The sequence below is a fragment of the Mugil cephalus genome, chromosome 1 (genome assembly GCF_022458985.1).
Source record: "Mugil cephalus isolate CIBA_MC_2020 chromosome 1, CIBA_Mcephalus_1.1, whole genome shotgun sequence".
In the NCBI taxonomy this organism is placed as follows: domain Eukaryota; kingdom Metazoa; phylum Chordata; class Actinopteri; order Mugiliformes; family Mugilidae; genus Mugil; species Mugil cephalus.
This window is the reverse complement of record NC_061770.1, coordinates 30,280,715-30,352,303: the sequence shown is the minus strand read 5'-3', so window position 1 is coordinate 30,352,303 and position 71,589 is coordinate 30,280,715. Positions and strand designations below refer to the sequence as shown.

At 42.0% G+C, this 71,589-nt stretch overlaps 3 protein-coding genes and 3 long non-coding RNA genes across 9 annotated transcripts; 4 read left to right on the top strand and 2 right to left on the bottom strand.

The window, feature by feature from the left end:
• Positions 1–11,196: 11,196 nt before the first annotated feature.
• Positions 11,197–12,820, bottom strand: LOC125020383. Its single transcript, XR_007114199.1, has 2 exons — positions 12,328–12,820; positions 11,197–11,929 (listed from the first exon to the last, which is right to left on the bottom strand). It is a non-coding gene; the product is annotated as an uncharacterized LOC125020383 (long non-coding RNA).
• A 21,909-nt stretch (positions 12,821–34,729) lies between these two features.
• Positions 34,730–38,003, top strand: LOC125020467 (low affinity immunoglobulin gamma Fc region receptor III-like). Of its 4 annotated transcripts, none has more exons than XR_007114209.1 (9): positions 34,730–34,765; positions 34,958–34,999; positions 35,177–35,434; positions 35,517–35,762; positions 35,853–35,996; positions 36,280–36,336; positions 36,416–37,018; positions 37,133–37,200; positions 37,603–38,003. XR_007114209.1 is itself a non-coding variant. In XM_047605816.1 (9 exons), the coding sequence occupies exons 1-9, from the start codon at positions 34,735–34,737 to the stop codon at positions 37,615–37,617; spliced, it is 942 nt and encodes a 313-aa protein (XP_047461772.1). In that variant the 5' UTR covers positions 34,730–34,734; the 3' UTR covers positions 37,618–38,003. The 4 variants fall into 4 exon arrangements, 2 of the variants coding, with proteins under 2 accessions (XP_047461772.1, XP_047461789.1); XR_007114208.1 differs by having other exon boundaries at positions 37,127–37,200; XM_047605816.1 differs by having other exon boundaries at positions 36,416–36,490; positions 37,127–37,200.
• Positions 38,004–39,830: 1,827 nt separating this feature from the next.
• Positions 39,831–41,498, top strand: LOC125009858 (low affinity immunoglobulin gamma Fc region receptor II-like). Its single transcript, XM_047588086.1, has 5 exons — positions 39,831–39,938; positions 40,119–40,376; positions 40,453–40,698; positions 40,810–40,842; positions 40,952–41,498. Exons 1-5 carry the CDS (start codon positions 39,905–39,907, stop codon positions 41,170–41,172), a joined length of 792 nt encoding a protein of 263 aa, XP_047444042.1. The 5' UTR covers positions 39,831–39,904; the 3' UTR covers positions 41,173–41,498.
• Positions 41,499–45,986: 4,488 nt separating this feature from the next.
• On the bottom strand, positions 45,987–47,827 carry LOC125010432. The gene is made up of 5 exons (XR_007113071.1): positions 47,647–47,827; positions 47,319–47,564; positions 47,067–47,231; positions 46,595–46,669; positions 45,987–46,257 (listed from the first exon to the last, which is right to left on the bottom strand). It is a non-coding gene; the product is annotated as an uncharacterized LOC125010432 (long non-coding RNA).
• A 3,291-nt stretch (positions 47,828–51,118) lies between these two features.
• On the top strand, positions 51,119–51,638 carry LOC125024429 (Fc receptor-like B). Its single transcript, XM_047612201.1, has 2 exons — positions 51,119–51,260; positions 51,340–51,638. The coding sequence occupies exons 1-2, from the start codon at positions 51,119–51,121 to the stop codon at positions 51,636–51,638; spliced, it is 441 nt and encodes a 146-aa protein (XP_047468157.1).
• Positions 51,639–62,990: 11,352 nt separating this feature from the next.
• LOC125010443 lies at positions 62,991–64,784 on the top strand. The gene is made up of 4 exons (XR_007113074.1): positions 62,991–63,128; positions 63,481–63,555; positions 63,994–64,067; positions 64,366–64,784. It is a non-coding gene; the product is annotated as an uncharacterized LOC125010443 (long non-coding RNA).
• Positions 64,785–71,589: the final 6,805 nt, after the last annotated feature.

Below are 71,589 nucleotides of genomic sequence, written 5' to 3'. Positions count from 1 at the left end.
TTCTCCATTATTAGTATAACCTGTATCTCATTACTCTGTTACAAGGTGTAGTGGGGAACAAGGGGAGGAAACGAAGAAACTTTAATGATAATTTCAATAACAGAGGACAATAAAGGTCCAATCTATCTTTAATCGGATTCATAGTCACTACAGCAGAAGAATCAAAGTAATCCAAAAGGACTTTGAGAAGCAAAGGAACACAACAGGTACTTCCACAGTAACGAGACTGACACAGTGACAAGGGTTAAGACAAGGGATATTGTCCCCCCTGCTTCTGTTGAAGAACTAGATTTTGGCCTGGACCTATCTCTTCTATGTCTTCTGAAGTTTACTATATGAATGTTCAGCCTGAAGAGAAGAAGAGCAGCTTGAAGGAAAAGTGGTCACTCTATAGTGTGACACAGCCAGCATTTATATTTATATTTTGGCCTCGTTTGGGTTAAACATGGGCTGGAATCCAAAATGTGTTTGTCTTTGGTTTCTGTAGCAGTCCTGTCTGCATTTGCTTGTATGGACTCTGAGTGGGATCTAACACTTTTTATATCCCAAATGGTTAATTTATATGAGGCCCCTGTAGGCCTCATCTTTCAATTTAACAAGGATCTCACTAGGCCAGAGGCAGGACTCAACCTGGCCGTGTACATGGCTGAGGCACCTTGAGCTAAACAAGTGGTTGCCCTCTCCTCCAAATTTACACACTACTGAGTGGACGAATGGATGGGTCAAATACAGGAAATGAATTTCCCCATGTGGGATCAATGGGGGCAATTTAAACAAAGGATCTCTCTGGACTATAGGTGGTACCCAAACAGGTTGCAGTATGGATTAAAAATGGGTTTGTCCGTAGTGTCCACCGTTGCCACCTATGAATGCCCATATGGGGCATAAGTGGGATCTAGCTGGTTTTCAGGTGCAGGATCTGGTCCTTGGGGCTAAGCTTTTACATAAACTCAGCCCCCTGTTTTAGCTTGCTTTGCATTACCTCCGCTTCTCAACAGTCACACAGGAAGAGATCACTTCTCACTTCACTCTTCAGTCAGTCAGCGTCAAGACAACATGGAGGTCAGAGCTTTCTGCATCGCACTGTGTGAGTAGTGGATCCTTTCCAGATTAAAATTGCTTAAGATTTTATTTACAACTAAAAAGCTCATCCCTTTAAAAGTCATTGAAAATTATTTAGTGAGTGAACAAGCTTTGACATTCAACAGAAAATATGCTGAACATCACGAGTAGCTGTAGGAGTCAACAAAAACTGATTTGTCCATTTTCTTTGTGTCGTCAGCGACTGTGATGATCCTGCTGTGTGCACAGGATCAGGAAGCTGGTGAGTAAATTTTTGTTGGGTAATTGTAAAAAAGAAGCCTTAATATCTTAAGATTGGTGTGTTTAATCATCACAGGAGTTTCCCTATTACTTTAATACTTTCAAATGTTGTAGGCGTCGTCCATCAGTTCACATGAGTAAATGTCTAAACTGAATTTCTCTGTTTTTCCTTGTCTCAGATGCAGCTTTTCTTCGTATCTCTCCAAACAGACTGCAGTTCTTTGAATATGAGTCAGTCACTTTGTACTGTGATGGAGTTTTTCACTGTGATGTTGAACATAAATCGACTGAGGGGATACCTTCATGTTGCACCACTACTGACAGAACATCAAGAGGACCTAACTGCACCATTGAAAGTGTTTATCGAGATGACTCTAGAAAGTACTGGTGTGAAGACGGAGGAGAGAGAAGTAACATCATCAACATCAATGTTCTTTGTAAGTTTGCAGTGAGGCAGTGATATTTTATCTCAATGTGATTTTAAGATAAATAAATTCAATATGATTGTGTTCTTCAGCTGGTTCTGTGATCCTGGAGAGTCCTGCTCTTCCTGTGATGGAGGGAGAAGATGTGACTCTGAGCTGCAGAACCAAAATATCTTCCTCCAACATCCAAGCTGATTTCTATAAAGATGGAGTCCTCAAGTGGAGAAGCTCCACAGGAAATCTGATCATCAGAAATGTCTCTATGTCTGATCAAGGATTCTACAAATGTAACATCTCTGGAGTTGGAGAATCACCTCAGAGCTGGCTGACTGTTGGAGGTAAGACATGTCAATTTCAAGAATTTAAGTGGAATACTGCATACTTGTCATGTAAGTACCTGTTATTGCTCTTTTTTTTCTCCTGTCCTCATCTATACCACAGATTTTCATGAAGAGATGAATCTTACGTCCTCCTGCAAGTATAATGGTAAGAAGACTTAATCTGAACTACACTGTCTAATTGTTAAATCACTAAACAAATAACCTGGGAACCATCCTGCTGGATACAAGGCCCTTTGAAAGATGAAATGGATTGGTTCTTTCTTCTTTCACTTCTATTTAGACACAACCATTTTATTAACCACTGTGTCTCATGATGTATTTTCTTTCTCTCCTGAAACTCTCACAGAACATGGTCCCTCCCCAGATCACAGCTGTCACATTTACTCCATCCTAAGGAATGTGTTCACCATCATCATGGTGGTGCTGTTGCTGCTGCTGCTTGGATGTCTTCACTGTGTATTAGACAGACATATAAAACATGACTCATCATCAACAGAAAAGAAGGTTCTCCGTTATATTAAAGACAAAGATGGTCTGGATGACAACCAACAGGTGAATGAAAGCTAGTTTAGTCACTGAGATTGTGAAGTTAATATTTCATGATGTCTACTCTCACATTTCTGCTAGGATTAAGCTCATTGCTGTCAAGCTGCTTCCTATGCTTGTAGACACAGGGTTAAACACTGTGACTGTATCAGGAAATGAGTGTGATTAACTTGTCTCACGTATCTGCAAATGTGGCTTTTAAACCTTTCGTTCCTGCCATTACTAGTCTGACATATGATGTTCAAAATAACCACAACGTCTGAGCGCTTCTATTAATTGATGTTGGTTTGTAGAAACGTGTGAACTCTGACAGTGTGTCAGCACCATCTGGCCGTCCTCATCTGTTTGCAGTTTTGTAAAGTTAAAGAATAATAAACTTAGAAATGCATCTCTTGCAAGTGGTGGTTTTTCATTTTCTTTCCAGTTATTTAGACTATTTCAGAAAAACAAAACAAAGGTTTTTACAGCAGAAGACAGAATAAGGCAGGAGTGAGGTAAAGAAGATGTAAACAGGAGGGATGGAGCCTATCCCAACTGTGACTGGGCGAGAGGTGGGCTACACCCTGAACAGGTCTCCAGTTTTTCTCAGAGGTAACACAGAGAGACAGGCAAATAATCACATTTACACCTACGGCCAATTAAGAATCACCAATGAACCTAACGAGCCTGTCTTTGGACGGTGAGAGGAAGCCGGAGTACCGGTAGAGAATCCATGCAGACACAGGGAGAACATGCAAACTCCACACAGAAAGTCCCTGGTCAGCTCCATTGAAATTCATGGTAATTATTTCACTTTGTATGTACTCTTCACAAAAACTTTTTGACTTGTGCTTAATGTGAAATGTCAGGAAGACTTATTGACTGGAGCTTGCACAAACAAGAACACAAGAAGCCGTACACTGTCATACATTCATACATATTTCCTCCATTTTCGCCAATTGTTCAGCATCCAAGCTGTTTCCCATGAAGATTGAGACCTCAAGTGAAGAAGTGCCAAAGGAAATCTCAGCATCGAAACAGTCTCCATGACGGCTGATCAAGGATTTGACAAATGTCACATCTCTGGAGTTGGAGAATCACCTCAGAGTTGGTTGTCGGTGAGAGGTTAGATATGCTATTTATTAAAAAAAAAAAAAAAAGATTCATAAAGTGTTGATCTCATATGTGTTTACACTTAATAGAAAGGCTCAAGAAAGCTCTAATCCTGTCTCCTCTTCCTCCACATGTACACCATGGATCATCATCACCGTCTTGTTGATGCTTCTCTTGTCGGTTGTGGGACTTCGTCAATTAGGCAGATTCGCCTTTTTCTATTTGAAACTTGCATTTTTGATTTCAAGCAAGGATTACTGACCTAAATTCAAAAACTTGTCAGATTACAAAATGTATAACAAGTTGAAGCACCAATAAAGTCTTGGTGACACAGATTGGACCAAGCGGCTCCCCAGGAACAGGAACAATGGGAGGCGCTGCAAAGGTCTGGAGCTCAGGCACAGGAGACGCTGTGGAGGTCCGGTAGTGGTGATCACCCTCGCAGCAGGGAGAGGGGCTGAAGCGGTCATCAGCCTTGCAAATTCCAAATATGACACAGACAGACATCATGACAGAAACACCAGGAGGCACGAGAGACAGGAAACTAAGACAGTTGACAAAATTAAACAGGAAACTCAAAATATGACCACGAAATGAAAGACAGACAGTACCATTCCCTCAAGGGACCCAGATGTCCCGAAAAAAAAATCAAAAACCTAGAGTCCAGAACAGTCCGGGCGGAGAGGGCATGGAAGGAGGGATCAAAAAACACAAAACAAAGTTTGGTCTGTAAATTTCTCAAAAGTGTGACCCAGAGGCTGACAGGACGTGGTGGGTTGCTTCTGGGGACGACCGGAGGCCGGGAAAACACAGTCCAGGATCAGAGACAGGACAACAGATGCGCTGGCCAGCTCAGAATCGGCAACGTGGACGACAGGAACAGCAGCCTGCTTAGGATTGGAGACGTGAACCGCGGAGGTCCGATGGGGAGCAGGTACGGGAGCCGGAGCGTGATCACCCTCGCAGCAGAGACAGGGGCTGAAGCAATTGGGACAGGAACAGAGTTGGGCTGGAACTCTGGTGTAAGCCAGGGTTTGCGTTCAATCATGAGTTCTTGATAATAGGCTACTACTCGCCTTTTTCCACGGGGAGAAACCAATGAGCAGTCATGGACACATGGGGAAACACCATGTGTCCAGACTGTATGTTTGTATACAGAGCACAGGGTTGACCTGGATACTGCTTGCACCTCTTCTTCTTTTTTTTGTCTGAGTTCTCTAGCAGAAACAGCACCAGGCATAGCATTTATACAACTAGATGTGGTTTTGCAATAGACCGATCTTCACAGAGAAGTTCCCAAAACAACGTCAAGGAAAATCATGAAGAAAAAAGATTGTTTTGGTACATGTGGACATGGCCTAAAATTACATGACAGAGAAGAAAGGAAAAGGCAGGGTTATAGAAATATAAGAGGGCAGGGGGTGACGAGACACAGGTGAAACCAATCATGGCAGCGCACACAAGCAGAAACCAATAATCAATCAAGGGAAGACAGAAGAAGCAACATCAAGAAACAGCAAAATAAAACGGGAAACTCAAATGATGGGAAAAGACACACACAGAATCATGTCAATGCTTTCGTTACTGAAGTAAATTTCTACAACAGCTTCTTTTCTTTCTATAATCTAGAACTTCCATGATATTTGTCTTCTCTATGCTGTGTTGCAGGTTGCTAAGTTGATTGAAAGGAGGAGCTCTGTGATCTACATGAAAACCAGGAAGTGACACAGTTAGGGCCAGAATTGTTGTTGTTATTGTACAAGCTAAAAAATTTTGACCTCACGTCTGTTTGCTGTGTTACAAATTGAAAATAGATTATGTGCAAAAACAAATGCCTGGACCTTAACAACATGAGCACATTAACGAACATATCAGAGAGGTTTCAGTTTATTTTTGTAAGGCTTCGTCTGTTCACACAATTTCTCCCCAGATGAACTCTGCCGCTGTTTCGAAAGGCACTGCACTTAGATGTGTATCTGAAGGGGCTATACAGCATTTTTTTTAGGTTGTGGTCACCAACGAGAAGAGAGTTTTGTTGTGAGATAATAAAAGTCATGTGCTACACGTCAGAACATCTGTTTGAGTTTTTTCTGTGGTACAAAATGTTTTCTGATGTGTGTGATGATAATTATAACTATAGCAGAATGTTCCTCTGCTTCGTACAGTCGCTTTCACACTGATGATGGTCTTGAGGGTTACATCTTATGTAAGCTCCATGAGTCAATCTTCCCACGCTCTGACAGGACATTCAGAGACATTCTTTCTATTTGTATTCATATCTTGGGTCATTCCTTGAGCTCACTTTCTGTTTCACTTCTGCTGGTTTTACTTCGTCACCAGGACACCTCACCTGTGTCTTGTCAGTTCTTCTATCTGTGGTTTGCTTGCTTCTCCATTATTAGTATAACCTGTATATCATTATTCTGTGTATGTATATATAGCCCTGTCTTATCCCTTGTCACTGTGTCTGTCCCATTACTGTGGAAGTACCTGTTGTATTTTCCTGCTATTCCTTGTGTTCCTTTGCAACAAATCCAACAAAAGACAGATTGGACTTTTATTTATGAGATTTCTGCCACGTCACTGCAGTGCCTGCTGTTCTCCCTTGTGCAAATTTTCATTAAATTTCTTTTGCTTCCTCCCCTTATTACTCACTACACCTTGTAATCTTAGCATCGACTCAAAAGTCCGGCCCAGTGACCTCCCCTTTATGGTAAGGAAAAATATAATAAAGGCTGGCTAGGCCAAGTTAAGTTGAATCAAACCACTTACTATAATACAAATGTATCAATCTGTCTTGCTGGGTGCCCACACTATGTGCCAGAGATTTGGTGACATGGAGTCTGGTTGCAGGTCTCGTTGGTGAAGAGACCACTGAGGGATAACATAGGTGAAACTAGGGAGGGCAGAGCACACAAGGAGAGACCCATAAGTAATGAAATGAAAACACAGGATGTAACATGACGGGTCCGTGAAGGACCTTGGGAGCAGAGACATGAAGCAAGAGTGGAGGTGAACCTCGGAGAAGGGACAAATCCCAGAGTGGATGGGCCCCTATGGTGTCCATGAAGGCCACGCCACCCTGTCAGGCCCTCGTGACAAAACAAGTGCCTTCATAAAAATGACTAAAACTCAGGCCTGAGCTATGGTTTGTATTTGTTCCACATAATGGCAAATAAGATTATGGTTCAGTTGTTCTGTCAGGATGATAGGCTGTGTGATTGGACCCTGCAGCCGTTGTGATTGAGTGTTAGTCACTTGTTTAATACGTCATAGTTATGATATTTAAATTACCCCCTTGCCCACACTATGAAAGAAAACAAAATGTCTATAATTTACAGAAAGTTTACTATATTCATGTTCAGCCTGAAGAGAAGAAGAAAAGCTTGAGGCACAGTGGTCACTCTAGAGTCTGTGGTCCTTCCTGTGTTAACTCATATGGACTCTGAATTAGATCTAACACTTTTTATATTGGGCCCAAATGGTTAATTTATATGAGGCACCTGTAGGCCTCATCTTCCAATTTAACAAGGAACTCACTAGACCAGAGGCACGACTCAACCTTGCCATGTACACTGCTGAGGCACATTGAGCTAAACAAGTGGCAGCCCTCTCCTCCAAATATACACACTACTGTGTGGACGAATGGATGGGTCAAATGCAGGAAATGAATTTCTCTCTGGACTATACAGTATGTGTGAACCAAACAGGTTGCAGTATGGGTTAAAAGTGGGTTTGTCTGCAGTTTCCACTGTTGCCCAACCTATGAATGCCCATATGGGGCATACGTGGGATGTAGCTGGTTTTCAGGTGCAGTATCTGGTCCTTGGGGCTGAGCTTTCACATAAACTCAGGCCCCTCTTTTAGCTTGCTTTGCATTACCTCCGCTTCTCAACAGTCACACAGGAAGAGATTACTTCACAGTTCAGTCAGTCAGTGTCAAGACAACATGGAGGTCAGAGCTTTCTGCATCGCACTGAGTGAGTAGTGGACCCTTTTCCTGATTAAAATTGCTTAGGATTTTATTTACAATTAAAAATCTCATGCATTCTAAAGTCTTTGAGTATCATTTAGTTTGTGAACTTAAATTTTAAAGCTTTTAACTGAACAAGCTTTAACATTTAATAGAAAATATGCTGAACTTCGTGAGCAGTTGTAGGAGACGACACAACTTTTATTAATTCATTTATTTCCTCTGTATCTTCAGTGACTGTGATGATCCTGCTGTGTGCACAGGATCAGGAAGTTGGTGAGTAGATTTTTGTTGGGCAGATGTAGAAAAGAGGCAAACATATCTTGATGTTGGTGTGTTCAATCCTCACATGAGTTCCCCTATGCCCATCTACTTTTAAATGTTGTAGACATTGTCTATCAGGTCCATCAGGAGTAAATGTCTAAATTGAATATCTCTGTTTATTTTATTTTATTTATTTTTTTATTAATTTTTTTGTCTCAGATGCAGCTTGTCTTCGTATCTCTCCAAACAGACTGCAGTTCTTTGAATTTGAGCCAGTCACTTTGTACTGTGATGGAGTCTTTTACTGTGATGTGGAACATAAATCAATTGGAGGTAAGCCCTCGTGTTGCACGACTGACAACAGAACATCAAGAGGACCTAACTGCACCATTAAAAATGTTTATCGAGATGACTCTGGAAAGTACTGGTGTGAAGACGTAGGAGAGAGAAGTAACATCATCAACATCAATGTCCTTTGTTCCTTAAGTTTGCAGTGAGGCAGTGATATTTTATCTCAATGTGATTTCTCGATAAATAAATTCAATATGATTGTGTTCTTCAGCTGGTTCTGTGATCCTGGAGAGTCCTGCTCTTCCTGTGATGGAGGGAGAAGATGTGACTCTGAGCTGCAGAACCAAAATATCTACCTACAATATCCAAGCTGATTTTTATAAAGATGGAGTCCTCAAGTGTAGAAGCTCCACAGGAAATCTGATCATCAGAAATGTCTCTATGTCTGATCAAGGACTCTACAAATGTAACATCTCTGGAGTTGGAGAATCACCTCAGAGCTGGCTGACTGTTAGAGGTAAGACATGTCAATTTCAAGAATTTAAGTGGAATACCGCATACTTGTCATGTAAGTACCTGTTATTGCTCTTTTTTTTTAACCCTCCTGTCCTCATTTGAACCACAGATTTTCATGAAGAGATGAATCTTATGTCCTCCTGCAAGTATAATGGTAAGAAGACTTAATCTGAACTACGCTGTCTAATTGTTAATTGCTAAACAAATAACCTGGGAACCATCCTGCTGGATACAAGGCCCTTTGAAAGATGAAATGGATTGGTTCTTTCTTCTTTCACTTCTATTTAGACACAACCATTTTATTAACCACTGTGTCTCATGATATATTTTCTTTCTCTGCTGAAACTCTCACAGAACATGGTCCCTCCCCAGATCACAGCTGTCACATTTACTCCATCCTAAGGAATGTGTTCACCATCATCATGGTGGTGCTGTTGCTGCTGCTGCTTGGATGTCTTCACTGTGTATTAGACAGACATATAAAACATGACTCATGATCAACAGAAAAGAAGGTTCTCCGTTATATTAAAGAAAAAGATGGTCTGGATGACAACCAACAGGTGAATGAAAGCTAGTTTAGTCACTGAGATTGTGAAGTTAATATTTAATCATGTCTACATTTCTGCTAGGATTAAGCTCATTGCTGTCAAGCTGCTTTCTATGCTTGTAGACACAGGGTTAAACAGTGTGACTGTATCAGGAAATGAGTGTGATTAACTTGTCTCACGTATCTGCAAATGTGGTTCTTAAACCTTTCGTTCCTGCCATAACTAGCCTGACATATGTTGTTCAAAGTAACCACAACGTCTGAGCGCTTCTATTAATTGATGTTGGTTTGTACAAACATGTGAACTCTGACAGTGTGTCAGCACCATCTGGCCGTCTTCATCTGTTTGAAGTTTTGTACAGTTAAAGAATAATAAACTTAGAAATGCAGCTCTTGCATGTGGTGGTTTTTCATTTTCTTTCTAATTATTTAGAATATTTCAGAAAAACAAAACAAAGGTTTTTAACCAGAATGGTGTACAGCAGAAGACAGAATAAGGCAGGAGTGAGGTAAAGACAGATGTAAACAAGAGGGATGGAGCCTATCCCAACTGTGACTGGGCGAGAGGTGGGCTACACCCTGAACAAGTCTCGAGTTTTTCTCAGAACTAACACAGAGAGACAGGCAAATATTCACACTTACACCTACGGCCAATTAAGAATCACCAATGAACCTAACGAGCCTGTCTTTGGACGGTGGGAGGAAGCCAGAGTACCAGTAGAGAATCCAGGTAGACACAGGGAGAACATGCAAACTCCACACAGAAAATCCCTAGTCGGCTCCTTTGAAATTCATGCTAATTATTTCACTTTGTATGTACTCTTCACAAAAACTGTTTGACTTGCGCTATAATGTGAAATGTCAGGAAGACTTATTGACTGGAGCTTGCTCAAACGTACAAGAAGCCCTAAGCTGTTGTGCATTTATACATATTTCCTCCATTTTCCCAATGGTTAAGGATCCAAGCTGTTTCACAATGTCACATCTCTGATGAATCACCACAGAGCTGGTTGTCTGTCAGAGGTTAGATACACTATTTAAAAAAAGATTCATAAAGTGTTGATCTCATATGTGTTTAGACTCTCAAACAATTCCCAACTTCATTTCAGAGTTTTCTGCGGTCAATAGAAAAGATCAAGAAAGCTCTAATCCTGCCTCCTCTTCCTCCACAAGTACACCATGGATCATCATGTTGTTGTGTTGTTGATGCTTCTCTTGTGGGACTTCGGCAGATTTGCCTTTCGCAGAGTGGTCACTGGTGATACTTCTACGTACACAAAAGTCATGGTGGAGTTCTCCATTGTTCTATGCTAGGTCCAAAGTTTTTCACATGGCTAATGCTTCGGTTGGGTAATAATTTCAGGTAAACACCAAGCAAGCCCAGCAATGTATGCCACTGTAACACAGAACAGGATGAAGAACTGTATTTTATCTAACCTTATAGACCACAGTTATCATGCTACTGAGCATCTACATTGTTTGAAGTTTTGGTGCTGTCTTTAACTTTCTGCACAATGTAATACACAGGTTAAGCTCGGACAAGTTACCCATACAATCTGAGATTTGCATTCAGTTATTTAAGTTTCTGTATCAGTTCCCCCCCGCATTTTTGAGCTCAAGTATAGGTTATTGACCCACATTCAAAACCTTGGGAAATCTGTTTTTCTGTAGTCAAGTTGGATAGTTAGATGTATAGTTGGAGTTAACTGAACTGAGTTAACTGAAGCCTGGTGATGTTTGGCTTCTGTTAGCATAAAAATGAACTGGTGGTTTTTAACCACTGCAGAACCAGTACTGTAAAAGAGAATTTAAGTTGAGCTGAATGTAAACAGAGATAAAATTACGATATATAATATCCCTATTTTAAACATTTAGCAGAAAGTATAATATATTTTATTGTCATGTTTTTTGGGAGGCCGGGAAGATGTGGTGACCAGCTCAGGATTAGAGATGTGGACAACATGAACAGCATCCTGCTTGGGATCGGAGACATGGATTGGAACAATCAGCTCCCCTGGAACAGAGACGTGAACAGGAATGACGGGCGGTGCTGCAGAGGTCCGGTGGGGTGCAGGCACGGGGACTGGAGGAGTGATCACCCGGAGACAGGGGGGGAGGTGGCTAAAGCGGTGATCATCCTCGCAAATTCCAAATATGACAGACATGACAGAAACACACGGAGGCACGAGTCTCAGGGAGTCTCTACATTTCTCAAGAGGGCAACCCAGAGGCCAACAAGACGTGGTCGAGTCGCTCCGTGAAGATGTGGTGGGCCACTCCGGGGGTCGCTCAGGATCAGAGATGTGGACAATAGAAAAGGCAGCCTGCTCAGAATCGGAGATGTGAACAGGAATGACAGGAGGCGGTGCAGAGGTTCGGAGGCGCACAGGCACGGGGGCCAGAGCAGTGATCACCCTCGTGGCAGAGACAGGGGGTGAAGTGGCAGAAGTGGTGGTCACCCTCGGGACAGGAGCAGAGGTGGGGACTGGTGCGGTCCTGGGGCTTGCTGGATGGCAGTCAGTATGGCAAGAATGAGCAACCGGGTGGAAGGCAGACCGGCCCCCGTCTGGAGCTCTGGTCCAGGATAGGGTTAGTTCCCAGGACAGGGAGTCTGGAAAAAAAGGTTTTAATGAAACAAAGGGGAAACACAAGGTGCTGCAGAAGGCAGGTAAATCCAAAATAATCAAAAACACAGCGAAAGGACAAGAGGCGCAGGAACAAGGGCACAGAAGGAACTCATGGAATACAAAGGGAAGTAACGCATGGATGTAACACAGCTTGGGGACACAACAACGTGACAGAACAAAGGAAAGGCAGGGCTATAAGACACAGGTGAGACAGATCAGTGCAATCACACGGGGAGAAATCAATGAGCAATGACGGACACATGAGGAAACACCAGTCAGGAAATCAAGTTCAAAATAAACAGGAAACTCAAAACATGACCACGAAATAAAAGACATACAGAACCAGACTGTAATCTGGACTGTATGTTTTTATACGGTATACCTGCATGCCCCCCTTCTTCTCTTTTTGTCTGAGTTCTATAGCAGAAACGGCACCAGGCATAGCCTTAGCCAACTAGTTGCAGTTTTGTGTCACAGGTGTAGGAGTGAACAATTAAGATAGAGTGGAATTAAAGCAGTACTTAGCTCAGAGGATTGGTGAAGCTAGCCTCTACCCCTCCACATTTCCCGTGACCCATCTCTCCTATATCCTGCGCAGCCCCGACTCCTCTTGTTCGTCGTTGTCGTGCCCTGCGCTGCCACACTCTCGTCTTCCCTTTCCACACCTGTAGCCTCTGCTGGCCTTCCGGAGCAGTACTGGATGGCGCGAAAACCCCGCTGAGACAAAATTACTACTAGTCCCACACCAAAACATTGTCACCCTGTGACATTTGAAATGGACTGATCTTTGCAGAGTTCTTTGCAAATTATCCAAACAACGTCAAGGAAAATCAAAGAGAAAAAAGATTGTTTTGGTACGCGTGGATGTGGCCTAATATGACATGACAGCAAAGAAAGGAAAAGGCAGGGTTATATATCCATAAGAGGGCTACGGTGACGAGACACAGGTGAAACCAATAATCAGTCAAAGGAAGACAAAGGAACATAAGAGAGCAAATCAAGAAACAGCAAAATAAAACGGGAAACTCAAAAGATGGCAAAAGACATACAGAATATCATGTCAATTTATTAAAGTAAATTTCTGCAACGGCTTCTTTTCTTTCTATAATCTAGAACTTGATATTTGTCTTCTCTATGCTGTGTTGCAGGTTGGTAATCGCTGACTGAAAGGAGGACCTCCGCGATCTACATGAAAACCAGGAAGTGACACAGCTAAAATTGTTGTTGTTATTGTACCAGCTAAAAAAATAAAAATAAATCGTTTGATCTCACGTCTGTTTGCTGTGTTACACATTTAAAATAGTTTCTGTGCAAAAACAAATGCCTGGAGCTTAACAACATGAGCACTTTAATGAACATCTGAGAGGTTTCGGTTTATTTTCGTGAGGCAGTTTGTTCTATCAACTTCGCCTTGTTGCTCCCCAGATGAACTCTGCTGCTGCTTCTAAATACACCGCAGTTAGCTCCGTATCTGAAGGGGTTATACAGCATTTTTTTTAGGTTGTGGTCACCAACGAGAAGAAAGTTTCTTGTGGGAGAATAAAAGTCATGTGCTACACGTCAGAGCGTCTGTTTGAGTCTGTTCTGTGGTACAAAACGTTTTCTGATGTCTGTGCTGATAATTATAACTATAGCAGAACGTTCATCTGCTTCGTACAGTCACTTTCACACTGACGATGGTCTTGAGGGTTATGTCTTATGAAAGCTCAGTGGGTCGATCTTTCCACAGTCTGACAGGACATTCAGAGACACATGTATTACTCTGAATTTTTTTCTCTTTGGGTCTATATCTTGGGTCATTCCTTGAGCTCCCTTTCTGTTTCACTTCTTCTGGTTTTACCTCGTCACCAGGACACCTCACCTGTTTCTTGTCCGTTCTTCTATCTGTGGTTTGCTTGCTTCTCCATTATTAGTGTAACCTGTATCTCATTACTCTGTGTATGTATATACAGTCCTGTATTATCATTTGTCACTGTGTCTGTCTAGTAACTGTGGAAGTACTGTGCTTTCCTGCTATTCTCTGTGTTCCTTTACTTCTCAAAGTCCTTTTGGATTACTTTGATTCTTCTGCTGTAGTTACTACAAATCCAACAAAAGACCTTTATTTATTGGACTTTCTGCCACATCACTGCAGTGCCTGCTGTTCTGCCTTGTGCAAATTTGGGGACTGAGAGGAAAGCTCATGCTGTTTCTTTTAGGTTCTTTCAAGCTGCAACTTGTTGTGCCCCATATCTTTTGCCTTGATACTTGTCAGCGGATTTCTCTGCTATAGAACCAGCCCAGTTGCAGTATCCAGCACCAATCCTGCACCTTGTCCATGTTTCTTGGTCTAGCTTCTAGATTACATCGTCCCTATGTCTGCGTGGGTTTTCTCCAGGTACTCCTCCCACCTCCAAAGACATGCTCGTTAAGCTGATGGTTAGGATGGATGTGCCCCTATGGTGTCCATGAAGGCCATGCCACCCTGTCAGGCCCTCGTAACAAAATGAGTGTCTTCAAAAAAATGACTAAAACTCAGGCCTGCGCCATGGTTTCTAGTCTAGTACTTGTTCCACATAATAGCAAATAAGATTATGGTTAAGTCGTTCTGTCAGGATGATAGGTTGTGTGATTGGACCCTGCAGCCATTGTGGTTACGCCATTTACAGAAAACAAAAAGCCTGTGCAGAAAGTTTACTATATTCATGTTCAGCCTGAAGAGCAGCTTGAGACACAGTGGTCACTCTATAGTCTCTGGTCCTTCTTCTGTTGATTCATATGGACTCTGAGTGGGATCTAACACTTTTTATATTGGGCCCAAATGGTTAATTTATATGAGGCCCCTGTAGGCCTCATCTTTCAATTTAACAAGGATCTCACTAGGCCAGAGGCACGACTCAACCTGGCCGTGTACATGGCTGAGGCACCTTGAGCTAAACAAGTGGTTGCCCTCTCCTCCAAATATACACACTACTGAGTGGACGAATGGATGGGTCAAATGCAAGAAATAAATTTCCGCATGTGGGATCAATGGGGGCAATTTAAACAAAGTATCTCTCTGGACTATAGGCGGGACCCAAACAGGTTGCAGTATGGATTAAAAGTGGGTTTGTCCATAGTGTCCACTCTTGCCGAACCTATGAATGCGCGTATGGGGCATGAGTGGCATCTAACAGGTTTTCAGGTGCAGTATCTGGTCCTTTGGGCTGAGCTTTCACATAAACTCAGCCCCCTATTTTAGCTTGCACATTTGCATTACCTCCACTTCTCAACAGTCACACAGGAAGAGATCACTTCTCACTTCACTCTTCAGTCAGTCAGCGTCAAGACAACATGGAGGTGAGAGCTTTCTGCATCGCACTGTGTGAGTACTGAAAATTCCGAAAGATTTTATTTAAAATTACAAAGCTAATGCATTTGAAAGTCTTTGAAAATTATTTAGTGAGTGAACTTAAATTTAAGACTTTTAACTCAACAAGTTTTGACATTCAATAGCTGAACATCGTGAGCAGTTGTAGGAGACGACAAAATTTTTACTAATTCTTTTCTTCCTTTTTTGCGTCTTCAGTGATTGTGATGATCCTGCTGTGTGCACAGGATCAGGAAGTTGGTGGGTAGATTTTTTATGGGTAATTGTAGAAAAGAAGCCTTAATATCTTGAGATTCGTGTTTAATCATCACATGAGTTACCCTATTCCCGTCTGCTTTTAAATGTTGTAGATATTTTCTATCAGGTCCATCAAGAGTAAATGTCTAAACTGAATTTCTCTGTTTTTCTTTGTCTCAGATGCAGCTTTTCTTCGTATCTCTCCAAACAGACTGCAGTTCTTTGAATATGAGTCGGTCACTTTGTACTGTGATGGAATCTTTTACTGTGATGTTGAACATAAGTTGATTGGGGAGACACCCTCGTGTTGCACCACTGATGACAGAATATCGAGAGGACCTAACTGCACCATTGAAAATGTTTTTCAAGTTGACTCTGGAAAGTACTGGTGTGACGAAGGAGGAGAGAGAAAAAACATCATCAACATCAATGTTGCTTGTATGTTTGCAGTGAGCCAGTGATATTTTATAATTATCTCAACATGATTTCAAAATAAACTAAATATGATCATGTTCAGCAGCTGGTTCTGTGATCCTGGAGAGTCCTGCTCTTCCTGTGATGGAGGGAGAAGATGTGACTCTGAGCTGCAAAACCAAAATATCTTCCTCCAACATTCAAGCTGATTTCTATAAAGATGGAGTCCTCGAGTTCAGAAGCTCCACAGGAAGTCTGGCCATTAAAACAGTCTCCATGTCTGATCAAGGATTCTACAAATGTAACATCTCTGGAGTTGGAGAATCACCACAGAGCTGGCTGACTGTTGGAGGTGAGACGTGTTAATTTCAAGAGTTTTTGTTGAATAGTGCATACTTGTCATGCAAGTTCATGTTTTGTTTTTTTTTTTTTGTTTTTTTTTTTGTTGTTTTTTTAAATTTAACCCTTCTGTCCTCATCTACAACATATTATCACGAAGAGATGAATCTTACGTCCTCCTGCAAGTGTAATGGTAAGGAGACTTAATCTGAACTACACTGTCTAATTAAATCACTAAACAGATAATCTGGGAACCATCCTGTTGGATAAAAGGTCCTTTGAGAGATGAAATAGATTGCTTCTTTCTTCTTTCACTTCTAGTTAGACACAACCATTTTATTTACCACTGTGTCTCATAATGTCTTTTCTTTCTCTGCAGAAACTCCCACAGAACATGGTCCCTCCCCAGATCACAGCTGTCACATTTACCCCATCCTAAGGAATGTGTTCACCATCATCATGGTGGTGCTGTTGCTGTTGCTGCTTGGATGTCTTCACTGTATGTTAGACAGACATATAAAACATGACTCATCATCAACAGAAAAGAAGGTTCTCCGTTATATTAAAGACAAAGATGGTCTGGATGACAACCAACAGGTGAATGAAAGCTAGTTTAGTCACTGAGATTGTAAAGTTAATATTTCATCATGTCTATTCTCACATTTCTGCTAGGATTAAGCTCATTGCTGTCAAGCTGCTTATGCTTCTAGACACAGGGTTAAACACTGTGACTGTATCAGGAAATGATTGTGATTAACTTGTCTCACGTATCTGCAAATCTGGTTCTTAACCCTTTTGTTCCTGTCATAACTAGTCTGACATATGATGTTCAAAATAACCACAACGTCTGAGAGCTTCTATTAATTGATGTTGGTTAGTTGAAACATGTGAACTCTGACAGTGTGTCACTACCATTTGGTGTCTTCATCTGTTTGCAGTTTTGTAAAATAAAATTTAAAGAATAATACATTTAGAAATGCATCTCTTGCATGTGGTGGTTTATCATTTTCTTTCCAATTATTTAGAATATTTCAGATAAACAAAACAAAGGTTTTAACGAGAATGGTAAACAGCAGAAGACAGAATAAGGCCGGAGTGAGGTAAAGACAGATGTAAACAAAAGGGATGGAGCCTATCCCAACTGTGACTGGGCGAGAGGTGGGCTACACCCGGAACAGGTCTCCAGTTTTTTGGGCGGTGAGAGGAAACCGGAGTACCAGTACAGAATCCAGGTAGACACAGGGAGAACGTACCACACAGATTTATTTGATACGTTGGAAATAAGAAATGACCAAGAATGACCAAGATTGACCAAGACAATCAGAAAGAAAATCCCAGTGCTCCAGGACTGCATACAGCCACCACAATTCGTCACCAACATTAAAAAACTCCAAAAAAGAAGAAAACCCTCTCTTTAATATATAAGCTGCTATCAACCACCCATTCAATACATGTACCAATATCAAAATGGGAAGTTGATCTTTCCCTGTCTACAGACTTTGATTTCTGGACTCAGATCTGCCAATATATATTTAAAATGACAATGATCATATTTAGTTTATTTTGAAATCATGTTGAGATAATTAGAAAATATCACTGGCTCACTGCAAACATACAAGCAACATTGATGTTGATGATGTTTTTTCTCTCTCCTCCTTCGTCACACCAGTACTTTCCAGAGTCAACTTGAAAAACATTTTCAATGGTGCAGTTAGGTCCTCTCGATATTCTGTCATCAGTGGTGCAACACGAGGGTGTCTCCCCAATCGACTTATGTTCAACATCACAACATCACTCGAATTTACAGCTGATCCAGTTTAAAATACTTCACAGATCACACACAACTTAATACAAGATATATAAAATGGGCTTCTCCCAATCAGACAAATGTACGCAATGCACCCAAAACAATTCAGATTCTTATTTCCACGCTCTCTGGCTCTGTTCTCCGGTACAGCACTTCTGGTCACTAGTTACACAGAAACTCGCCTTAATTTTGGACTGCAGAATCCCATTAACCCCTAACTTGTGCCTCGTTGGTGACCTGGAAACAATCAGTCTTCCTCACCATCTATCACAATCTGTCCTTGTAGCTCTTTCCTAGTGGTTGAACCTTCTTTCCGATTATATATCATTGGAGAAAATATCTGCTACCAGAAAAATCAATTGACTCTGTTTGCCAAAAAATGTTCTGTAGTCTGCGACTCCCTCAACCTTAATTTACATCTTGACTTTGCCTGCTAGCTTTTGCCACCTCTGTTCCACTTACTGTACTGCTATAATAATATTTCTCTTACAGTGATGACTGTTGTTATGGAAAAGATGTTATTGCCCTCTTCATCCACATTCACTAAGGAGGATCCCCGGACCACAACACCTTGAGCATGCATTAGGGATGCCCTATTCCTTCTCACCCCTGGGTTGACATTCGGCCCTGAGCAGTTCACCCGGCTGGCCTCCCTCTCCCCCACATTGGGTGGCGCTGGAGACTTGCATGGGGTTCCCTGTGGCTTCGGCGTTTGCCCCCTTTTCTGGGGTCGTGGTGTATCGGTGGCCGACTCTCCCTGGATCTCCTGGTGGGCCTTGGCGGTCTGGGCTGGCGGGCTCCCTGTCCCCTCCTCTCCCTCCCCTCTGCAGCGCCCTCCTCCCTTCGCCCAGCTCCTCCTCCGGCCCCTCCTCCCTTCCACTGGTGGCTGGGCCCTCGCTGGCCGTGGGGGGCCTTCCTGGGGTCCGGGGGGCTCCGGCGGTCGGGGCCACACCCGGCGCCTTGGGGTTGGAGCCTGAGGGTGCGGGGGGCTGCCTGATTATCACCCTGGGCGTGTCCAGTCTCTCTGTCACGCAGGGGCTGGGTGGGCTCAGTGGGTGGGGTCTCCGTCCGCCTTGGGGGAACCCCTGCCACCACGGGTGGTGGATGGGGGGGTAGGCAATGCCATTGCTTGGCCTGTCGGTTTTGGATCTTTGGGGTTTCCTGGGGGTCTGTCGCATCCTGGTTGCTGTTCTGGGCTGGGGGCGGGGTCTGGTCGGGGGACTTCCTGAGTCCTGGGGGCCCTGCCCCATCTGTGGGTCCCATGGGCTGCGGCTGCGCCTCAGCCCTGCCACCAGGGACTTGGCCCTCACTTGCTTGCCTCCTAAACTGCACTCACCTCACACTCCACCATACACTATGTCACTTATTACACCCATGGCTAGGTACACCACATACACCCATCCCAAGTTTTTAATGCACCTCACCTTGGGGGTCCACCCAGGATCGGTCAGGGTCAGGGCAGGCTGCAGGACAGTAGTGTGCTGCTGTCCTCTGACCCACCCGACCCTCCTGTTTTCCCCCGTCTTAATGCACCGCACCACATCCAGGGTCACAGGGTCACGGTGTCGTCGCTCAGTCCCTGATGAGGAAGCACAGTAATAGGGACACCGTCACTTTTCATTATCCCTTGGCACAGCTCGGGGGGCCTGGTTCTCCGCTGGCAGGGGCATCTTGAGCTGGTGGTCCGTGGCCCCACGGCGGTTGGTAGGGGTACCTACCTAGGTTCTGTGGTGTCCTCTTGGCCGGGCATTGTATCTCGGTGCTACGTGGCGACGGGTCTGTGGCAACTCCCTTGGGAACCCGGTTGATCCGGTATCAACTGGTTCGGATGGTGGCTTGGTGCTTCGGATGGCCCGTCCCTGGTCGGGTGCTGGGCCGGTGCCCGTCTGCAGGGGCTTTGCTGGGCTCCTGGGGAAGTCCTCTCAGCAAGAGTGGTGTCTCTGGCCGCCCTGCGGGTGGGGGGTGTGAGGGGTATGGGGGGGCCACTCTGGCCTGCACCGGCTTGTGCTCGCTTGGTCGGTCTGGGGGTGTTCGTCATCACTCGCCATGTGCGCTGGGGTGTGGCATGCCCCGTGGCTACGGTGGTTCTCTGGTCTTGTTACCCATGCGCCCCACACTGGGGTGGAGGTTCTCGGGGGCTGGGGCTCCTGACCTGACTCTGGGCACTGGTAATGGTCTCACTCATATTTAGGGAATGCCCACATGCATGTGTGTTGTCACCTGCCAGCCCATGCTGGATCAGATCAAGAAGACTTGATGATTCCCATCTATTAAGGACTGGATTATTGTTTTCACTCTATCACTACGTGCCCTATGGCAGACTTCTCTCCTCTATTGGGACACCCTTACCCCCCTGGACTCTCTCATCTCTCCAGAGATGACTGTACCCAGTCATACTTGAGTGAGGTGACTTGGGAAGCACAGAACCCTACACTCCACTAGTTCCTACTAGCACCACATGCCTCTCCTTCACTGTCTATCCTTCCTCATCTTTTCTGTCCTATGTTCTCCCCTTCTATTCACTGAGGTGTAGCACTGCCCTCCCTGCCACACAAGGTTACTACACTCAATAAAGATCAACAGGATAGTTCCCAGAGAGGGCTGGTGATGGTCACACTCATGCACTTGAGTAATAAAACTTTAAGGCAGAGAAGTCTGCAGGCAGACCTGGTAGTCACAGGCTAATCCAGGTTTCATCCTGATAAACCGTGAGCCAAGGAGAAAGAAGAAAAAAACTTTGTGAACGTAAATGCTTGAGACTCCAGTGAGTTAGCACAAAGTAAGCGTATCATTCGATAGCTGTTCAGAAAGAAAAAATGCATTTATTGTGTTATTAACTTGGTTAAAGTTGGTCGACGGTGCTTAAAATATGCTATAAGAGGCTTTCCAATGTTTTTCTGTGACCTTTGTGCACTTTATATCGTAGTTTATTGTTTGAAAAAAGAACGCTAGTTAATGTTAATGCTAATAGAGGCAACGGTATTCTAACTGATAGGCCGAAATGCTAATTTTTGTATTGTTATGCCTAGCTCAAGCTAATCGCTAAGCTAAAACTAAGTTACATGCATTTTGCATTAGGAAGATGCATTTTATTTAGTTTTTATGCTATTTGTGTTATTAGCCACTGCAATGGGTAACAGTACTTACAGTACTTATTTTATTTTGATCAAGAAATTGAACTTTAGTGTGTAAAACTGTAATTCATTTGATGTTAAAGAGTTAAATATTAAAAGATGGATAAAATAGTTAAAAAATTGATGATAAAAGATAAATAGATGCATAAATCATGTGTCTGTTTAAAAATAGTATTTGTTGTGATAATTCATAAATAACTTAGTAAATTTATGGTTAAATCTAATAGTTTTAATTCATAATGGCGATATATTGGTGATATATTTCATGCTTGAGCTGAGAAAATGATGAAGTCTCATAAGAAAATCATAAGAAACTGATCAGAAACTGAGACAGAATCAGATGAGGTTCCTTATAACTGTGCACTGTCTGAGAAATAGAGAGGGCGATTAAGATCGCGAGCCCAACCCAGTGATTCTGAGAGTTGGAGATGCAGTGTAGCCAGCTGCACAACTTGCCTTGACGACTCCAGAACATCTGAATCTCACACTCTTGAGACAGATAAGAAACCTACCCGGGTAGTAGTAGTTTATAGAAATTTAGGACAAAGAAACCGAATGGACATAGTCTCTGTCACATATAACATTGCCAAGCATTTGGCATCCATCCTGGCACCGTTAGTAGGCAACACACCACACCACATTGAAAACTCCAGGTACTTTGTGAACAAAGTCAAGGACGTTACACTGGACCCAGAAGAAACCATCTTGTCCTATGATGTCACCTCACTGTTCACCTGCATCCCCACGAGAGAAGCCACGGATGTAGTAAGGAAAAGACTACAAACGGATGACACCTTGGCCTCAAGAACCAACCTCATCCCAGAACAAGTCTGTGTGTTACTCGACCTGTGCCTGACCACCACCTACATTCAGTTCAATGGAGGTTTCTACAGGCAAAAACACGGCTGTGCGATGGGGTCCCCAGTGTCACCGATCATGGCCAATCTCTACATGGAGGAAGTACAGACCAGAGCTCTGGATACCTTTGCAGGTTCCACCCACACCCACTGGTACAGATATGTGGACGACACCTGGGTTAAAATCAAGACAGAGGAGGTGGAATCTTTCACAAAACACATCAATGCAGTGGACAGCAACATCAAGTTCACCAGGGAGGACATCAGCAGGGACTGTCTGTCCTTTTTGGACTGTTTGGTGCGTGTTGAAGAAGATCGAAGCCTCAACATAGAAGTACAGTGGGGGAAATAAGTATTTGATCCCCTGCTGAATTTGTAAGTTTGCCCACTTCCATAGAAATGATCAGACTCTGGTTTTTATGGTTGTTTACTGGTTATGGGTATAGACAGAATATCAGTCGAAAATGCATAAAAAACACACAATCTAAAAGTTATAAATTGTTATGTATTTTATTAAGGGAAATAAGTATTTGATCCCCAAGCACAACACAAGTCAGTACTTTGTAGAGAAACCTTTGTTGGCAAGCACAGCGATGAGACGTTTCTTGTAGTTGGTCACCAGGTTTGCACACAGCGCAGGAGGGATTTTGGCCCATTCATCTTTACAGACAGTCTCTAAATCCTTCAAGTTTCTTGGCTGCCTCTTGGAAACTCGGAGCTTCAGCTCCCTCCACAGGTTTTCGATCGGGTTAAGGTCTGGAGACTGACTAGGCCACTCCATGACCTTAATATGCTTCTTCTTGAGCCACTCCTTTGTTGTCCTGGCAGTATGTTTTGGGTCATTGTCATGTTGGAAAACCCACCCACGAGGCATCTTCAGTGTTCTTGCTGAGGAAAGAAGGTTTTTGTCCAAGATGTTACAGTACATGGCTGCATTCATTGGCCCCATAATGCGGTGAAGTTGCCCTGTACCCTTTGCTGAAAAACAGCCCCAAAACATGATGTTTCCACCTCCATGCTTAACCGTGGGTATGGTGTTCTTTGGGTCATACTCACGTTTTTTCATCCTCCAAACACGGCGGGTCGAGTTAATGCCAAATAGCTCAACTTTGGTTTCGTCATACCACAGCACTTTCTCCCAAGCCTTCTCTGAGTCATTTAGATGTTCACTGGCAAACTTAAGGCGAGCCTGTACATGTGCCTTCTTGAGCAGGGGGACCTTGCGGGCACTGCAAGAGTTCAATCCATAACGGCGCAGTGTGTTGCCAACTGTTTTCTTGGTGACGGAGGTCCCAACTGCTTCCAGATCATTAACAAGCTCCTGCCGTGTTGTTTTAGGCTGCTCCCTCACCTTTCTCATCATCATCCTCACTCCATGAGGCGAGATTTTGCGGGGAGCTCCAGACCGAGGACAGTTGATGGTCCTTTTATGGGTCTTCCACTTGCGAATAATGGCACCAATAGTTGTCACCTTCTCACCAAGCCTTTTGCTGATGGTTTTGTAACCTATACCAGCCTTGTGCAGGTCTACAATCTTGTCCCTGACATCTTTTGACAGCTCTTTGGTCTTGCCCATGGTGCTGTAGAAGTTGGAATGTAAGAAACTGATTCTTAGAGCAGGTGTGCTTTATATACATGACGAGTTAAGATCAGGAGTATTGGTAATTAGCTGACTGAGCACAGCTGTGTGCCACATGCGCACCAGCCAATCTGTAGGAGCCTGAATTCTAAGTGAATTGTTGGGGATCAAATACTTATTTCCCTTAATAAAATACATAACAATTTATAACTTTTAGATTGTGTGTTTTTTATGCATTTTCGACTGATATTCTGTCTATACCCATAACCAGTAAACAACCATAAAAACCAGAGTCTGATCATTTCTATGGAAGTGGGCAAACTTACAAATTCAGCAGGGGATCAAATACTTATTTCCCCCACTGTATATAGAAAACCCATGCACACAGACCAACACCTGTTATTTGATTCACACCACACCCTGGAATGCAAACTAGGAGTCATCAGAACCCTCCAGCACCAAGCACAGACTGTTCCCACTAGACAGGAGGGCAAGGACAAGGTGGGAAAACACCCTCAACCCTCAAAACATGTGGATATCCCAACTGGACCTTTGTCAAAGGCTCAAAAAGATATCCCAGGAAGGACAGGGAAGAGGAGCAGAGCAAAAGGAAGAACATCACCATCCCCTACATAGCTGGTGTATCAGAGAAACTGAGGAGAATTTTTGGTAAACACTGCATCCCAGCTTATTTCAAACCTGGAAACACACGAAGACAGAAACTGGTCCACCCCAAAGACAAAACACCTAGACAGAAACAGAGTAATGTAGTGTATGCCGTTCAGTGTAGTGAGGAATGTACAGACTTGTACATTGGGGAAACAAAACAACCCATCCACAAACGCATGGCCCAACACAGGAGAGCCAGCTCATCAGGGAACGACTCAGCAGTCCAACACCACCTGAAGGACAAAGGACACTCCTTTGAGGATACCAATGTCAAAGTCCTGGCCAGAGAGGACAGATGGTTTGAGAGAGGAGTTAAGGAAGCCATCTATGTCAAAGTGGAAAAACCTTCTCTAAACAGACGAGGTGGACTGAGGTTTAATTTACCATCTATTTATAATTCAGTCTTGACTTCTGTCCCCAAGAAGTTTCAACACCATTCACACTTTGAGCCTCCAGGCTCCCATTGACAATAGCCTTGTTAGAGCTCTATTCATAGGATAAGTTAGCCTAGGCACACAGTCCCCTCCTGAGAACCTTCAAAGGCACATTGATATACTGAACACATACACACACATTGGATCCTTCCTCAGGAACTGAACCTTCCAGAATACAGAGCAGCAGAGCTCGAATTCTGTGGACTCTTTTGTTTTATTTTGTGGCACGTTATTTAGGTAGATAGAAATACAGACAAGCTGTTTATGTTTATTTTTGTTTTGCAATGATATTAAAATACCACCTGTTCAAATGCCAACACCCACTCCTCTTTGTGAGTCAAGTCCTGGTGAAACTCCTATGGGACCTAGAACGATATGAGTATCTCTTTAACCTCAAGTGGAGAAGTGCCACAGGAAATCTGAGCATCAAACAGTCTCCATGACAGCTGATCAAGGATTTGACAAATGTCACATCTCTGGAGTTGGTGAATCACCACAGAGCTGGTTGTCTGTCAGAGGTTAGATGCACTATTTAAAAAAAGATTCATAAAGTGTTGATCTCATATGGGTTTACACTAACAAACAATTCCCAACTTCATTTCAGAGTTTTCTACTCACAATAGAAAAGATCAAGAAAGCTCTAATCCTGCCTCCTCTTCCTCCACAAGCACACCATGGCTCATCATCACCGTCTTATTGATGCTTCTCTTGTTGGCTGTAGGACTTTGTCACTTTGGCAGATTTGCCTTTCGCACTTCCACATATACAAGTTTTTCACATCACTAATGCTTCGGTTGGGTAATAACTTCAGGTAACACCAAGCAAGCCCAGCAATGTATGCTACTGTAACAAAGAACAGGATGAAGAACTATATTTTATCTAACCTTATAGACCACAGTTATCATGCTACTCACCATTTACATTGTTTGTCAAGATGGTGCTGGTGTTGACTTTGGCTTCCTGCATAATGTAATACACAGGTTGAGCTCAGACGAGTTTCCCATGCGTATCCATACAATCTGAGATTTGTATTCAGTTATTTTAGTTTCTGTATCAGTTTTTTTTTTTTTTTTCTATTTGTAACTTGCATTTTTGATGTCAAGCACAGGTTATTGATCTATATTCCAAAAAAAATAAATAAATAAATAAAATTGTCAGATTCATAACATGTAACAAGTTAAAGATCCAAAAAGCCTGGGTGATAGGGAAATCTACTTTTTCTTCATTCAAACCAAGATTTGGATTCTTAGAGTTAACTGAAGCCTGGTGATGGTTTGCTTAAGTTAGCATAAAAAGGAATTTGTGGTTTTCAACCATTGCAGAACCAAGTGTTGTGAAGGTCAGGCAGGGCGCAGCAACGGGGATGGAGCAGTGATCAGCCTTGTGGAGACGGGATGGAGCAGCGATCACCCTCGCTTCCAAATATGACACTGACTGACATCATGACAGAAACACAAGGAGAAACTTGACAAAATAAAACGTGAAACACAAAACATGACCACAAAATAAAAGGCAGACAGTACAGTATCAAGGGACCCCAGATGTCCTGAAAAAAAAAAAAAAAAAAAAAAAAAAACAGAGTTCAGAACAGGGCATGCGGAGGGATCAAAGAAGAAAAAGTTCAGGGAGTATCTAAATTTCTCAAGAGCGCAACCCAGAGGCTGACAGAATGTGGTAGGTCTCTCACGACAGGACGTGGAAGACAAGGCTCAGGATCAGAGACATGGACAACAGAAAAAGCAGCCTGTTCAGGATCGGATATGGGAGTGGAGCAATCGGCTCCCCAGGAACAGAGACATGAACAGGAACAACAGGGGGCGCTGCGAAGGTCTGGCCTGGTGCAGGCACGAGGGCCGGAGCGGCGATCACCCTCGCGGCAGAGATGGCAGCGATCACCTTCGCAGCGGAAACAGGTGCAGAGGTGGAGAATGGCACGGCCCTGGGGCTAGCTGGCCATGGTGAGGACAGGTGGTAGGCAGACTGGCCTGTCTGGAGCTCCCTGCCAGCAGGCCTGCCTCTGCATGACCATGAGGACCATGCCTACCTGTCGGGGCCCTCATGGCCTGGCTATCCCCTCAAAAACAGGCTGGAACTCTGGTGTAAGCCAGGGTTTGCGTTCAATCATGAGTTCTTGATAATAGGCTTCATCAAAAAGAAAGTCCACTGGATCCACATCTGTTCGCATCGTTTTGTCAAGATGAGTGTAGAAGTTGGGTCCTCACCTCTACACTCATTTTGAAAGAACAGTGCAGGACAAATGATGAGGAGGCAGAGAATCTGTGGAAAAGGGGGGTTTTAATGAAACAAAGGGGAAACACAAGGTGCTGCAGAAAGCAGATAAATCCAAAATCTGAAATAATCAAAAATACAGCAAAAGGACAAGGGCATGGAAGGAACTCAAGGATTACCCAGTTAACACATGGATTTAACACAGGTTGGAGACACAACACGACAGACAACAAAGGGAAGGCAGGGCTATAACAGAAAACACAGGTGAGACAGATCAGGGCAATCACACAGGGAGAAACCAATGAGCAATCATGGGCACATGAGGAAACACCACTGACAGGAAATTAAGAAGTTCAACAAAAATTAAACAGGAAACTCAAAACATGACCACGAAATAAAAGACAGACACAGAACCACGACATACAGACCGATCTTTGCCGAGAAATTCTCAAAACAACGTCAAGGAAAACCAGAGGGAAAAAAAATTAAGTTTTGGTACGTGTGGATGTGGCCTTAAACGTCATAACAGAGAAGAAAGGATAAGGCAAGGTTATATATAAAATACAGGGCAGAGGGTGAATAGACACAGGTGAAATCAATCATGGTAGAGCACAGAAGCAGAAACCAAAAATCAAGGAAAGACAGAAGAAGCAATATCAAGAATGATAGCAAAATGAAAGAGGAAACTCAAATAATGGGAAAAGACACACACAGATTCATGTCAATGCTTCAGTTACTGAAGTCAATTTCTGTAACGGCTTCTTTTCTTTCTATAATCTAGAACTTGAATGATATTTGTCTTCTCTATGCTGTGTTGCAGGTTGCCAAGCATTGACTGAAAGGAGGAGTTCCGTGATCTACATGAAAACCAGGAAGTGACACAGTTAGGGCCAGAATTGTTGTTGTTGTTGTACAAGCTAAGAAAAAAATATTTTTTGACCTCACGCCTGTTTGCTGTGTTACAAATTTTAAATAGTTTCTGTGCATAAACAAATGCGTGGAGCTCGACAGCGTGAACACTTCAACGAACATATCGGAGAGGTTTCGGTTTATTTTCGTCAGGCTTCGTCTGTTCACACAGTTTCTCCCCAGATGAACTCTGCTGCTGCTTCTAAGTGCACCGCAATTAGTTGCGTATCTGCAGGGGTTTTACTGCTCCTTTAGGTTGTGGTCACCAACGAGAAGAGAGTTTCTTGTGAGATGATAAAAGTCATGTCCTACACGTCAGAGCGTCTGTTTGAGTTTGTTCTGTGGTACAAAATGTTTTCTCACGTACAGTCGCTTTCACACTGACGATGGTCCTGAGGGTTACATCTTATGAAAGTTCATAACAGGACTGACAGGACATTCAGAGACACATTAATTACTTGATTTTTTTTCCTGTTGAATTTCTTAGGTCATTCCTTGAGCTCACTTCCTGTTTCACTTCTGCTGGTTTTACTACATCACCAAGACACCGCCTGTGTCTTGTCAGTTCTTCTGTCTGTGGTGTGCTTGCTTCTCCATTATCAGTATAACCTGTATCTCATTACTCTGTGTATGTATATATAGTCCTGTATTATCCCTTGAAATTGTGTCTGCCTCATTACTGTGGAAGTACCTGTTGTGCTTTCCTGCTATTCCCTGTGTTCCTTTGCTTCTCAAAGTGCTTTTGGATTACTTTTATTCTTCAGCTGTAGTTACTACAAATCCAACAAAAGACAGATTGGACTTTTATTTATTGGACTTTCTGCCACGTCACTGCAGTGCCTGCTGTTCTCCCTTTTACAAATTTTCATTAAATTTCTTTTGCTTCCTCCGCTTATTCCTCACTACACCTTGCAACAATCTTAGCATCGACTCAAAAGTCCGGTCCAGTGACCTCCCCCTTATGGTAAGGAAAGGTGTAATACAGGCTGCCTAGGCCAAGTTAAGTTGAATCAAACCACTTACTATAATACAAATGTATCAATCTGTCTTGCTGGGTGCCCACGCTAGAAACCCATAACCAATGAAAGGAAAACACAGGATATAACACGACGGGTCCATGAAGGACCTTGGGAGCAGAGACATGAAGGAAGAACGGAGGTGACCTTAAGAGAAGGGACAAATCCCAGAGTGGATGGGCCCCTATGCTGTCCATGAAGGCCATGCCACCCCGTCAGGCCCTTGTGACAAAACGAGTGCCTTCAAAAAAAATGACAAAAACTCAGGCCTGCGCCATGGTTTGTATTTGTTCCACATAATGGCAAATAAGATTATGGTTAAGTCGTTCTGTCAGGACGATAGGTTGTGTGAATTGGACCCTGCAGCCATTGTTGGTGTGATTGAGTGTTGGTCACTTCCTTTATATGTCATGGTTACGCCATTTACAGAAAACAAAATGCCTGTGATTAGCAGAAAGTTTGCTATATTAATGTTCAGCCTGAAGAGAAGAAGAGCAGCTTGAGGCACAGCGGACTCTTTAGAGTCTGAGAAGGCCAACAATTATATTTGGGCCCCATGTGGGTTAAAAATGGGAATCCAAAATATGTCTTCAGTTTCTGGAGTGGCCTTGCCTGTGTTTACTCATATGGACTCTGAATGAGATCGAACACCTTTTATATTGGGCCCAAATGGTTAATTTATATGAGGCCCCTGTAGGCCTCATCTTTCAATTTAACAAGGATCTCACTAGGCCAGAGGCAGGACTCAACCTGGCCATGTACATGGCTGAGGCACCTTGAGCTAAACAAGTGGCAGCCTTCTCCTCCAAATTTCCACGCTACTGTGTGGATAAATGGATAGGTAATGAAATGAATGAATTTCTCTCTGGACTATAGGTGTGATCCGAACAGGTTGCAGTATGGATTAAAAGTGGGTTTGTCCGCAGTTTTCACCGTTGCCCAGCCTATGAATGCGCATATGGGGCATAAGTGGGATCTAGCTGGTTTTCAGGTGCAGTATCTGGTCCTTTGGGCTGAGCTTTCACATGAACTCAGCCCCCCTCTTTTAGCTTGCTTTGCATTACCTCCGCTTCTCAACAGTCACACAGGAAGAGATCACTTCTCACTTCACACTTCAGTCAGTCAGCGTCAAGACAACATGGAGGTCAGAGCTTTCTGCATCACACTGTGTAAGTACTGGATACTTTCCAGATTAAAATTGCGAAAGATTTTATTTACAGTTAAAAGGCTCATGCATTTTAAATTCTTTGAAAATTATTTAGTGAGTGAACTTAAATTTTAAAGACTTTAACTGAACAAGCTTTGACTTTTAATTGAAAATATGCTGAAGATTATGAGTAGCTGGAGGAGACGACAAAACCTTTATTGATTCATCTATTTTAATTGCATTTTCAGTGACTGTTACGATCCTGCTGTGTGCACAGGATCAGGAAGTTGGTGAGTAGATATTTGGTGTGTTTAATCATCACAGGAGTTCCTCTATTACTTTTCTACTTTTAAATGTTGTAGGCGTAGTCCATCAGTTAAATGTCTAAACTGAATTTCTCTGTTTTTCTTTGTCTCAGATGCAGCTTTTCTTCGTATCTCTCCAAACAGACTGCAGTTCTTTGAATATGAGTCGGTCACTTTGTACTGTGATGGAGTCTTTTACTGTGATGTTGAACATAAATCCATTTCGGTGAAACCTTCATGTTGCACCACTGATGACAGAACATCAAGAGGACCTAACTGCACCATTGAAAGTGTTTATCGAGTTGATTCCGGAAAGTACTGGTGTGAGGAAGGAGGAGAGAGAAGAAACATCATCAACATCAATGTTGCTTGTATGTTTGCAGTGATATTTGATGATTATCTCAACACGAATTTAAGATAAATTAAATATGACCATGTTCTTCAGCTGGTTCTATGATCCTGGAGAGTCCTGCTCTTCCTGTGTTGGAGGGAGAAGATGTGACTCTGAGCTGCAGAACCAAAAAAGCTTCCTCCAACATCGCAGCTGATTTCTATAAAGATGGAGTCTTCATGCGGAAAAGCACCACAGGAACTCTGACCATTAAAACAGTTTCTATGTCTGATCAAGGATTCTATAAATGTCACATCACTGGAGGTGGAGAATCACCTCAGAGTTGGCTGTCTGTTGAAGGTGAGAAGTGTCAATCAATTTAAGATGTTAAGTTGAATAGTGCATACATGTCATATAAGTTCTTGTTGTTGTTTTTTAAACTAACCTTGCTGTCTTCATTTACACCATATTTTCATGAAGAGATGAATCATACCTCCTCCTGCAAGTGTAATGGTAAGAAGACTTAATCTGAACAACGCTGTCTAATTGTTAAATCACTGAAAAATAACCTTGGAACCAGCCTGTTGGATACAAGGCCCTTTGAGAGATGGAATAGATTTGTCTTTGCTGGTTTCACTTCTGTTCAGCCACAACCATTTTATTAACCACAGTGTCTCATAATGTCCTTTCTCTCTGCAGAAACTCTCACACAACATTGTCCCTCCCCAGATCACAGCTGTCACATTTACTCCATCCTAAGGACTGTGTTCACCATCATCATGGTGGCTCTGTTGCTGTTGCTGCTCGGATGTCTTCACTATGTTTTAGTCAGAGTTATAGAACATGACTCATCATCAACAAAAAAAAGTTTTTTCTTTAATATTAAAGAAAAAGATGGTCTGGATGACAACGAGCAGGTGAATAAAAGCTAGTTTAGGCGCAGAGACCTTGAAATTAACATTTTATCATGTCTACTCTCACATGTTATCTAGAATTAAGCGTGCTGTTAACAGGCCTCTTGCTATGCTTACAGACTCGGGGGTTAAACACTGTGACTGTATCACGAAATTATTGTGTTGCTAAGAAACTTATGTAACATGTCTGCAAATGTGGTTCTTAAACCTTTCGTTCCTGCCATAACTAGCCTGACATATGATGTTCAAAATAACAACGACGTCTGAGCGCTTCTATTTATTGATGCTGGTTCATAGAAACGTGTGAACTCTGACAGTGTGTCACCACCACTTGGTGTCTTCATCTGTTTGCAGTTTTGTAAAGTCTAAAGAAAAATAAATTTAGAAATGCACTGTTAACATGCTACTCTTGAATGTGGTGGTTTTTCATTATCTTTAACATTAATTTTTTTTAGTATTTCTAAAAAACAAAAAACAAAGGTTTCTAAGTTGAACGGTGCACAGCAGATAATAGAATATGGCAGAAGTGAGCGCAGCTCATCCCAGCTGTCGTTGGGCGAGAGGTTGGGTACACCCTGAACAGGTCTGTAGTCCAGTATTTCTCAATTCCGGTCATCGGGACCCACTACCCAAATGATCAGCTTGTCATAAAGCTCTGCAGTGGCCTGATAAGGAGCCATTCATTTGAATCAGGGGTGGTGGAGGAGGGAAACATTGAAAACATGCAGGGCAGTGGGTCCCGAGGACCGCAATTCAGGAACACTGCCCTAGTCTATCTCAGTGCTAACACAGAGAGATAGATAACCATACACACTCACACCTACAGCCAATTTAGAATCACCAGTGAACCTAACGATCATGTCTTTGGATGCCTCAGCAAAGACCCTAGTGAGGATAAGTAGAACTAGAAGATGAGATGAGATACAAACAGCAGCAGCACAAAGGAGATAAGATAGAGGAATAAGAAATAAGGTAGAACTTGCAAAGCAACATCAGCTGTGACCAGACTTGTCAGTTTCTGGGAAAGCAACAACGCCAGGGTCTTTGTGAAGGTCAGACTCCACATGTGTCTGGTATTCTCCACTCTACTCTATGGTTATGAAAGCTGGACACTCACAGCAGACACCGAGCGAAGGAAACAAATGCTACAGGAGGATGTTACAGATATCATACAATAATGAATACGTCAGACGCCAAGTGACCAATCTCCACTAGAGGCCCCATACTGTCAACTGTCAAAGGAAAGCAGCGAAGAGGCAGACTCCTGGATGGCCAACATCAAGAAATGGACTGACTGCAACTTCTAGATCATCCTTTGCTAGAGACAGAGAGAACTGGAGATCCCTGACTGCCCAAGCTTCCTCTATACCACCTCTATGGATGCATGTTGCTGCAGCTTAGTCACTTTGTATTTTTTGTTTTTAAATCTGTCAGAAATATAGTGCGGCAATGGTTTTTGTGTGCCTCAAAACTTTTCTTTTACTACTACTTTTGTACTTTATGTGTACGAGGATCACGCATGACCATCGTTTAAAACTGTACTGCTGCCTGGAGCCAGGCCTGAAATTCCAAAGAAGATACAGAGGGGATGCCTGGGTTGCAGGGCTGGAAAGAAGATGAAGGCAAAGTACAGGAGATACAAGCACGCTGTTTGCTCTCTTCTAAACATCGACGAATTGGTGGCGATGAGCCACACACAGAGGAAATTCTGGGAGTGTAGCTAATGGAGTTTTACGGCTCCACAGATACCAAACCACAGCCTCACACCATCTGGCTTTGTGACTGTGTGGGCGGACAGAGATGTGCTAGCGGTTAGAATTAGGTGGAAGGGAGGTCAGATTGTTGTGATTCTGTGTGAGGGAACATCTCTATAGCCCAAACGTGGAACTGCTGACTGTAGGATTGCACCCCTATTATTTGCTGAGGGAGTTATGTCCGCCTTTGTGATCACCATCTACAGGCCGAAGTGGCTGCAGATGTCATCAACACCCCCGTTTCCCATCTGTAGATGCAGTGGTCAAATGCCTTTATCGTGGTCAATGGGTTCTTCAATCTTGACACCTTGGACAGGACTCTTACAGACTTCACCCAGTATTTGGACCACCACACACATGAAAACAATACCCTGGATCTGCTGTAATCAAATGCACTGAATGCATATAGTTCCATTGCCCTTCTCACCCTAAGGCAGATCAAAGTCCAACCTTGTCCTGTTCACTCCAAAATACATCCCACTTGTTCAACGGCATCCTGTGTCCAGAACGACTGTAAGGATGAGGATGCAAGTAGACTGACTAGGCCCTCCAAGACTGTTTTGAGTACACTGACTGCAAGGCACCTCATGGGGAGGACGTCAGTGGCATGATGGACTGCATCAAGGAATGGATTCACTGTTTCTCCAACAACAAGCTGTGGATCACTAGCTATCTGAATGCCCTGCTGAATGACAAGAGAATAGCCTTCAGGTCAGGGGACAAGGAAGAGATATGGAGGGTACAGCATCAGCTGCAGGACAAGCAGCGTAAGTGTAAAGACTCCTACAGGAGGAAGCTGAAAGCAATGTGTACAGTATTGCAGCCAGTGACACCAACAGACTGAACAATCTGATCAGGAAGGCTGGCTCTGTCATTGCCTGCAGACAGGAGACTTGGAGAAATGGAGGTGGAGAGGAGGACTCTAAACAAACTCTGATCAATCACATGTGAACTTTGTGGTATTTTCATATGAACTCTGGGCCCAGTTCTAGTTGATGGTTTGCTGAATTATGTCATTACTATTAGCTTGTATTTTCTACTATCAAATCCAGAAAACATTTTAAATTTTGTCTTTTAGGTGAGTTTCACCTACAGCACTATAACAAAGGGCTAAGCAGTTACATGTGTGCTATTTTGAATACATCTAGACTCTCAGTCTCAGATGTACTTTAGACTCTGTGCTTACATGTTAGAAAGCTAATAAACCACAAACCAACATGGAGAACCTGAAGCAAACGTCAGCGCTGCACTATACGCAGACCTGCTCTGGCTTTGCTCCACCCACTGATATTTAGGCTATTTCCACCAACTCTGCTTCTCAGAAGTTACACAGGAAGAGATCACTTCAGTAAGCGTCAAGACAACATGGAGGTCAGAGCTCTCTGCATTGCACAGTGTGAGTACTGGCTTCTTTTCAAGTGTGTGTGAAGTGTTATTCTTAACCGGCTACACCATTAACAGAGAATAGAATAGAATGCCCTTTATTGTCATTATACATAACAAGATTGGATATTCTGCTGAACATCCTGATTAGCTGTAGGAGACGATAAAACTTTTATTGATTTGTATACTTTCTTTGCGTCTTCAGTGACTGTGATGATCCTGCTGTGTGCACAGGATCAGGAAGTTGGTGAGTAGATTTTTTGTTGAGCAGTTTTAGAAAAGGCAAACGTATCTTAATTGTAGTATTCTATCATCACAGGAGATCCTTTATCACTTTTATACTTTTAATTGTTGTAGACGTCATCCATCAGTTCACAGGAGAAAAATGAACTGAACTGAATTTCTCTGTATTTCTTTGTCTCAGATGCAGCTTTTCTTCGTATCTCTCCAAACAGACTGCAGTTCTTTGAATATGAGTCGATCACTTTGGACTGTGATGGAGTCTTTTACTGTGATGTTGAACATAAATTGATTGGGGTGAAGCCCTCGTGTTGCACCACTAATGACAGAACATTTAAAGGACCTACCTGCACCATTAAGAATATTTATGAAGAGGACTCCGGAAAGTACTGGTGTGAGGAAGGAGGAGAGAGAAGTAACATCATCAACATCAATGTTGTTTGTACGTTTGCAGTGAGGCAGTGATATTTTGTGATTATCTCAACACGATTTCTAGATAAATTTAATATGATTGTGTTCTTCAGCTGGTTCTGTGATCCTGGAGAGTCCTGCTCTTCCTGTGGTGGAGGGAGAAAATGTGACTCTGAGCTGCAGAACCAACAAATCTTCCTCCAACAACACCATCGATTTCTACAAAGATGGAATCCTCGAGTGGAGAAGCTCCACAGGAAACATGAACATCAAAACAGTCTCCATGTCTGATCATGGATACTACAAATGTCACATTTCTGGAGTTGGAGAATCACCTCAGAACTGGCTGTCTGTTAGAGGTGAGGCGTGTTGTTCATTTAAATTAAGATTCATATGTGTTGATGTATGTGTTTACACTCTCAAACAATTGCCATCTACTTAAATTTCAGAGTTGTCTAGAAAAGATCAAGAAAGCTCTAATCCTGCCTCTTCTTCCTCCTCAAATACACCATGGATCATCATTGCTGTCTTGTTGATGCTTGCCTTGTTGGTTGTGGGACTACATCGCTATGGCAGATTTGCCTTTGTCAGAGGTGAAGAACCTCATCTGAACTTCAATGAATGTGCTCACTGGTTTTGCTTTGCTTCATCACGATTCATCCACATTCACAAAAGTCAGTGGAATGGAGTTTCTTAAGGTTCAGTGCTAGGGCCAAAATTATTCAAATTAGAAATGCTTCTGTTGGGTAATAATTTCAGGAAAAACTGCACAATTTTCCAAATTAAGTGGTTCTCCCTCTTGTGTAACTATCATTACATAGAAAATCATATCATTATTTTCATGATCATAATGAAAATACCATATGTTTTTTGCAGAATTTTGTTCACAGTTAATGACAGTGCCTAATTTAGACTCATCAGAGCATCAGACAGGTATGTTTAAGGTTACGAAATAACACATTTAGCAGAAAGGACATAAAATATACATATTTATTGTTTTGTTTTTTTCCAGTCTCTGTACAGGCCAGTGCAGCAGAAGCATGCCAACTAATGTATGTTACTGTAACACACAACAGGAAGAAAAACGGTATTTCCTCTAACCTTATAGACCACAGTTAGCAGTTAGCTACTCAACATTATCATTGTTTGATGGGATGGTGCTGGTGATAAAAGTCTTGATGCTGGTGTTAACTTTAGCTTCCTACACAATGAAATCCACAGGTTCAGCTTGGACGAGTTACATGTGGGTGTAACAACCTGAGACATGTATTCATTTATTTCAGTTTCTGTATCAGTTTATATTTTTTTTCTATTTGAAACTTGCATTTCTGATCTCAAGTGCAAGTTATTGACCCAAATTTTACAATTGATTAGATTACAAAATGTGGAACAAGCCAAAGCTCCAAAGAGACTTGGCGACACTTAGCTCAGCATAAATACTAATAATGAACACAAACACATTAAAAAAAGGATACGGTTTTTTGGAATTTTGGAACCAATCCCGTAAAAGAGACGCTAAGCTGATATGTTTCAGCTGACTGTTTCTCTCTGTCAGATAAAGATGGAGCGTCGCCCATTTACTACGCTTTGGGCGAGAGTGGTGTTCCACAACTTGGTCAGAATTAAAATCCTTCATAACATTGTTCATTCCAATATCTGTACATAAGGTACTGTTCTAATTAAAAAGTCACACGTAGTAAAAATATTTCATTTGTCTTTAAAGCAACAGAGTGCAGCGTTCCCTCAGCGGCCAGAGATCCCGGTAACAGTGACGTCTACTATTCTACAATTCGGGATGTAAGTCAGATACATCTCCTTTTTCTCCTTGTTGTTACACAGTTGTCTTTCTGTGAGCACATTCTTGCTGTCTGCTCATAGTTGCTGAAAGAAAACTCAAAAGGCAGCTCAGAAACCTTGAGCCAGCAAGCTACTCGTCTTTTGTCAGTGCAGCATCTACACATCCTGTCAGAATGTCCAAAACCTCGATTAGGATTAGCCCATCTGCAAGCCCTGATTCTAGTATCATATATATATATATAGACCTCTAACATGATGTCATTCAAGTGGTCTAAGGGTTCAAAATATTTGCCGGTGAGGGGATATGGGTTGAGATTTTAAGCCATGCTTTGCTTAGTGTCTTCTTATCTTTCTATAATCTACAGCTTGCATGATATTTGTCTTCTCTATGCTGTGTTGCAGGTTGCTAAGCGCTGATTGAAAGGAGGAGCCTCATTATCTACATGAAAACCAGGAAGTAACAGTTAGGGCCAGTATTGTTGTTGTTGTACAAGTTAAAAAATACATCTTTTGACCTCACGTCTGTTTGCTGTGTTACAAATTTAAAATAGTTTTTGCGCAAAACCAAACACATGCAGTTTGACAGCATGTGCACTTGAACTAACATATCGGAGAGGTTTTGGTTTATTTTTGTCAGGGAGTTTAACCAACTTGTTCCATCAGCTTCATCTGTCCACATAGTTTCTCATCAGATGAACTCTGCAGCTGCTTCTAAACATGTTGTGGTTATGTGCATATCTGAAGGGGTTGTATTGCTTTTTTATAGACTGTGGTCATGTAATGAATAAAAGTCATGTGCTACACGTCAGAGCGCCTGTTTGAGTTTGTTCCGTGGTACAAAATGTTTTCTCACGTCTCATGATAATTATAACTATAGCAGAACGTTCTTTGAATTCACGAGTGAAATCCATGAACATGAGACCTGTTTCACAGTCACTTTTTTGTCTTGAGGGTTATGTCTTGTAACTTCAATGAGTCGATCTTCCCACACTCTGACAGGACATTCAGAGACGGATCCATTACTCTGATCTACGTTCCTTTGAATTTCTTGGGTCATCTGTAGTTTGAAGTATTTTCCCTTGTCACTGTCTGTCCTATTACTGTGGACGTACTTGTTGTGCTTTCCTACTATTCCCTGTCATCCTTTGCTTCTCGTGTTTCTCAACACGATGGATTTTTGGATTATTTTGCTTCTTCTCTTGCAGTAAGTTCTTTTGCTTCCTTCCCTTATTCCCCACTTAATCTTATGACAATCTTAGTAGCAGCTCAAAAGCCCAGCCCAGTGAGCTCCCCTAAATGGTGAGGAAAGGTGTAATAGAGGGTATGCACTAATGCTCGGGGCCACACCCCCTGAGTGGCAAAAACATGGTGAAAACTGGAAAAACTGTGGATTATCAGATCGAAATAAGTACAGTTGGACTCAACAATGATCCATACATACTACCAAATAACAAACGGTTCATGGACATTGACATGTGGCCAGAAATCAGTTAACCTGATATTTATATGGACCTACTTTCCTTAACTCCGACCACACAAATTAACAGAGGAAGGTCTGAGTGACCCTGGGTGGAGCTATTTCAACCATGAAGACCTTCCTCACTGGATGTGGCCATGTGGTAAAGACACAAAGAGATCTCGAACCTTTCTGTGGAGAGCAGAGATTGAAGATCAGACAGAGAAATATCTTGGTGAAGAACTTGATTTCAGCCTGCATCTATCTCTTCTATCTTTTATTCATATACTTGTTTCTCACCCCTGCTTTCTATGTTATTGTTCAGCCGGAGGAGAGGAAGAGCAGCTTGAGGTATAGTAGCCACTCTAGACTCTGACCCAGCCAATATGTGGGTTAAAATTGGCTTGCAACATGAATCTAAAATGGGTTTGTCTTCAATTTCTGTAATGGTCTTGCCTGTGGTTACTCAAATGGGGCATAAGTGAGATCTAACAGTTTTTATATTAGGCCCAAATCATTAATGTCAGTGTGGCCCACGTGGGCCCCACCAGTCTAACTAACATGGATGTCACTGGGCCACAAGCAGCACTCAACCAGGCAGAAAGTGGGTTTGTCCACACTTCCTATAGTTGCCCCATCTGTGAATGCCCAAATGTTGCATAAGTGGTATTTGAACAAGATCTTTTTATTTAAGATTTCCACTAAATGCAAAGTACAAAATACAAACATAATACAAACAGGAACTAATCCCTGGTTACCACATACGAGGTATTTAACATGGTTTTATATGGTGGCTATCTGGACAAGGGACGTAGAAGTCCCACCTATGCACTGAAGTATCTGGTCCTTGGGGCTGAGCTTTCACATGAACTCAGCCCCCTTTTGCATATTTGTATCACCTCCGCTTCTCTACAGTCACACAGGAAGAGATCAATTCTCAGTTCGCACTTCAGTCAGTCAAGTCATGGAAGTCAGAGCTTTCTGCATCGCACTGTGTGAGTACTGGATCCTTTCTATGCAAAAATTTTATTTATTTATTTATTTATTTATTTATAAACAAAAAACTCATGCATGTGAAAGTCTTTGAAAATGATTTAGTGATTGAACTTAAATTTAATTCTTTTTTTTTTATTACTCTTCACCAGCTACAACATTTTATAGAAAGTATGCTGAACATCGTCAGCAGCTGTAGGAGACGACAAAACTTTTATTGTTTCATCTATTGTCTTTGCTTCTTCAGTGACTGTGATGATCCTGCTGTGTGCACACAATCAGGAAGTTGGTAAGTAAATTTTTGTTGTGCACTTTCAGAAAAGAGGCAAAATATCTTGAGATTGGTGTGCTTAATCATCACAGGAGTTCCTCTATTACTTACTTAATACTTTTAAATGCTGTAAACGTTGCCCAGCAGTTTACAGGAGTAAATGTCTAAACTGAATTTCTCTGTTTTTCTTTGTCTCAGATGCAGCTTTTCTTCGTATCTCTCCAAACAGACTGCAGTTCTTTGAATATGAGTCGGTCACTTTGTACTGTGATGGAGTCTTTTACTGTGATGTTGAACATAAATTGATTGGGGTGAAGCCCTCGTGTTGCACCACTAATGACAGAACATTTAAAGGACCTACCTGCACCATTAAGAATATTTATGAAGAGGACTCTGGGAAGTACTGGTGTGAGGAAGGAGGGCAGAGAAGTAACATCATCAACATCAATGTCGTTTGTACGTTTGCAGTGAGGCAGTGATATTTTGTGATTATCTCAACACGATTTCAAGATAAATTAAATGTGTTCTTCAGCTGGTTCTGTGATCCTGGAGAGTCCTGCTCTTCCTGTGGTGGAGGGAGAAGATGTGACTCTGAGCTGCAGAACCAACAAATCTTCCTCCAACATCACCATTGATTTCTACAAAGATGGAATCCTCGAGTGGAGAAGCTCCACAGGAAACATGAACATCAAAACAGTCTCCATGTCTGATCATGGATACTACAAATGTCACATTTCTGGAGTTGGAGAATCACCTCAGAGCTGGCTGACTGTTAGAGGTGAGACACGTCAATTTTAAGATTTTAAGTTGAATGGAAATTGCTATCATGTTTTTTTTAACCTTTTTAATCTAACCTTCCTGTCTTCATCCACACCATGTTTCCATGCAGAGATGAATCCTACCTCCTCCTGCAGGTGTAATGGTAAGAAGACTTCATCTGAACTACGTTGTCTAGCTGTTTTAGCTTTCACTTCTATTTACACAACCAGTTTATTAACCATCATTCCTTGTAATGTCTTTTCTCTCTGTAGAAAATCTTACAGAACACCTTTACGGCTGTCATGTTTACCCCTTCCTCAGGACCGTGTTCACCATCATCATGGTGGCGCTGTTGCTGCTGCTGCTCGGATATCTTCACTGTGTGTTAGACAGACATATAAAACATGATTCATCTCAAACAGAAAAAGGAGATTTCTGTTACATTAAAGAAAAAGATGGTCTGGATGACAACCAACAAAAGCTAGTTCAGTAGCTAAAATTAAGCCCATTGCTATCAGTCTTCTTTTTTTATGCTTCTAGACTCAGGGTTAAACACTGTGACTGTACCAGGAAATTATTGTGTTTCTGAGAAACCTGTGTAACATATCTGCCAAAGTGGTTTTTAAACCTTTCGATCTTGCTATAACCAGCCTGACATATAATATTTAAAATAACCACAACGTCTGAGCGCTTATATTTATTGATGCTGATTTTTAGAAACATGTGTGCTCTGACAGTGTGTCACCACAACTTGTTGTCTTCCTTTCTTTGCAATTTTGTCAAGTCTGAAGAAAAATAAAATGCATTATTAACATGCTACTCTTGAATGTGGTGGTTTTGTAATTTTCTTTCCAATTATTTATTTTTTTTTCCAAAAAAAAAACCAAAAAAAACTAAATGGTGCACAGCAGATGAGAGCGTAAGGCAGACATAAGGGAAAGACAGATGTAAACAAAAGAGATGTAAGAGAAAATGAAGATCATGATCATTTTCTCGTTCCCATCCTCTATAACTTGTCCTCTAGAGGGTTGTGGTGGGACTGGAGCTCATCCCAGCTTTGGGCGAGACGTGGGCTACACCCTGAACAGGTCTGTATACTATATCAGGGCTAACACAGAGAGACAGACAACCATTCACACTCACACCTACAGCCAATTTAGAATCATCAATGAACCTAACGATCATGTCTTTGGACCATGGGAGGAAGTAGAGTACCAATAAAGAATCCATGCAGACACAGGGAGAACATGCGAACACAGGGACACAGAGCTATATGTGGACGTAGTGGCTGCTCTCCCCTCCTTGCGCTGTGTAGTGCATTTGCATAGCAGATCACATGCAGACAGTAACTCGCAGCTCTCAGGTAGAATGGTCGTTTGATATCTTTTTTTTTTTTTTTTTTTTTTAAACCATGGTTTTGTTTCAGATGCTCCTACTTTGTCTAACAAATGTTACGTTTTACATCTATATTTGAGTTGTGTGCCATCATGTTTAATGTAACTACTAACCTCTCGTGGCAGGAATGAGATGATGGTGATTGCTGCATGACTGAATTGCCGTAAGTAATTGCAAATATTCCTTTTTGCATCATTCTATTTTTCAGGAACACAAGGTTCACCGTGCGCTCATTGCGAAATAAAACCACGATAACACACAGTGACTTTCCTCCAACTCGTCCACTAACTTCAACAACGGTTACCTTGTTCAAACGGGAGCAGATGAGCAAGAGTTTGTTGTAGCAGTATTAACGGTACAAGTACTGCTACTGAACAGTTAGTAGTATTATGTATAGTGCCATTATTTCTTCTAAACATACCACTGCTGCGAGTACAACTGTATTTATACAATTATTATCCATTTCGATAGTGATGCTATTTATACTTTACTACATAGAAAAGCTTCTACTAGTATTTCATTTCCTTTGAACCTAAAAGCCCTGAGACTGGACAACGAAAATGAGTAAAGAAACATTCCCACAGATGCCACATTATCAGGTCACCCAAATCTCTGAGACCACTCTGTGGCAATCGCTGTGATGAATAGATTATCTTTAAGTCTGTTTAATTAACCCAGCAGCTAATGACTTTGGGAGGCTCCTGCTTTCTCTTTTGTATCTCAGCTGATATAACACACACACTTCCATTTATAGCATAATTAAATGGTCTCTCAAAAGTTCTCTGGTGAGTCTCTTGGCCGCTGTCAGCCCAGCTACACCAGCCCCAACGATGACTACGTGATGAGACGTGTTTAGGTGTGGAAGGACAGTCTCCACAGTCTCCATCAGTTGGTCGTAGTCTTTGTCCTCCAGACAATCAGCCAGATGCTCTTTCAGCCTGACACCTGCCGTGGCGTGGTACAGAGCGAGCAGCAATGCAACTATGGCAACTGGACACACAGTGAAATGAAAACATTGTGTTTAAGAGTTTAACACAAGCTGCCAAGATGGGAAACTTGTGTTTGACCTTGGTTGCGTCACACTCAAAGACTAATACTGTGACCAAAACAGTCATTTTGATTTCAGTAAAGTGAAATGACTACATGCTGACACAGAATCACATGTATAAGTGAAATGAATGATATAATCCACACTCCAGACATCAATCTGAAAAGTAGAACTACAACTTTCTTTAATGTTTTTTTTTTATATACTGCAGACGGAGAGACAATGTAGGAACTGATGAGGGCCATAGTGTACTTTCAATTTCACTGCTGACATGTAATCCAGGTCAGACTGAATTAAGAGAGAAAAAAACTCACCAAATTTCCACATCAGAAATTATTATTTATTCATGGAATGTTCTGATGAAGCATGAAATATTATATATAATCAACCATTCAAGTTGAGTTTTATACAGTAAGACTATATAATTCTTTTTCCTGATGTTCAACTGTGAATATTTACTTCACTGCAATAACCAATAATTACTGCATGCTGTATACGTTATGTTACAGTCAAATCATGTTGAAAAGTTGTGGCTCAAATACACTATACGACCTGTAGTACTATCTATACCTGTAGCACACGTCTCAGTCCAGCACATAGTAGCAGGGTGTAACATGCTAGTCGGCTCAGCATACATGGAAGTTGCTGGGATAGTGTACAGAAACATCTGTACCCACTGTGGAATAGAAGTACCCAAGTCCCAATGGGTCACACCACTGAAGGTGGTTAGAACGAAAGGGCCAAGGTTCTGTGGGACTTGAGCTTCCAGGATGAAGACAAACAGGTCCTGGCAAACTACTGGACATAGTGGTGGTGGACAAGGAGCAGATGGTGATACTGTTTGACGTCAACATCAGAAAGAAGGAACACAAAAAGGTTGAGAAGTACCAAGGCTTGACGGAGAAGATAAAACAAATGTGGAAGGTTAAGGTCAGCGTGGTCCCCGTGGTAGGAGGAGCACTGGGGACTGTGACTCCCAACCTCAAGTAAAATAACATGGTATTATAATGGCTGGTGGCTGGTAACTTGCCATGAATGCCAGATGTATTAAATATGATACAAAGCAAATTATTTGTGGAAGTGGTTAATCCTCTTCAAAAGTCCTTTAAGTACTTAATTTAAAAATATTTTGACTAATATATCATATTTCAGGCTCCATTGGGAATGACAAGTAAAAGGAAACAGAGCGTAAGTACAGTACACTTTCTCACAAATTGTGTTTTCAAGATAAAATTGATTTGGCATGTGTTACTATGTTCTCACACACACACACAACTAAAAAGTTTCCAAGTAGAGAGCTGATTGATAATTGGGGTTGTCTCAGTCATCCGAGTCATGGTAAACCTAAAATGCAATTTGCCTAGGTGGTGTTGTTTCATGGTTGCTGCCTTGGCGGCTGTCAGTGCTGGTGACCTCAGTTGGACAGTGACCGGGCCGGGTGGTGTCTCACAACTTCCCCTCTCCCTTGTATGGCCTGGGGATTCCCTGTGTGGGATGTTGGTGGCGGGTGTGGACAGTAGGGTCATCGATAAGGGAGGGCTTCTGGGTTTGGAACCCATGTGCTCCCCCCCCCCCGACCCGACTCTGGGCTCTGATGGTCTCATATTTAGATATTTAGGGAATGCCCACATGAATATGTGATGTCACCTGCCAGCTTGTGCTGGGTCACATCAATAACTACTGATGAGTCCTGTCTAATAAGGACTGGACTCCTCTTTCACTCTATCACTATTTGCCCTATCTTTGACTTACCCTTACCCTCCGGGACTCTCCCAGATCCCAGAGATCTGCACAGAACCCCCCTGGACCCCGTCAAACATGAGTGAGGTGGCGAGTTGTAGCACTGTCCTCCCTGCCACAAAAGGTCACTCCACTCAATAAATACCAACAAACTAGCTCCCAGAGAGGGCCACTGATGGTCACACACACTGAAACAATACAATATTCAGATTTAAGAATAGAACTGCATCAATCTCGAATGTTGACACCCTGTGTCAGAACCAAATGCACACATTGCGTTTGCAACCCTAACCATCCCTACCACCAGACCTCACGCCACTAAAGCAGTGGCACATAGTGTGGGTCCCCAGCACAACAGAATGATAAATGTTTGTCATCATATGTGGTTTGATTAAACGTAACTCGGCACAGCCAGTCTGTATTATTATTTCATAAGACCATTGTCAGTGTGAAAGTGACTGTACCACAGGTTATTTCATGAGGACGTTAATGATTTTAAAAGCTGAGGAACGTTCTGCTATAGTTATAATTATCATGACACACGTTAGAAAACATTGACATTTTGTACCACGGAACAAACACACACAGACGCTCTGATGTGTAGCACATGACTTTTATTCTCATCTCTGAAACTCTCACAATAAATTCTCGTCTCGTCGCTGACCACAAACTGAAAAAGCAATACAACTTCAGATACGCAGCTAACTGCGGTGTGTTTAGAACCAGCAGCAGAGTTCATCTGGTGAGAAACTGTGTGAACAGACGAGGCTGATGGAACAAGTTGGTTAACCTGCTTGACGAAAATAAACCGAAACCTCTCTGATACGTTGGTTAAAGCGCACACACTGTCAGGCTTAACAAAATACTTTAAATTTAACACAGAACACAAGTGAGAGGTCAAAAGAATGTTAACTATTCTTTTTCAGTTTGTACAGTAACTACAACAATTCAATTGTGTTACTTCCTGGTTTTCATGTAGATCACAGAGCTCCTCCTTTCAGTCAGCGCTTAGCAACCTGCAACACAGCATAGAGAAGGCAAATATCATGCAAGTTGTAGATCATATCAAGAAATTTACTAAGCAAAGCCCCTCGACCATTTAAATGACACCATCTTAGAGACATGACAATAGAATCAGTCCTTGGAGACAGAGTTTAAAATGTTGGAGATTCATACAGGATGTGTAGATGCTGCACTGACAGAAGACGAGGAGCTCGCTGACTCAAGGTTTTTAAGTTGCTTTTGAGTTTTCTTTCTATAAGCGGACAGCAAGAACATGCTCATAGAAAGAGGAGGAGACAATAGACTGTATCTGACTTACACACTTAACTGTAGAATAGCATACGTCATAGTCAACAGGGTCTCGTGTCGTTGAGTGAACTCTGGACTCAGCTGCTGTGAAGACAAATAAAAAACTACACGTGTGTTTTCTTTGTTAAAAAAAATACAACATTCACAGATATTGGGATTAGCAATGCTATGATTAATTTTAATTCTGACCCAGCTGTGGAGCCAGTTTTTATCTGACAGAAACAATCAGTTGAAACATATCAGCTTAATGTCTCTTTTACACGATTGGTTCTGTAGTTGTTTAAAACCACAACTTCTCACTATTAGCATGTATTCATTGTTATGTTAAATAACTAGTTAAATAACTAAGTCTCAAGTTACGTCAAACAGTGTAAATGCTGAGTAGCATGCTAACTGTGGTCTATAAGGTTAGAGGAAATACCGTTCTTCTTCCTGGTCGTTGATACAGTAGCGTATATTGGTTGGCTTGGTGCAGCTGCATTGGCATGTACAGAGCCTGGAAAAAACACGATCAATATATATATTTAACGTTGTGTCCGTGAAATGCATCATCTCTCACCGTTAAATCTGTCTGATGCTCTGATGAGTCTGGTTGCCTGTGAATGAAATTCTGCAAAACAATGCAGCATCTTTAACATGGTCATGGCCCTAAAGTACACTGAGGGCCTTATTTTCTATGTAACAACAGAAACACAAGAGGGAAGTTCATTTCATTTGGAAAATTGAGCAGCGTTTAGTGAAATTATCACTCAACAAAAGCATTTATAATGTGGAAAGCTTTGGCCCTAGCACAGAACCCTGACACACTCCACTGACTTTTGTGAATGTGGATGTGGATGAAGCAAAGCAATACCAGTGAGTGCAGAGACTAAACTTCACATTATGTTATTCACCTCTTCTACAGGCAAATCTGCCAAAGCAGATTAGTAGTCCCACGACCAACAAGAAAAGTGTCAACAAGACGGCGATGATGATCCATGGTGTACTGGACGAGGAGTCAGGGTTAGAATCTACTTGATCTTCTGTATCTTCTGTATCAGCGATAGAATAACCTGAAACTTAAAGAGATGGGAATAGTTTGAGTGTAAACATGTCTAAAGATCAACACTTTATGAATCTTAATTTAAATAAACAACATGTCTCACCTCCAACAGATAGCCAGCTCTGAGGTGATTCTCCAACTCCAGAGATGTGACATTTGTAGAATCCTTGATCAAGCATAGAGACTGTTTTGATGATCAGATTTCCTGTGGAGCTTCTCCACTTGTGGGCTCCATCTTTATAGAAATCAGCTTGGATGTTGGAGGAAGATATTTTGGTTCTGCAGCTCAGAGTCACATCTTCTCCCTCCATCACAGGAAGAGCAGGACTCTCCAGGATCACAGAACCAGCTGGACAACACGATCATATTTAATTCATCTTGAAATCATGTCGAGATAATCACAAAATATCAGTGTCAAACTGTAAACATACAAGGAACATTGATGTTTATGATGTTACTTCTCTCTCCTCCTTCCTCACACCAATACTTTCCAGAGTCAACTTGAAAAACACTTTCAATGGTGCAGTTAGGTCCTCTTGATATTGTGTTATTAGCGGTGCAACACGAAGGTATCTCCCCAATCGACTTATGTTCAACATCACAATAAAAGACTCCATCACAGTACAAAATGACCGACTCATATACAAAAAACTGCAGTCTGTTTGGAGCAATACGAAGAAAAGCTGCATCTGAGACCAAGAAAAACAGAAAAATTCAGTTTAGACATTTACTCCTGCAATCTGATGGACAACATTTACAATATTGAAAAGTATAAAAGTAATAGAGGAACTCCTGTGATGATTAATCACATCAATCTCAAGATATTAATGCTTCTTTTCTTCAATTACCCAACAAAAAATGTTCTCACCTACTTCCTGATCCTGTGCACACAGCAGGATCATCACAGTCACTGAAGATAGAAGAAAATAGATGAATCAATAAAAGTTTTGTCGTCTCTTATGGCTGCTCAGGATGTTCAGCATGTTTTCTATTAAATGTGTAATACTTCAGTTAAAAGCATTAAATTTAAGTTAACTCACTAAAAAATGTTCAAAGACTTTCACATACATGAGCTTTTTAACTGTAAATGGAGTTTTTATTCCTTCGTTTTAGTCTGGAAAGGAGCCAGTACTCACACAGTGCAATGTAGAAAGCTGTGACCTCCATGTTGTCTTGACGCTGACTGACTGATGTGTAAAGTGAGAAGTGGTCTCTTCCTGTGTGGCAGGAACCTCCTCTAAGAAGCAGAGGTAGTGGAAATAGCCTAAATATCAGTGGGTGGTGCAAAGAGTGAAGCCAGAACAAATCTGCGTTCAGTGCAACTCTGTTGTTCGCTTAATGATGTCCTCCATGTTGGTCTGTAGATTATTATCATTCTAACATATACTTATGAGTCTAGTACAACTGAGACTCAGAGTAAAATTATCTTAAAAACAGTGTACATATTTAACAGCTTACTCCTTAGAGTGCTGGAGGTTTAACTCCTCAGAAGAAACATTTTTAAAAAATTCATTTAAATTAAAATGTTTTGTAAATTACATTATAGAAAACATCCGATAGCAATGACATGATTCTTACTGCATTCAGCAACCCCTTCACTAGAACTGGGTCCAGAGTTTATAGAGAAATAGCAAAAAGCACACATATTCTACACATGTTCTAGTAAAAACAGAACCAGACCAGACTCTCCATTGGGACATTTGGATGAAACCAAAGTACCCACACTGGATTTTTCCTTTTTCCAACTTATGATCCTACACTGGACTGACAGACAGCATAGAGGCAGTCATCATGGAGACAAAAGAACAGGCCCTAAGTACAAGAGCCATAGAGGCCAAGATCTACCAGAGCAGATGAGACCCAAGATGCAGACTGTCCAAAGACGCCCCTGCTACAGTTCAGCACATAGTAGCAGGGTGTAAGATGGTAGCCGGATCAGCGTACGTATAAATATATGCAAGTCTTAACTTGGCCCTTTCTCTGCTGCTAACCTTTCAGCAGCCCACCCCCTCCCCATCTCCTCCTTAGTGCTACGTCTATCCAGTACCATGCTATTTAATTATCTTTACCTTTTGTAAAGCATCTCATAACAATTCATATTATTGGAACTAGATAAATATAACTGAATATGCTCTCTCTCTCTGGTTCTGTCAGGTTGTTCTTTGCTGTTGCAGACCCTGCTCTGCTGTAGCCTTTCTTGATGGCTTGTGAAGGCCAGGAAGGTGTGGTCTTCCTAGGTTTCAACCAGGTGCATGGTAGAGCAGAGGGCAACAGAATCATACCACCAAAGATGTGCAAAGTCTTCCTCATGAGGATGGCAGAGTGACTTGCAGTCAGTGTACTTGAAGCAGTCCTGCAGGGACTCAGCCTCTTAAGTCCTCCTCCTTACTGTCGTTCTGGACACAGGCTGCCGGTGAATGAGAGGGACATATTTTGGAGTGAACAGGACAAGGTTGTGATCTGAACGGCATAGGACGGGAAGGGCAGTGGTACTGTATGCATTGAGTGCATTTGCAGGTCCAGGGTGTTGTTGTCTCGTGTGTAGCGGTCAGAATACTGGGAGAGTATGTCCATGATGACAAGATTAAAGTCCCCATTGATCACCATAAAGACATTTGGCTGCTGCATCTACAGACAGGAAACAGTGGTGTCGTCGACAGCCACTTCGGCCTAGGCTGATGGAGGGATGTAGATGGTGATCACAAAGTCAGACGTGAACTCCCTCAGCACATAACAGGTGGCTTTTTTTTTTTTTTTACTATGGCCACTTGTGTCTTTTGACCCCTTGATGAGTTACGTTTTATTACTCTTGGTTTATCCTTCCTGAGTTCTGCAGCACCATCTGTTCTTGTTATAAGTTTTTACACTAAATTGACTTACGTCTTCTTGCAAAACAAATATTTGTATATTCTGTCCAACAATTTGGAACTCTTACAGTTAAAACACAAGCACATAAACAAGAGTTGGGAGAATTGAGAGCTTTATAAACCACTGGAGCATTCTGGTGCTGGAGAAAATGTATAATTTAGGTCATCTAAGCAGGTTTAGATGATTTATCACATATGAACACATCGTCTCTATGTGAAATAGATCGAGATCTAGCAGATCTAGCATACTCAAAGATCTTTTCTCTTAGTGTTTTATTCTAGGGTGATTGTGCGGTTTCGTCTGTGGTGCTTTTATTGTCTGTTCTTATTTCAATTTTAGTTTTAGTGTCCATCAAATTGCTGCTGGTCTCATTTCAGTCAGCTGCAGAATGGAGGGAACATCTGTCCAGAGGCTGCTGGGTGAGTCTGATCTGCTGGATGTGTGTTGGTGTCTAAACATTGAGAGATGATCACTGCTGCTTCCCACAGCACAGCAGTCATTAAAGCTCAAAGTGTGGTTTCTCTTTAGTTGTAGGCTCTCTGCTGTGCTGCACAACAAACCAAGGTTAGTCAACTTCCTCTGTTACAGTCTGATACTCACTGAGTCTGACCAAGAAACGCCATCAAAACTCTGTGTCTTTACTGTGTGAGAGTGAGTCCAGTGACCAGCTGCCTTAAAGGGACACTTCACCACTTTTTATGTGGATATTCAGTCTGTGTTGATGCTAGTTGAAGCCAGAACTTCCTCTGAGCCATAAAGACATAGAATGCTGAGCTTCCCATTGTTGTTAAACTGTCGACATGTTCAACAGCGTGTTGTCTGAGTTGCTGTGTGTCACCAATCTAGACTGTAGCTGCTGTGTTGTGTGACAGAAATATAAAGTATCACTGTTGTTTCTTCTGAACCCTCCCAGCTCGTCTGACTGTGAGTCCCAGCAGCTCTCAGTTCTTTGAAGGAGACTTTGTGTCTCTGAGCTGTGATGAGGACGACAGCTCTGCTGGATGGACTCTGAGGAGAAACACCACCAAACGACAGATGACTCAGTGTGGAGCTGGGTGGGGAAAACTAGTTGGTTCTTCCTGTAACATCAGCTACACCTTCCCATCAGACAGTGGAGTTTACCTGTGTGAGTCCAGAGAGGGAACAACCAGTAACAGCATCGACCTCACTGTCTATGGTAAGCTCAGACTGTGGAGTTAGTATTGATGAAGCTGTGTGGAAATGGATGAAATGCTGTAGTCTGTCTCTGTGTTGAGGTGGACCAGTGATCCTGCAGAGTCCTTTCCTCCCTGTGATGGAGGGAGATGAGGTCACTCTGCTCTGTAAAACAAAGACCACTCCCTCCATCCTCTCAGCTACTTTCTACAAAGATGGCTCCTTGATCAGGACTGAGTCTACAGGTCACATAACCGTCCACCATGTTACCAGGTCTGAAGAAGGCCTCTACAGGTGTAACATCATCGATCACGGAGATTCTCCACCCAGCTGGATCACTGTCACAGGTGAGGAGGTTCACTTTGATTTCAACTCTTATTTCATCCACATGTTCATCTGACCAGGTGAGATTCTCTCTCCAGAGAAACCTACAACCACATTTTCTCCCACATCAACTGAGGCCATGCCCAATCCATCATCCTCCCTCCACCTTGATCGCAGACTGGTCTGCCACCTGGTGGTGTTCTGTCCATACTTCATCCCCCCTCCTCATGGTGTCTTTATTTCGACACAGACCAACAGGTAACATTCAATCATCAATCAATCAATCAATCAATCAATTAGTTTTCTGGATTAATTCACTGTCTATGTTTTCTTTTTCACCTGTTCTGACTGCAGGAAACAACCTTCCAGTCTCCATGATGGCAACCCACTTTCATCAGGGGTTGGTTGATGACTATGACAACATTGACGATGTCACCACTGAGCATCATTTCTGAAGTGATCTGGTCTCAGGTCTGATCCTCAGGTCAGAAACCAGCATCATCTCTTCCTGTCTGTAGTTGATGTGTCAGAGTGGAAAGGATTCAGGTGGATGTGAAGTAATTTGGAGGCAGATGTCCTAAACTGGCCATCGTACAGAAACTACCTTTTCCCTGTTTTACCTCTACTCAAGGGGTTACTGAATGAGTTCAGAATGATATCAAGGTGTTAAACGAACCATTCATGAGTCTCCCTGATGTGAGAGTGGGAAGAGGTTGTGTTGGGTGGTGTTGTGGGTTCTCCTGATGATCCTGGTTCTGTAAATGTCCTGCTCCAAAATGGTCTGTATTATGCATTGAGTTTTCCAAACCATGCTTTGATTGTGGTGGTGATGACGCTCTCAATGGCACTAACATAGAAGTTGTTGAGGATTTCAGTCAAAATTTTCTCAGAAAGTGCAGTCTTGTGCTGAAGTCATCAGGACTGCAGCGCCATCTATGGTTGATATAACAAATTCAGAGATCATGTCTCTTTTTGTTGTGTTCTTGCATGAACATGTGGTTTCATCTGTGGGCTTATTTCTTCTCTTCTAATGCCAAGAGGAACAGGAAGGAAGAGGCTTTTAGTTTCTGTCAAACTGCTGCTGGTCTCATTTCAGTCAGCTTCGGAATGAGGGGAACATCTGTCCAGAGGCTGCTGGGTGAGTCTGATCTGCTGCATGTGTGTTGGTGTCTAACCGCTGAGAGATGATTGCTACTGCTTCCCACAGCACTCCACTGGCACTAGTGTGTGAATGTGTGTGTTCTTGTGTGAGCGAATGGGTGGATGTGTCTCTGACTGCAAAAGCGCTTTAAGTACCTTTGAGCAGGTAGAAAAGTGCTATATAAAAGCTAGACCATTTACAACAGTCAATAAAGGTGAAGGTGTGGTTTCTCTTTAGTTCTGGGCTCTCTGCTGTGCTGCACAACAAACCAAGGTTAGTCAACTTCTTCTTTCTAGTTAAAATTGTTCAATCTTTATCATCGTTGTTACTTAAAGTTGATGCTTTAAGTCAAGATCTTTCATAGAAAAGAGCAGAAAGAGATTATTAGAAACACTGAGTTTCCGTGGGCCGCTTATTTATAGACGTTTTCAACTAGAGTCTAATGTTCGTGTGGTTTAGGGGGATGGTGGGGGGAGGAGGTGTGAGTGTGTTATGGTTGTGTGTGTTCCAGAGAAGAGCCAGAGAGAGAGAGAGAGTAAGGCCACATCCACATGAACCAAAACAATCTTTTTTTCTCCAGGTTCCCTTGGCATCTTTTCGAGAACTTTTTCATAAAGTTGTATATTGCCCTAGCAACGAACGAGGGTCAGTATCTGGTGCAATATAGTCACAAGTATGTCGTCTGCCATTGATATTTTGGTTGTTGTTATGATATGTTGGGTGCTCGAGAGGCGAGGGGTGGGGCAATGACATCATCACGTTCATATCAACTGTTCACACCAATGAAAAATGAAACAGCACAGTGTCCGTGCCTGTTTTTGTCACTCTGGGACCTGGATTAAGAAAGGTGCCGTTCCAGTCACCAAAAAATCCGGCTCAGTCATGATAGTCGATTGAAATGTTTCCTTAGGAGGTGTTTCCTTTGCCGATACCTCCTGTGTTGGAGAAGAATTTCAGTAGGCTGTGAAGGTTGAAGATATCTGAACTCCTCGACTGACTGCACTAGCTTTCTATGGATGCTGGTGGCGACTGCTGTAGTCAGATCCATCTGCTTCTTGGGAAAGGACATCACCATCTCCTTGGCTTTGCTTGTACGATATATGAAGTGGAATGGGTGTATCAGGGGGTCCGCTGCACTGATGATGTAGTGTTTTATGATCCTTTCCATGGATTTATTTATGAGAGAGGTGAGCCAAAGGTAATTCAAAAGTTTTGTCTTATTTTTGGGGGGGCTGGAAACTGTGGACAGCATCTAAAGATGGATGATGGTGCTATTGTCCATGGCGCTCGAGAACAAGGTCTAAAACACCCCCTAGTTGCTGAGCACAATGTTTCCAGATCTGGTCACTGAATCATGTGAGCTGCTCTCTCTGGTTCCCCTGAGGGCTCTCACTACGTCCTGAATGTTGCAGGTGAACACAGAGCTTCCGGGGTTGAGAGTAGATCTCATCTCATCAAGCTGGATGGGGTTGTCTGTCTCGAATCTGGTGTGAAAAGTAGTCATGTTGCTCAACAACTCAAACAACCAGTTGATAGAGAAACAACATATGATGTGTTTTCGTGATGGGATGGGATTTGATTAACATCAGGTTTAGGTTTTATTTGATCAGTTTTGTCAACAATAAAATGAATCATCATTGTTTCACCTGAACCCTCCCAACTCGTCTGACTGTGAGTCCCAGCAGCTCTCAGTTCTTTGAAGGAGACTTTGTGTCTCTGAGCTGTGATGAGGACAACAGCTCTGCTGGATGGACTCTGAGGAGAAACACCACCAAACGACAGAGGACTCAGTGTGGAGCTGACTGGGGAGAACCAGCTGGTTCTTCCTGTAACATCAGCTATGTCCTCCCATGGGACAGTGGAGTTTACTGGTGTGAGTCCAGAGAGGGAGGAATCCCCGGTGGTGTGTGGTCCGTACACTAAAAGCTCGTTAAGTGTGTAAATAAAGTAAAGTGTCACGTATGTGATGATTGCAGTATAGAAAATGGCATCCGACGCAGGAGCCAAATGTTTTACTGTCATTTGTTTTTTTTCGGCTCCCGTGCATTTGTGGATTATTACTGTATGTCTGGAAATCAGTTGTGTGTGTGTGTGCATTGCTCGAAATGTTCAAGTTAATGCTAATGCAGTTTAAGATCAGCTACGGCTGCAGCCTTGGTTGAGGGCACACACATAAATTGTAAACAATGATAAGGTGCAAGTTCAAATGTTAAAGTGGTAAGCTATGGGCTAGCGATGTTTATTATTTTAGTTTGTGTTCATACAATGTAAATGTGAAATACTTTAACTATAAGGGAGATTTATTCTGTTACATTAAGTGAACACTTAATGTACTGAACGTACTTCATGTACAGTCATATAATGAAAATACTCTTTCAATGAGAGGTGATAAAGATGATGTGTGTAAGGGTGAAGTGCATACATGATTGAGGATAGACAGATTACATGATTACAGAGGAAAATGTTTATCTTTGGTTTAATACAAATTTGATAAGTTTATTTCTTGAAAGTATGTGAAAACAGACATTTAATGTGAATGTTGTCTTAAAATGTTTCAGATTGGTGCTTTAATGCAGATAAAATAACAAAAATAATTCATGATTGCAGTGAAGAGGTTAAAATGAATGTGACAATAAACATAATCCAGATGAATGGAGAATGAGCAACAGTTTCTATCTTATATTTCCAGAGGATTATCTATATATCTGCCAGTGGAGACCAAGCCGGGACCCGCTACAAAAGCAAACTATTTTTCTACAGCTTCCTTTGGCATTGTTTCTTCATAAAGGTAGATCCATTCATAAATGGTATCTAGTTTTAGAAACACTGTTTTACACATCCTAGGTCTTTTTTCCCCTGTTTCTGCTACAGAACTCAGTCAAAAAAAGAAGGAGAGGCGGAGCATGCACATTGACCCTGCATGCTGAATAGCCCCAGAACAAGGCTCAAGCATGTTATCTGCCATCAATGTTGTTGGTTGTTGTTGGTCAGGGGTGGGGTGATGAGATCATCATGTTTGTATCGAGTGTCCACACAGAAGAAAAAGTGAAACCTTACAGGCATTTGTTCTTTTCACCCTTGGACCTGGATTCAAAAAGGTGCGGTTCCAGTCACAGACAAATCTGGATTCTTCATGATCATTTACCGAAACTCTCCTGAGGAGGTGTTCCCGTTGCTGACATGTCCTGTGTTGTTGGAGCATTTCAGCAGGTTGTGAACGATAGTGGCCAGATATTTAACTCCTCGACCAGCTCCACCAGCTTACTAAGGAGGATGGTGGTGACAGTTGTGGCCAGATCCGTCTACTTCATGGAGAAGGTCACCACCATCTCTTTGGCGTTGCAGACATTCAGTTTCAGGTGAGAGCTGTCAAACCACCCTACGAACTCCTGAAGAGCTGGTCCTTGGTGTTGGGAATGACAGAAGAGACAGGAGAACTGTGTCGTCAGTGTATTTGACCAGGTAACCATCGGTGTAGTAGATCAAGAGGAGGGGTTATAACACGAAGCCCCGGAGGTCAATCGAGGTGAAATGAAGCTCTGAGAGGGAGTTGTTGATCAGTACTTTCTGTGAACTGTTGGTAATAAAGTCCATAATCCATAGAATTAACTGGTCATTGAGATCAAAGTGAGAAAGGAGTGTGGGGCTGCAGGTTGTTGAATGCTGAGGAGAAATCAACCAACAGTCTAGCTGAAGTGTCATGGAGCTCCAGCTGTTCGTGGACATTGTCTATGATGAATGTCTTGGAATCATCAGCGCCTCGGCGTGTGCGATATACAAACTGGAATGGATCTATCAGGGTGTCCTTTGAACTGATGATGTTAGCTTTTATGATCCTCTCCATGGATTTAATAATGAGAGAGGTGAAAGCCGTGGGTTGATGATTATTCAGAGCGTTTGTCTTACGTTTTTTGGGGATAACTCTGGCTTGTTTCCAAAGATGGATGATGGTGTGACTTTCGATGGAGCTCTGAAACAAGATCTGAAACACGCTCCTAGTTGCTGAATGTAATGTCTCAGGACCTGGGGCCTCATGTATCAAAGTTGTGTGCACCCAGAAACGTGGCATACCAACTATTTATAATTCAGTTTTGACTTCTGTCCCCAAGAAGTTTCAACAACATTCACACACTGAGCCTCCAGGTTCCCATGGACAATAGCCTCGTTAGAGCTCTATTCATAGGGTAAGTTAGCCTAGGCACACAGTTTCCCCCCATTCAAGGACAGGTAAGTATCAGCCATTATGGTAATTAGTGACCCCAGTCTTCTGGTCAAGCAAGTTTCTGGTGGGTGCTACCCACAGAGTTTTTTCCTATTTAAACCTCAATTTCCCACTAGTTCATCAGAACTGAAGAAGCTACTCGGATGAGTGGCGAAACGTCTTCAAGAAATTCTACAAGTCCAGCTGACCTTATTCAACGCTTTTTTGGATTACCATGACCTGGATGACTGAGAACCTTCACAGACACGTGGCATACGCCCACGTCAACGTTCCTTTGGGATTAATCCATATGAATACATATGAATCCCAAAGGATTAATCCATATGGAGTAATCCTTTGGGGACCAGACCTAACATTGTGTATTGTGACAATGGTTCAATATAAAAAGTTACAGAATCACTAAAAGGAGGACAGTTGAATGACCAGCCAATAGTGTTTGGTATAAAACAGTTTTCTGGCATCCTAAAATAACACTCTAGGGCTGAAACTTATAATTTCCAAATATTTCAGAGTGCCCTATAAAGGGTTAATCCCATTTTCAAAAATGTCACAGTGTAAACATGTTACATAAATTTAAATAAAAAACATAGATAATTGTGATTATTTCTATAAATGTGCATTTTTATTCATCATTTCAAACATATATTATAGCAAACAAAGAATATTGTTGATTTTTTGCACAATTTAAAAGGAACAAAAGACAATAGAATAACATGATAAACTGTAGTATAGTAAAATTTAATAATTGTTTTCATGTTAAGGTTTTCATACAATATTCACATTAAATGTTATTATAAAAAGTTGTGTGTGAGTGTTTAATTTGACCACCTTATGATGCTCTATTCAGATCCTTGGTCTGAGTCAGTGTTGAGTTTGCAGACTGCTAGTTTTCCTGCTCTGTGCAGAAACATTATAGGTAAAACCAAACTTTTGGGCACTGTGAACCAGGCTGCAGTCAACAACACCGCACATGTGGTCTGAGATGAATCGTATCTGAGACCACCAATCAGTGTTCCCACAAACCTGAGCCACTGCACTCCAGTTATGACTGTGATGGTCTGGAAGGCCCTCTGCTTTGTTTGGTCCGCGTGTTCCCTGTTCCCTCCCACCTCCCCACCTGGGCCAGGACGAATAAGAATACAGAGAACCAAGAGGCTGCAGAGGGAGACAACAATTAAGAAGAACACCGACAAGCATGATTGCACGATGATCATCGATGAGTTGTCGACCAATGTGGTCAGACCTGGTGATGCAAAACAAAGCAGCCAAACACACCCAACACTGAAGTTTCTGAGCCTGAGCCCCCCGGCCTGCTTCAGACCCAGGTAGGTGACAGGATGCGCAACAGCCATGTAGCACTCAATGCAGGTGAGGACATGAAACAGAGTCTGACCAGGTGAGGTGAAGGAGAAACTTTGTATCGCCACCCGGGTTACACTATGATTTTTCATTAAGGCGCCATGACAAAAACAAAAGCATCCCACGAGGCTGACCAGTTCCAGGGCGATCACATTAAAGGTGTAGACGTCCGAGTGGCTTGTCACAGCTGCTGAGGATCCAGAGCGTTGTCTCCTCCATCGCTGGTAGCCCGTGTAGAGGACAAGGATGAAGACAGGGACAATGAAGATGTTGATCACAGAGAAGGCTGTGAAGCTGAAAATGCTAAGTCTGGATTCTAAACAGTAGCCGAGTATATCTGAGAAGGTGACAGAGGAGTTGAAGGAGAAGTGGACGGACATATTTATCATATGGAAGTAGGAGACAGGTGGACTAGGGAGAAGAACAAGAGATTAGTCATTATTCAGTCATTCAAAACAAAAACATGTTTTGGCAGAAAGATGTCCTTCTGAAAACTAAGCAGATGGTGGCAGCAGTGAGCTAGTGGCCTTCCCTCTTCTCAGGACAAACCAGTGTTTTCTCACTGACATTTTTTTCAGATTTAATAAAATCAGTATCATCTGAAGTTGAGTGTTTTTTATAAACAAACAAACAAAAAAAAGATCTTGGATCCCTCAGAGTTCTCACTATTTCTGCATAAAAACGCCTCAAAACATCAGTGAATTTTTGTCAGGCTGGGCTCAAAGCAGGACTCAGATGCACAGGAGTGGCAGTTAAGGTGAATTTACTTCACAGAATCAACAGGGTGAGGATACTCGAACAGAGAGTAAATAAAAGTGCTATGAAACAAACTCCTGACGTGGCTATGAAATCTTATCAAAGTAAAATCACTCCAGAGGAGAAAAAAACAAAGACACTCACGGCTATGAAAGCTAATAAACAAAAGGTGCTCCAAAAGGGAGGAAACTCACAATACTAACTACACTAACGAACAAACTAACCTGACCTAACGGGAGGTGAAAAATTAAACCCTGACAAACAAAAGACTCTCCAAAAGGGAGGAAGCAAAACCTGGTAAGGAAAACTAGGGAAACAAAGAATCACTCCAAAATAACAGGAAGAAAAACAAAGAAAGACTAAACACAAAATCACTCCAGAAGGAGGAAACAAAAACAGCTATCTCTAAAGAGAAAACCTAATCACTAGAACTAAGCTAAAAAGTTACAAAGAAAAATCGGTAACACTTTCTATGAAGGTTGTATTTATAATGCCCTATGAATGCACTCATAATATTTTATAAGGTGTCTATAAAGCATTATAATGGTCATTATTACCATCTATACATATTCACAAGTCGTTATAACCAACATCATGATGCATTATGACAACTGTTTATGAATGATTATAATTGTAATCTGAATAGTGCATTATAAATGTGTCAATATCTGCCTAGTCACAATTGTATGATGCATCATAACTACTTTGCTTTGCTAAATGTGTATAGTGATGCATAATGAGTTTTGACTTCACCTATAGTGCTTTATATCTGTAGTTATAAGTATATGTAATAAAGTTATAATAACATATACATCTCCCCACAGAACACTGTTATAAACAGCTATGCAATATCATAAGTGCTATTTGTCAGCGCTAAGTAAAGTGACAAGAATATGACACTATTATTAACAGATATAAGTTACTATGAGTAATTAAAAGGTGCAATGAACTAAGTACTGAGTCTGGCATCTTTACCCCATATGCACAATGTTAATATCATAGGTGTTATTTGTCAGCTTTAGGTAAATTAGTGCAAATGAGGTGTTGTGGATATAAGACTATTTTAAACAAATATGAGGCACAATGAAATGAGAGCCTGGACAGTAAAGACAAAAGGAATGCATTTAGTTCACTTTATTTTCATTTAAACCAACACACATAATCAGAATGATTATCAATGTTCTGAGCACATTACACAAACACATGAAACACATGAAACAGGCCACAAAAGGCCCGTTTCATGTGTACGGCGTGGTCCTAGAGATGTGGCTCTTAAAAGTGCCTTTGGGTTGGTGAGGTGATTCAGGGTCAGAGGTCAGGGGATGGTTTGACAGCGACTACAAGAAGAACAGAGGCAAATCTTTAGTGCTCTAGCTGGGTTTGCTTCTTTATGCAGAAAGGTTTGATTGAAAACACATAAGCAGATCACGTTTTTTGTTTAAAGCAGCCTAATGAGACATTATGTTACCGCAGATTGTGCAGGAGGTAGATCGAGGGTGCAGCCCAGGACACCAGCTGATGCTGCTGCTCCAGAAGACCACACCATAAAAGATGGCTGAACCACAGAGTCGTAGAAGGACCTCAATAGGGCGTCCTGCACTCCTAAGGACCTCAGTCTCCACAGCACATGGGGTCTGCTCTGACCCTTCCTGTATAAAGTTGTCAGTGCAGTCCAGGTTCTTATTTTGGTGAACACCCAGGTACTTGAAAGAGTCCGCTATCTCAGTGTCCATTCCCTGGGAGGGAGCAGTGCTTTGCTCCAACGGAAGTCCACTACCAGCTCTTTGGTCTTTCCCGCATTAATCCAGAGGTGGTTTCTGCTGGCACCAGGCCACAAAGTTCTGGTTCAGTTCTCGGTACTCCTTTTTGTCTCCATTGTTGATGAAACCAATGACAGCTGAGTTGTCTGAGACCTTTTGTAGCTGACAGTTAGTTGTATGGTGGGTGTAGTCGGCTGTGCAAATGGTGCAGAGGAGCCAGTTTCCTGCTACAGATCACCGTGGCCATAGCCAGATTCACTTTCAAGATGAAATATACAGTGTGGGTACTTTGGTTTCATCCAAATGTCCCAATGGAGAGTCTGGTCTGGTTCTGTTTTTACTAGAACATATGCAGAATATGTGTGCTTTGTGGTATTTCTCTATAAGCTCTGGACCCAGTTCTAGTGAAGGGGTTGCTGAATGCAATGAGAATCATGTCATTGCTATCGGATGTTTTCTACAATCTAGAAAACATTTAAAATTATATATTTTTAGGTGAGTTTCACCACCAGCATGTTGTTAAATGTGTGCACTGTTTTTAAGATAATTTGACTCTGAGTCTCAGTTGTACTAGACTCATAAGGGCGGCTATGGCTCAGTAGGTAGAGCGGATTGTCCATGAACCGAAGGGTTAGCGGTTCGATCCCCTGAGTGTGCCATATGCCGAAGTGTATGCCTTGAGCCTTGAGCAAGACACTGAACCCCCAGTTGCTCCCAGTGCAACTGGCGCTGGTGTGTGAATGTGTGTGTGCTTGTGTGAGCGGATGGGTGGATGTGTCTCTGACTGTAAAAGCACTTTGAGTACCTTTGAGTAGGTAGAAAAGCGCTATATAAGAGCAAGACCATAAGTATATGTTAGAATGCTAATAAAGTACAGACCAACATGGAGGACATTATTAAGCAAATACCAGAGTTGCACTGAACGCATTTGCTCTGGCTTCACTCTTTGCACCACCCACTGATATTTAGGACTCTGCTTCTTAGAGGAGGTTCCTGCCACACAGGAAGAGACCACTTCTCACTTCACACTTCAGTCAGTCAGCGTCAAGACAACATGGAGGTCACAGCTTTCTACATCGCACTGTGTGAGTACTGGCTCCTTTCCAGATTAAGACTTAGTGACAAAAACTTCATTTACAGTTAAAAAGCTCATGTATGTGAAAGTCTTTGAACATTATTTAGTGAGTTAACTTTAATTTAATGCTTTTAACTGAAGTATTACGCATTTAATAGAAAACATGCTGAACATCCTGAGCAGCTATAAGAGACGACAAAACTTTTATTGATTTGTCTATTTTCTTTGTGTCTTCAGTGACTGTGATGATCCTGCTGTGTGCACACAATCAGGAAGTTGGTGAGTAGATATTTGTTGGGTAATTGTTGAAAAGTTACTTATTATACTTTTAAATATTGTAAACGTTGCCCATCAGGTCACAGGAGTAAATGTCTTACCTGAATTTGTCTGTTTTTCTTTATCTCAGATGCAGCTTTTCTTCATATCTCTCCAAACAGACTGCAGTTCTTTCAATATGAGTCGGTCACTTTGTACTGTGATGGAGTCTTTTACTGTGATGTTGAACATGAATCAGATGAGGAGATACCTTCGTGTTGCACCACTGATGACAGAACATCAAGAGGACCTAACTGCACCATTGATAATATTTTTCAAGTTGACTCTGGAAAGTATTGGTGTGAGGAAGGAGGAGAGAGAAGAAACATCATCAACATCAATGTTGCTTGTATGTTTGCAGTGAGACACTCATATTTTGTGATTATCTCAATATGATTTCTGGGTAAATTTAATATTATTGTGTTCTTCAGCTGGTTCTGTGATCCTGGAGAGTCCTGCTCTTCCTGTGATGGAGGGAGAAGATGTGACTCTGAGCTGCAGAACCAAAGAATCTTCCTCCAACATCCAAGCTGATTTCTATAAAGATGGAGTCTTCATGCGGAAAAGCACCACAGGAACTCTGAACATTAAATTCATCTCCATGCCTGATCAAGGATTCTACAAATGTCACATCTCTGGAGTTGGAGAATCACCTCAGAGCTGGCTGTCTGTTAGAGGTGAGACATGTTGTTTTATTTAAATTAAGATTCATAAAGTGCTGATCTTTGTACGTGTTTACACTCTCAAACTATTCCCATCTTTTTAAGTTTCTGGTTATTCTGTCGTTGATACAGAAAATACAGAAGATCACGTAGATTCTAATGCTGACTCCTCGTCCAGAATAAGTACACCATGGATCATCATCGCCGTCTTGTTGACACTTTGCTTGTTAGTCGTGGGACTATTACTCTGCTTTGCCAGATTTGCCTGTAGAAGAGGTGAATAACATAACATGAAGTTTAATCCCTGTGCTCACTGGTTTTGCTTTGCTCCATCATGATTCTTCCACATTCACAAAAGTCAGTGGAGTGTCTCAGGGTTCAGTGCTAGGGCCAAAGCTTTTTACATTATAAATGCTTCTGTTGGGTAATAATTTGGGTAAAAATGAAATGAACTTCCCTCTTGTGTAACTATTGTTACGTAGAAAATAAGGTCCTCAGTGTACTTCAGGGCCATAAACCTATTCAAAATGCCATATGTTTTTGCAGAATTTAATTCACCGCAACCACACTCATGACTTTCGTTCAGAAGTTATTAAATATACATATGTATTGTTTTTTTTTTTTCCAGGCTCTGTACAGGCCAATGCAGCTGCACCAAGCCAACCAACATATGCTACTGTATTAACGACCAGGAAGAAGAACGGTATTTCCTCTAACCTTATAGACCACAGTTAGCATGCTACTCATTTACATAGTTTGACGTAACTTGAGACTCAGTTATTTAAGTTTCTGTATAAGTTCAAATTTTTTTCTATTTGAAACTGGCAATTTTTTGATCTCAAGCACAAGTCATTGAATCAAATTCAACAACTGATCAGATTACAAAATGTGGAGCAAGCCAAAGCTCCCAAGAGGCTTTGCGACACTTCGTGCAGCATAAATACCAATGAATACAAGCTAATAGTGAGAAGTTGTGGTTTTAAACAACTGCTGAACCAATCGTGTAAAAGAGACATTAAGCTGATATGTTGCAACTGACTGTTTCTGTCAGATAAAAACTGGCTCCACATTAACAAACTCCAAAAAGTGGCTCCACACTAACAAATAAGACAATTGTGTAGTTTTTTATTTATCTCCACAGCAGCAGAGTCCAGAGTTCGCTCAGCGACACGAGACCCTGTTGACGATGACGTCTGCTATTCTACAATTAAGTGTGTAAGTCAAAAACATTTTTTATCTCTTTCTATGAGCATGTTCTTGCTGTCCAGTTATAGAAAGAAAACTCAAAAGCAACTTAAAAACCTTGAACCATCGAACTCCTCGTCTTCTGTCAGTGCAGCATCTACACACCCTGTATGAATCTCCAACACTTTAAACTCTGTCTCCAAGGACTGATTCTATTGTCATGTCTTTAAGACAGTGTCATTTAAATGGTTGAGGGGCTTTGCTGAGTAAATTTCTTTGTATAATCTACAACTTGCATGATATTTGTCTTCTCTATGCTATATTGCAGGTTGCTAAGCGCTGACTGAAAGGAGGAGCTCCATGATCTACATGAAAACCAATAAGTGAAACAATTAGAGCAAGAATTATTGTAGCTACTGTACAAACTGAAATAGAATAGTTGACATTCTTTTGACCTCACGCTTGTGTTCTGTGTTATAAATTTAAAGTATTTTATCAAGTCTGACAGTGTGGGTGCTTTAACCAACACATCAGAGAGGTTTCGGTTTATTTTCATCAGGCAGTTTAACCAACTTGTTCCATTAGTCTCGTCTGTTCACACAGTTTCTCACCAGATGAACTCTGCTGCTGGTTCTAAACGTGCTGCGGTTGTTTATGTATCTGAAGGGGTTGTATAGCTTTTGTAGTTTGTGGTCAGCGACAAGACGAGAATTTATTGTGAGATTTTCAGAGATGAGAATAAAAGTCATGTGCTACACTTCAGAGCGTCTCTGTGTGTTTGTTCCGTCGTACAAAATGTCATTGTTTTCTAACGTGTGTCATGATAATTATAACTATAGCAGAACGTTCCTCTGCTATTAAAATCATTAACATCCTCATGAAATAACCTGTGGTACAGTCACTTTCACACTGACAATGGTCTTATGAAATAATAATACAGACTGGCTGGGCCGAGTTAATTTTAATCAAACCACGTATGATGACAAGCATTTATCATTCTGTTGTGCTGGGGACCCACACTATGTGCCACTGCTTTGGTGGTGGGAGGTCTGGTGGTAGGGATAGTTGGTTACACAAATGCACTGAATCTAACAACAAAGTCAGAGTTGCAACAGGGTTGACATGTGATTCAGTTCAAGATAAAGCGATGTACCTGTTAAGAGACACAGGTGCTGTGTTTAAAGGCTCATTTAAGGTAGTACGGTACTGGACACTGTAACATGCATTTGTAGCCTACATTTATACTTGTACCTCGTCAGTCTGACTCACTCTAACTTTCTGCCAACGCAATGTGTACATTTGGTTCTGACACAGGGTGTCAACGTTAGAGATTGATGTAGTTCTATTCTTGCAGCTGAATATTTTATTGTTTCAGTGTGTGTGACCATCGGTGGCCCTCCCTGGGAGCTAGTTTGTTGGTATTTATTGAGTGGATTGACCTTTTGTGGCAGGTAGGACAGTGCCACACCTCGCCACCTCACTCAGGTTTGAGGGGGTCCAGTGGGGTTCTGTGCAGGTCTCTGGAGAAATGGTCATGAGAGTCCAGGGGGGTAAGGGCGTCCCAATAGAGGCCATAAGTCAAAGATAGGGCAAATAGTGATAGAGTGAAAGAGCAGTCCAGTCCTTATCAGACGGGACTCATCAGTTTTTATTGATGTGACCCAGCACAAGCTGGCAAGTGACATCTCACATTCATGTGGGCATTCCCTAAATATCTAAATATGAGACCATCAGAGGCCAGAGTCAGGTCAGGGGTGGTCAGACTCACGCCCAGAAAACCAACACAATAGTTCACATGGGTTCCCCCCACCACCAACATCCCACGCGCCAAACTCTTTCCCCCGACAGTGGAGACCAAGAGACAACCTACCAGGGGGGAGACTGTGGGACGAGGGATCCCCCATCGCCCACAGGGAAACCCCAGGCCATACAAGGGAGAGGGGACGTTGTGAGACACCACCCGACCCGGCCACTTTCCAACTGAGGTCACCAGCGCTGACAGCTGCCAAGGCAGCCACCATGAACCAACACCAACCAGGCCGATGGCATTTTTGGATTACCATGACTTGGATGACTGAAATCTATCTTACTTGAAAGTTGAAATTTATCTTACCTTCTCATCATCTGTGTTTCTGAAGATCCGACTGCTCTGTGTGTGATAATAGTAACACTTGCCAAGTCAATTTTATCTTGAAAACACAATTTGTGAGAAAGTGTACTTACCCTCTGTTTCCTTTTACTTGTAGGCTAAAATATCATATATTAGTCAAAAATATTTTTAAATTAAGTACTTATGGGACTTTTAAATTAGTGTCCTACGGATTGGGATTTTTTGGCCCGATAACGATAGCAGACATTAGAGGAGGTGCAATCACAGATAACCGATATGCAACTGACATAGTGTGTTTTTGAGCTGCAATGAAAACCGGCCGATTGTCCATAGATTTTGCACCGATATGATTATGTAATGTGGCCTTTAATTGTTACTACAATAATGTTTTCATGTTTACAGTTACTTATTTCATGAACTAACTTACCGTGACTTGTGGAAAAAGGGGAAAAGTCCATCGGTTGATCGACTGACTTGTGAGATGATCAGGAGGTTTCGTGGTGAAGAGTGGGGGAGGGTCTCACTGAAATGTGAGCTGAGTCGATCTGGGTGAGCACAGCGCGCTCACCTGGACAAAATAAATCAGTACACCAGCGGGTGCTTTTGTCGTTGTTACACTTTGTTTTTTCTATAGGTGCAACATTTCACCGATACGATAGAACCCCCGATAGAAGTGGAGCCGTCCTATCAGGCCCCGATATATCTGTGACCGATAATCAGTCGGCCATTATTTTAAATGGGTTTTAACCACTTCCACATGTAATTTGCTTTGTATCATGTTTGATACACTGCAAGTTACCAACCACATCATTATGATGCTGTTTTATTATGCTTGAGCTTCTATCATTGTTTAGAAAAAAATAGAGTGGTCTGATCTGTGATCTGTCTGGAGTTTGAGGGTTCTGCTGATTCAGTATCTTAGTTCCTCCTAGGATTGCCATCCTTTTCAGGAGAGAGGCTTCAGGTGCTGCGCCTGGGATCTGTTGGAGCCTCTCAGTTTGGGAGTCACTACCCAGAGTGCTCATATTAACACGGGGACCACGCTGACCTTAACCTTCCACATATGTTTTATCTTCTCCTTCAAGACTTGGCACTATTCAATCTTTTTGTGTTCCTTCTTTCTGATGTTGACGGCATACAGTATCGCCATCTACTCCTTGTCCACCACCACTATGTCCAGGACCTGTTTGTCTTCAGCCTGGAAGCTGAAGTCCCACAGAACCTTGGCCCTTTTGTTCTAACCACCTTCAGTGGTGTGACCTATTGGGACTTGGGTACTTCTACTCCACAGTGGGTACAGATGTTCCTGTACACTGTCCCAGCCACTTAGTTCCATGTATGCTGACCCAGCTAGCATCTTACACCCTGCTACTATATGCTGGACTGAGACCTGTGCTACAGGTAAAGATAGCACTACAGGTCGTATAGTGTATTTGATCCACAACTTTTCAACACTCAACTTGAATGGGTACAGTGCTTGGATAAATCCACTAGGGGGCAGATGGCACATCTTAAATTCTTTACAGTATTGATTGTTTGGGTGGTGAGATGTCTCAGAAACCCCTGGATCATATATGACACACTCGGTGTTAAAGAATGAAGACTTAAATGTTGTGTCATTAATCGACTGTCCAATGCTGCATTTGGGTTGTACACTTGATTACATTTATGAGTAGTATTTGATTGATATTTTGTCACTGGGTCATCCTGCATGGGAGTAATTCTGTTCAGACTGAGTTATAAGAATCTGTGTGCTATCATGGTTTGAGCTTTAACCTCAGAATTAATCCATCACAATAAGTTTAATTTTCATTCATATAACACCTTAAAAGCAAACAGCATTTGCACCAAAGTGCTTCACATTCAACATGTCATATAAACGTTTAAATTACAGATCAACATCACTGTTTCAACAAATGAAAAGCTATTAACATCCAGGGTGACCAGATGAGGAAATAAAAACAGATAAAATGCCATTGAAATTCAGGGAATACAGATGAGTCTTAAGGTGCTTCTTAAAAGAGCCGAGGAGCTGCAACAGAAAAGGTTTGCTCCCCTGCCTTTTACTTTCCCAAACATGACACAGCCAACATACCACTGAGGATCTGAGGGTTCTGGTGGTGGTGTAAGGGGTGAGAAGCTCAGAGATATATGAAGGGGGAGACCATGGAGGGATTTATAAACAAGCAGAAGAATTTTGAAGTGTATCCTAAAATGAACGGGGAGCCAGTATAATGATGCAAGAATGGGAGTGATGTGCGTGTTTGACCTTGTTATTAACCCGGCGGCAGCGTTTTGGACTAGTTGGAGACAGGAGATGGTGGTCTGGTTGATACCTGAGTGGAGGGAGTTGCAGTAGTCCAGCCTGGATGATATGAATACATGAATAACTGTTTCTCCATCGGAAGGTGATAGGAAGTGCCTGATTTTAGAGATGGTTCTGAGCTTGAGGAAACTGTACCTGACAACAAAAGTTACCTGCATGTAGAAACTTAAGTTATTGTCAAATACGACACACATGTTCTTTCAACATGGTGTGATATAGGAGGAGAGGTGGTCGAGGTTCTGAGTGGTAGCACTAGTATGATGTAAGGGGTCTCATGTTATTGTAGAATCACGTATCACACAATATACTGATCGAGGTTGTGTCATGATTCAACTCACTGATTACTTAATAAATGAATTTAACATATGGTTGTTTCACAAAAAAGGTACAACATGACAATTTAATTTAATTTAATGTTGCATGATGTTATTCTGTCAAATGTGAACATAGATATTATTAAAATGGAGAAAAAAAACTTATAACACAGATAGAAATTATTGTTGTTTCCATCTTATAACTCACATGAATGGTTTAATGTCAGAGAGAAGAAGCATATTATAGTACTGGCTCACATCTAGGTCATAGTGGTAATTTTGGTTAACGGCTAACATGTCAGCAAAAGTCAGTTTAAGTCACGATAGGTCTCTCTTCCTCTTCTGTATTTGTTTAATGTAATATGCTCTTTGGTATTTTATTCTTTAGATTCAATATTAATATATTATTAACAGATAACCACTTGAGTCCAGAGCCCATTCACATTCATATCAGCCTCATTGCTAATGGTGCAACTTTGAGTCCAGAGGTGCATCATGAGAAGAGTCAAACCATGTGAATGTTGGGGTCCTTGGTGGACACTCATACCAGTAAATTAACAACCACCAACTCCTTTAAACCTTGTTTGAAGATGTGAGGTGTGGCCTCTTCTACATTCACAATGACAAAAATCCAGGATGAATGAGTCAATCACAGCAATTTCCTGATTTGACGGCATTGATGCATTCATGTGTCAGTCACGTGACCTGGCTTGGTAACACAACATCATCTGATTCTGAGGAATAAATAAAGCGGATGACAGCAAGTCGCTGCATTTACATTTGAGCAGGTCAGATGAGAAAAGAGGAAAAAGAAACCCAGCACAAATTCAAAGTATTCAAGGAGATGTTTCAGTCACAGACTACAGTGACTGCAGGTTTGACTTTTAAACACCTGAAAGGGTAGGAATCAGTTCCTCTAGAAAGAAAGATGGATCTCTGTAGTTTTTTTTCCACTTTTTAATAGATTTCTTAAGTTCCTGGGATAATACAAATAAGTAAATGTAACTTTACACAGAAATCAGTGTCTGCATGGCTGAATTAATTCTGTATTGATCATATATAATATTTCATGCTTCATCAGAACATTCCACGACTGATTAATATTTTCTGATTCACTTTCTCTTCCTCCTCCTCTCGTCTCATCACACCTCAAAACCTAGATGGATCTGAATGAGAAAATGTGGAAATTTGGTGAGTTTTTTCTCTCTTAATTCAGTTTGACCTGGATTGCATGTCAGCAGTGAAATTGAAAGTACACTATGGCTCTCATCAGTTCCTGCATCGACTCTCCGTCTGCAGTATTAAAAAACATTAAAGAAAGTTGTAGTTCTGCTTTTTCAGATACATGTCTGGAGTGTGGATTTCATCATTCATTTCACTGGACTTTCCCGTGGAATACATGTGATTCTTTGTCAGCATGTAGTCATTTCACTTTACTGAAATCAAAATGACTGTTTTGGTCACAGTATTAGTCTCTGAGTGCGACGCAACCAAGGTCAAACACAAGTTTACCATCTTGGCAGCTTGTGTTCTCTTAGACACTCTTAAACACAATGTTTTCATTTCATTGTGTCTCCAGTTGCCATCGTTGCATTGCTGCTCGCTCTGTACCACAGCACGGCAGGTGTCAGGCTGAAAGAGCATCTGTCTGATTGTCTGGAGGACAAAGACTACGACCAACTGATGGAGACTGTGGAGACTGGCCTTCCACACCTAAACACGTCTCATCACGTTGTCATCGTTGGGGCTGGTGTGGCTGGGCTGACGGCGGCCAAGTTGCTACAAGAAGCAGGACACAAGGTAGGTGCGACCTGACCAATATTAATAATTTTGGAGATGACCCACCAGAGAACTTTTGAGAGACTATTTGTGACAATCTAATTATGCTATAATTGGAAGTGTGTGTGTTATATCAGCTGAGATACAAAAGACAAAAGGGAAAGCAGGAGCCTTCCCAAGTCATTAGCTGCTTGGTTAATTAAACAGACTTCAAGATAATCTATTTATCACAGCGATTGCCACAGAGTTATCTCAGAGATTTCGGTGACCTGATAATGTGGCATCTGTGGGAATGTTTCTTTACTCATTCTCGTAGTCTAGTCTCAGGGCATTTAGGTTCAAAAGAAAACCAAATACTAGTAAAAGCTTTTCTGTGTAGAGAAGTATAAAGTTCATCACGACTTATTACCACTATCAATGAATAGCATAATACTACTAACTGTCCTAGTAGCAGTACACATTTAATACTGCTACAACACATTTGGTCATCTGCTTTGTATTTCTTTCCCATTTGAACAAGGTAACCATTGTTGAAACTAGTGGACGAGTTGGAGGACGAGTGGAAACTTACAGGAATGAAAAGGAGGGCTGGTACGCGGAACTGGGGGCCATGAGGATCCCAAGTTTTCACCGGTGCGTCAAAGATTTGCAGATAAAAATATAAAAGAAATCTTTCAAACTAACATGACAGTGATTAGGGATCCCCATGAGGCTACGATGTACAATTTGCAGACCAACTTAATTAAACACTGAGGGGAAGATGCTGATAAAGCTTGGTAATATCCAAACACCCATGAGTGTCAAGACATTTTTCTCACATCAGCGTCTCTGTCAACAGCATAGTCCTCTGGTTTGCTGAACAGCTGGAGGTTAAGCTGAGGAAATTTGTCATGGATGACCCCAACACCTTTTACCTGGTTAATGGGATTCGGAAGAGGACGGAAGCAGTGAAAAAGAATCCTGATATTCTAAAGTACAAGGTGAAGCCAAGTGAGAAAGGGAAGTCTGCCGACGAGCTGCTGC

Excerpts from the sequence above, each read along its gene's own strand:
- LOC125020467 (XM_047605816.1), top strand. The coding sequence starts at position 34,735 with ATGGAGGTCAGAGCTCTCTGCATTGCACAGT. Across the intron at positions 34,766-34,957 it reads AGCTCTCTGCATTGCACAGT|TGACTGTGATGATCCTGCTG; the intron begins GTGAGTACTGGC and ends TTGCGTCTTCAG. Across the intron at positions 35,997-36,279 it reads CAGATTTGCCTTTGTCAGAG|AATTTTGTTCACAGTTAATG; the intron begins GTGAAGAACCTC and ends TGTTTTTTGCAG.
- LOC125009858 (XM_047588086.1), top strand. The coding sequence starts at position 39,905 with ATGATCCTGCTGTGTGCACACAATCAGGAAGTTG. Across the intron at positions 39,939-40,118 it reads TGCACACAATCAGGAAGTTG|ATGCAGCTTTTCTTCGTATC; the intron begins GTAAGTAAATTT and ends TCTTTGTCTCAG. Across the intron at positions 40,377-40,452 it reads CATCAACATCAATGTCGTTT|CTGGTTCTGTGATCCTGGAG; the intron begins GTACGTTTGCAG and ends TGTGTTCTTCAG.
- LOC125024429 (XM_047612201.1), top strand. The coding sequence starts at position 51,119 with ATGACTCAGTGTGGAGCTGGGTGGGGAAAACTAGTTGGTTCTTCCTGT. Across the intron at positions 51,261-51,339 it reads CATCGACCTCACTGTCTATG|GTGGACCAGTGATCCTGCAG; the intron begins GTAAGCTCAGAC and ends CTCTGTGTTGAG.